At 43.4% G+C, this 72,089-nt stretch overlaps 1 protein-coding gene across 2 annotated transcripts; it reads left to right on the forward strand.

Annotated features, from left to right (window-relative positions):
* The first annotated feature begins 25,840 nt into the window (after positions 1-25,840).
* FIBP (FGF1 intracellular binding protein) lies at positions 25,841-54,427 on the forward strand. 2 transcript variants are annotated; one of them, XM_030218607.1, is made up of 11 exons: positions 25,841-25,994; positions 27,606-27,744; positions 33,596-33,794; positions 34,117-34,243; positions 34,708-34,808; positions 37,121-37,254; positions 37,417-37,525; positions 37,617-37,680; positions 51,639-51,725; positions 53,249-53,346; positions 53,446-54,427. In XM_030218607.1, exons 2-11 carry the CDS (start codon positions 27,660-27,662, stop codon positions 53,513-53,515), a joined length of 1,074 nt encoding a protein of 357 aa, XP_030074467.1. In that variant the 5' UTR covers positions 25,841-25,994; positions 27,606-27,659; the 3' UTR covers positions 53,516-54,427. The 2 variants fall into 2 exon arrangements, with proteins under 2 accessions (XP_030074467.1, XP_030074468.1); XM_030218608.1 differs by having other exon boundaries at positions 25,987-26,074.
* Positions 54,428-72,089: the final 17,662 nt, after the last annotated feature.

Genomic DNA, 72,089 nt, shown 5'->3' on the forward strand with positions numbered 1-72,089 from the left:
TATACGCAGACTTTCCTGCAACTTTCTACCCCCACAAAAAGCAGCTACACATGTCTGTGCTTACTTTGTACCCAGGGCATGTTCTAAAGAGAAAGCAACACTCTCATGAAAATTGTTGCAAAGATCACAAGTAGAAAGTACCTGTGGACCTTTCACTCATACAGACAGTGTGAAACTTACCCTCTTAAACTAAAATCAAAGTCCTTGTGAACAGTGTGTGTCATGGGCTTTTCCTGCTTCCCTCTGAGTCAGTACTGTATTCATGCTTTAGGTGTGTCAAGGTTATTGGGGTCACCAGATGGTTTCATGAATACGGCACAAACAACTGATTAATGTACTTGGTCAAGATTATGAATGATAAATGATAAAAACATGGCTATTTATGAAATTAATGGACTGAGTGTAATATAAAGTTTGTTTTATTTATTAATGAGGATGTTTTAATTTTTCAGTTGAAGCGGAAAAAGAAAGAACAAGACTCTGTAAAATCAATAAACCAAAATGAGGCACGGAGACGGCCAGGAGGAAGTAGATAGAAAAATTGCTGAGTCCTTCAAATGGTCGATAACGCTAATAGCACATACCTCGCCAGACAGTTACCTCAAGGAAACACAATCTGTCTGATAGACTAGAGGAGTGCTACGTTTGTCCTCTGTATGACAATTTGGCTGTATAAATAGGCATCTTTAATATACAAATAGGATTGGTAGAACTACTGACACAGACACTTTGCCGAAACACAGCCATGTTGGGGGTTTCACCACATATCTTGAAGCATTAAAGGCGCTTTCATTCCATTTGATGGATTCTTAACAATTTTTCTATGTACTTCCTCCTGACTGCGTTCACTCTTTGGTTGAGTTTAACTTCTCAGTTTACCAATTTTAATTTTATTTATAATTAATTAATTTATGGTATTTACTGCCTTTTTTGAAGAAATTCACCCAGGAGGTCTTTTACTAAGGTACGCTAGCATTTTTAGCTGACGCTAAAAATCAGCTGACGCTAAATGCTGAGATGCCATTTATATTCCTATGGGCATCTCAGCGTTTAGCGCCAGCTGATTTTTAGCATGAGCTAAAAATGCACCTTAATAAAAGACCCCCCCTCCCCCAATGCGGTACATAGCAAGAATAAATTCTGATGTATCTGTAAAAAATTATGTGTAGTTTATTTTATTTTGTCATTGCAGATGTTGTTATTTTAGCTTATTGATTTTTACTTATATTCTTGAAGTTTTTTTGTAATATTTTGATTTGAGAATTTGCTATACTGCCTTAAGCACAAGTTGTAAAGCGGGTTACAATAACAAATAAAAAAAAGCATAATACAATAAACATTTAAGACAACTGAAATTAAATCCCACCCATCAATATTCATAATAAAACCTCAGAAGAGGATATAATTAAAAATCACCAACGGTATTTTGAAACATCCAAGTTTTCAAGGTTTTTTTGAAAACTGATGTAGCTACTTATACTGCTAACCACATCAGACAGAGAATTCCATAAGGATGGACCCACATAACTAAAGACCTGGTTCCTAGTCAATGCCAATTTGACTGTCTTTAAAGATGGAAGTTGCAACAAATAACACAGTGAAGATCTTAAAGATCTTGAACATTCTTGAGGAGCCAGTTTTTCAGAAAGATATTGCAGTGCACCCATACAAAAAGACTTTAAAACCAGGCATAAAAGTTTGAAAGATATCCTAGCAGAAACCAGAAGCCAGTGTAGATCTCTCAGTGTATTTGTGTTATTGGGATGTGTAGGAGTAATGTGGTCAAATGTCTTGCCATTGCCTATCAATTGTGCAGCCACATTTTGAATTAACTGCAGTCTCTTGAGACTTATTTTTGTCAAAACCATGAAACAGTAAATTGCAATAATCAAGTCTGCTAGTTAGAAGTTGTGAAGAAACACTGGGGCTCTTTTACTAAGTCGCATAAGCGTCTACGCGTGTCCAACGTGCACCGAAATGGAGTTACCACCTGGCTACCACATGGCTCTTGTGGTAATTTCATTTTTGGCGCGTGTCCGATGCGCGCGTCCCAAAAATAATATTTTCAGACGCGTGTATCGGATGCACGTTGATGTGCATAGGTCATTACTGCCCTGTTACCACGTAAAACTTTACTGCTGGATCAATGGCTGGTGGTAAGGTCTCAGACCTAAAATGGACACGTGGCAATTTTCATTTTGCCGCATGTCCATTTTCAGCAAAAATTTTTAAAAAGGCATTTTTTACAGGTGCGCTGAAAAATGATTCTGCACACGCCCAAAACACATGTCTACACTATTGCAGGCCATTTTTCAGCATGCCTTTGTAAAAGGGCCCCAGTGTGTTTTAAGCCCGTAAACTGTATTGGATATTTTCCTGCATTGATTATGTTCTGAAGTGTATTTCTCCTACTTGGCCAGCAGATGGTGTTTCTTTGCTGTAAAGCTGTTACAGAGAACTGATGAGTGTTTTTTCTTTAGTTTGACACAAACAAGAAGCAAGAAGCAGTATATATTTGAAATCTTGTTGACTGGGCTCTGATTGGCCCAGGAGCTCATCGCATTTGAGGCCCTGTTTACTAAGGCGTATTAACATTTTTAACGTGCCTGCAATTAGCGCGCACGCTAACCGTGTAGGCGCCTATGTGGATATTGTAGGCGTGTACATGGTTAACGCACATTAAACATGTTAATGCGCCTATATCGTGGCTTAGTAAACAGAGCCCTTGGACTTTACTGGTTTTGAGTTCAGTTTCAGCCCAGGAGAAGAGAGAGAGAGAGAGAGAAAAAGAGAGAGAGCTCTTTGCTGAAGCCCTGTAGAAAACAGTTATATTTGATAACTGGTGAACAGCTATATATGTTCTGATCTCCCCAGTTACCTTCTAGGAAGTATGCAGATGTTTAGTTAATTTTCTAAGTGATCCATTTTACAGTTACTAGTTACTGTTTGCTAAATGCACATTTTTTTGTCCACTGTTCCAAGTTATGAGAATAAACACATTTGTTTGTTCGTTCTGCCTGTCTGGACTGATAAAGAATCCTGGCGGTTTATGTGTTGGGTCTGTGAGTGCTTTCTGTGAACTGTGGGACCACTGGGAATGTAGCTCCAGTAACCTAGAAATCACTGTGGATAATTTGAGAGTGGGAGACTCGCCCAGTCGGTAGGAGGAGGGTGCTAATGTTGAACACAAGTGGCAGGTGCAGGCGGACCTGAGCTGTGCTGGGGATAGATCCTTTATGTGGCTGCGGGGTAACCCCAGGCAGGTGGCTAGGCATTTCATGCACAAGTGCATGAACAATTTTGACCAGATTGGACTGAGTCAGAAAAGGTTTCAACTGATGAATCAGCTGTAATTGGAAATAGCATGAGCTTACAATTCTACTAATATGTCTGTCAAACTTCAGAGCATAATTGCAATGAAATCCCAAAGTAATAATTTCATCTTCAAGAGGAATCAATTTACCCTGTATCACTGGCTGAGTAACAAGTGGTTTGGATTTCCGTGATAGCCACATAGCAACAAATTTACCTACTTGAGCACACAGTTATGGAACGCATTGCTGCGCAATTTAAAATCGATCTACGAACTAACGAACTTTCGCAAACTACTGAAGACCCATCTCTTTAACAAAGCATACCCCAAAGATCAACCAACGTAAATATACACAACTCCTCCACGTATATTCAGAACTGTCCGACAATATCTACTGTCATACCACTATCATGTTTTTCATTATCATGTTGCCCAAGATCCTTCTGTAATACTAAATATCTATTTTCTAATGTATTTCCACCATTCATGATGTATTGTAAGCCACATTGAGCCTGCAAAGAGGTGGGAAAATGTGGGATACAAATGCAATAAATAATAAAATTTATCAACATTTAGGCCCTTTTTTTACAAAGCCGCACTAGCAGCTGGTGGTGCAGTACTTTGAATGGGCTGTGTCGGCAATGCTGCGTGGCTTTGTAAACGGGGGGTTAGAATCAAGTCAGAGTCCCCCAACCAGTTTTCCAACATTACCAATTTACAATTCATATCGGACATCACTGGAGACTGATTATCGTCTACAAAGACAAGTAGTTGAATATCATTTGGCTGCCTTCAAATCCGGGCTAAAGGCCTACCTGTTTGATGCTGCTTTTGACTCCTAACTTGTCACTTTCTCATAACCTTTATCTTGCCTTCCTTTCTTCAATAATCCCTTTCCCTATGTGTCCTTTCTGTCTGTCCTGCCCTTATCCCTTATTTGTCCTGTCTGGCTGTCCTGATTTAGATTGTAAGCTCTTTTGAGCAGGGACTGTCTTTTCTTCATGTTTAATTGTGAAGCGCTGCGTACAACTGGTAGTGCTATAGAAATGATTTATAGTAGTAGTAGTATTTGCAAAAAAATGAAATCTATAATTTCAGTTGTCCAAAAGCACCACCAATGGTGCAAGATATGAATTGAAAAGCAGAGGTGAGAGCAAGGAACCCTAAGAGATACCTCTCCTCAGTTCCTTAGTGGGAGATAACATCTGTTCCAGCAAACCACCTGAGATCAATATGACTCAAACCACTTCAATACAGTGGAACGAATCCCCACCTTATAGATCAAATCAAGCAATTTTATCTGGCAAATGGTATCGAATGCAGTGCTCAGTCAAGCTGAAGCCACAAGGTTTCATAACCTTGATCCCCCATCACTAGCACATCATACACTATCAAGCACAAAAGGGACTCGGTACTGTGATGATGTCTATAATCTGACACTACATTGTGACAAAACTGAAAAAGGATTCATAACTATAATTCTTATTTTTAAATTATTATTTTATGCACTGATTGTTGTACATTGCTCTGATCCTAGTGTTGGTAAGTACTGATCTATAAAAATTGGCCTTAAAAATACTGTAGTTGTGTTATTGGGATCAACAATTTCAGGTATTTTTTACATGAAAAGTGGAACGATTAAATTACATAATAATGCACACTGTGGTGTATAAGTGACCATGCTGCCCCAGAAGTGGTCTTCCTTCCCTTTAGTTTTGGTATTTATTTTATTTTTGTTACATTTGTACCCCGCGCTTTCCCATTCATGGCAGGCTCAATGCAGCTTACATGGGGCAACGGAGTGTTAAGTGACTTGCCCAGAGTCACAAAGAGCTGCCTGTGCCTGACATGGGAATCGAACTCAGTTCCTCAGTTCTCCAGGACCAAAGTCCACCACCCTAACTACTAACCAATAGCTTCAGGAGGGTTTTGGAGTTTTGGGTGGAGAAAGAAATCCAGAATGGAATCCAGTCAAGTGGTAGGGAGTTGCCTTACCCAGCAGCAATATCTGGGAGTTCTAAAGTCTGCTGGGACGTTTGGCAGGAGTGGAGTATGGGCTCTGTAGGAAACTGGGATCCTACCTCAGGGGAAGAGTTTCTAGGCTCCCTCAGTCCCCAGCAAATCATGAAAAAAGTATAGTCTGGAAGAGAGGGATTGGAGGACTCCAGCAGCCAGAGAGCATGAGGAAGGGCGGGGACAAGCAGGGGAAAAGAAAAGAGCCCTAGCTCAGAGAAAGTGTAGATACATACCTTTAGCAGGTAATCTCCGAGGACAGCAGGCTGATTGTTCTCACGATTGGGTCATTGTCCGCGACGGCCCAGGAGACCGGCAAAATTTTTGACAGCAAAAACAAAGAACTCTCCAGAACGCTCCGCCACACAGGACGAACACAACACGCGTGTGCAAATGGCTTCCCGCCCTCGACGCGTGCGTGCCCTCTCAGTTCAATAAAAAGCAAAAACAGAGAATAGAACAACTCCAAAGGGGAGGAGGGAGGGTTTGAGAGAACAATCAGCCTGCTGTCCTCAGAGAATACTTGCTACAGGTATGTATCTACACTTTCTCCGAGGACAAGTAGGCTGCTTGTTCTCACGACTGGGGTATCCCTAGCACCCAGGCTCACTCAAAACAACAAATAAGGTCAATTGGGCCTCACAACAGCGAGGACATAACATAGATTGACCTGAAACCAAAATCAAGTAACTGAGAATGCAGCCTGGAAAAGAACAAAAATGGGCCTAGGGGGGTGGAGTTGGATTCTAAACCCCGAACAGATTCTACAGCACTGACTGCCCGAACCGACTGTCATGTCGGGTATCCTGCTGAAGGCAGTAGTGGGATGTGAATGTGTGGACTGATGACCACGTTGCAGCCTTGCAAATCTCTTCAATCGAAGCTGACTTTAAGTGAGCCACTGACGCAGCCATGGCTCTGACATTGTGAGCCGTGACATGGCCCTCTAGAGTCAACCCAGCACTAATTGCACTAAGATGAACTCTTATGGAGTTGGTCTTGAAACCAGACTCTGTTAAGTGTAGAAGGTATTCAAGCAGGGTCCGTGTAGGACAAGAAAAAGGATCTAGGGCCTTGCTGTCACACCAGACGGCAAACCTCCTCCATTTGAAAGAGTAACACTTTTCCATGGAATCTTTTCTGGAAGCAAGCAAGACTCGGGAGACACCCTCAGAAAGACCCAAAGAGGCAATCTCTAAGCTCTCAACATCCAGGCCGTGAGAGTCAGAGACTGGAGGTTGGGATGTAGAAGCGACCCCTCGTTCTGGGTGATGAGGGTCGGAAAACACTCCAATCTCCACGGTTCTTCAGAGGACAATTTCAGAAGAAGAGGGAACCAGATCTGATGGGGCCAAAAGGGCGCAATCAGAATCATGGTTCCACGGTCTTGCTTGAGTTTCAGCAAAGTCTTCCCTACTAGAGGTATAGGAGGATACGCATACAGATGGCCTGCCCCCCCAATGAAGGAGAAAGGCATCTGATGCTAGTCTGTCATGGGCCTGAAGTCTGGAACAGAATTAAGGGACTTTGTGGTTGATCTGAGTGGCAAAAAGATCCACCGAGGGGGTGCCCCACGCTTGGAAGATCTTGCAGACTATGTCCATGTTCAATGACCACTCGTGAGGTTGCATGATCCTGCTCAACCTGTGGGCCAGACTGTTGTTTACACCTGCCAGATAGGTGGCCTGGAGAAACATGCCGTGATGTTGCGCCCATAGCCACATCCGGACGGCTTCCTGACACAGAGGGCGAGATCCGGTGCCCCCCTGCTTGTTGGTGTAATACATAGCAACCTGATTGTCTGTCTGAATTAGAATAATTTGGTTAGACAGCCGATCTCTGAAAGCCTTGAGAGTGTTCCAGATTGCTCATAATTCCAGGAAGTTGATCTGAAGACCCTTTTCCTGAAAGGACCAAACTCCATGAGGGAGGGATGGATTCATCGTCAGCACTTTTTGTGGCTGAGGAATTTGGAATAGACGTCCCAATGTCAGATTAGATCGAATAGTCCACCAGAGTAGGGAATTGCAAAAGTTGGTGAAAAGATGGATGACACCCTCTAGGTCCCCTGTGGCCTGGCTGCAATGGGAAGCTAGGTCCATTGAGCTGATCTCATATGCAGGCGTGCCATGGGGGTTACATGAACTGTGGAAGTCATGTGTCCTAAGAGTCTCAACATCTGCCGAGTTGTGATCTGTTGAGACGCTCGAGCCAGGGACACTAGGGCCAGGAGATTGTCTGCCCTTGTCTGGGGAAGATAAGCTCGAGACGTCCGTGTGTCCAACAGAGCTCCGATGAATTCCAATTTCTGAACCGGGACAAGATGGGACTTGGGATAGTTGATTACGAACCCCAGTAGCTCCAGCACTTGAATAGTCATCCGCATGGACTTTAGAGCACCCGCCTCCGAGGTGCTCTTCACCAGCCAATCGTCGAGATAAGGGAACGCATGCACTCCCAGTCTGTGTAGTGATGCTGTGACTACAGCCAGGCACTTTGTGAACACCATGGGTGCAGACGCCAGACCAAAGGGCAGTACACAGTACTGAAAGTTCTGTGTTCCCAGCCCTTCTTCCCCTGGTGGAACGGGTTCGACTGCATTGGCCTTTAGAAGGGCAGAGAGTTCCTCTGCAAGTACCTGCTTGTGCTGGGAGCTGAAGGACTGAGCTCCCGGTGGACAATTTGGAGGCATGGATTCCAGATTGAGAGTGTATCCTAATCGAACTATTTGAAGAACCCACCTGTCGGAGGTTATAAGAGGCCACCTTTGGCGAAAAAATATTAACCTCCCTCCATCCGGCAAGTCGTCCGACACGGACACTTTTTCTGATACTATGCTGCACTGGAGCCTGTCAAAAGCCCGTCCCTTGCTTTTGCTGGGGAGCCGCAAGGGCCTTGTTCGCACGCCGTTGACGGGAACGAGTGCGCTGGGACTGAGCCTGGACAGGCTGCCGAGAAGCAGGAGTGTACCTGCACCTATTGTAGGAATAGGGAGCACTCCTCTTCCCTTCAAAAAACCTCCTAGATGAGGAGGTGGTAGCAGAAGATGCCCGGCGGGAGAGAGAATCCATAGCATCATGATGCTTTTTGATCTGATCGACCATGTCCTCTACTTTTACTCCCAAAAGATTATCCCCCCGGCAAGGAACATCTGCCATTCACTGCTGGGTCTTATGATCCAGGTCAGAGACATGCAGCCACGAGAGTCTGCGCATCACTATATCTTAAGCAGCTACTCGGGATGCCACATCAAAAGTGTTTTAAGTACCCCTGGCCAGGAATTTGCGACATGCCTTCTGCTGCCTGACCACCTGGTGAAAAGGTTTGGCGAGCTCCGGAGGAAGGGCTTCGACCAAACTGGACAGTTGCCTCACCAAGTTCCGCAATTGGATGCTCATATAGAGCTGGTAAGTTTGGATCTTGGCGGCGAGCATAGCAGCCTGATACGTTTTCCTCCCAAAAGAATCCAAGGTCCTGGACTCTCTGCCTGGGGGCGCCGAGGCATAGTCTCTAGTACTCTTGGCTCTTCTGAGAGCAGAGTCCACCACCATGAAATTGTTAGACAGTTGGGACTTCACTATTACAGGCTCTCCAGGGACTCTGTATTGGGACTCAGATTTTTTTGGGACCACTGGATTAGAAAGAGGGAACGGCCAGTCTCGCATAAGAACTTCCCTGTGTTATGCAACGGGAGCCATTGCAACCTCTGTGGGTAGAGGATAATCCAAGACCTCGAGCATCTCGGCCCTGGGCTCATCCACAACCTCCATAGGGAATGGAATGTCCTTAGACATTTCCCGAACAAAAGAGGAAAAAGAAAGACTCTCAGGTGGAGACAATCTTCTTTCAATTGGTGGAGTAGGATCAGAGGGGACACCATATGACTCGTCCTCCGAAAAGTATCTGGGATCTTCCACTTCTTCCCACGAGCACTCATCATCGGTGTCAGACAAAAGCTCTCTAAGAGCAGCCTGAATCTGTCTCAACATCGAGGATCAACGTCCTCAGGGGGGGGGGGGGATGTCAAGAAGTCGACTCCTGCCTGGACTGCGGCAAAGCTTCCTCCGCCGATGTCGAATTGACCCGGGTGGTGGCCAACGCTGATGCTGCAAGGGGCACCGAGGATGGAGACCTCACCACAGGTGAAGGCCCAGATGCCGTTTCAACAGTCGATGCAGAAGGCGCAAGCACCCCTGCCACCGATGCAGACTGGCGCAGCAACCCTTCCAGAAGCTCTGGAAGAAGGGCCCTGATGCGCTCGTCGAGAGCCTCCATCGGGAAAAGCTGCGCGGCCAGTGTAGGAGCTGGTGGCAGAACCTGAGGGGGCTCGAGAGCCGGTACCGAGCTGCCAGGAGACCGACGCATCAGCACTTCCTGTATAAAGGGTGAGCGGTCCTCTCGGCGCCAACGCTTCTCAGTGTTATTCTGGGATATGGCCAAAGCCATTTTAAGAGATGAAATTATAGCCTAATCTGCACAGATTAAAAAAATGCTATGGTTGTAGCAGCAGGTGAAGAGAGATTGGGCATTATTAGGGGCAAGTCCCACTGAACAACAGAAGTCTGCCTTTTTAGCATTTCACACAGCTTTGAATTAATTATAGGAGTGGTAGGAGTAGCCTAGTGGTTAGTGCAGTGGACTTTGATCCTGGGGAACTGAGTTTGATTCCCACCGCAGTTCCTCATGACTCTGGGCAAATCACTTAACTCTCCATTGCCCCTGGCAGTGGCGCAGGAAGGGGGGGCGGTGGGGCAGTCCGCCCCAGGTGCACGCTGCTGGGGGGGTGTCGGCTCCGCTGGTTCCCTGCTCTCTTTACCCTGGAACAGGTTACTTCCTGTTCCGGGGCAGAGAGAGCAGGGAACCAGCGGAGCCGACGCAGCTCCCAGCGATGTGCACTCGGGGTGGACGGGCTCTCCCGCCCGCCCCCTTTCCTACGCCAGTGGTAATAATGCGCTCCAGGGGGGTGCACGCACCGAGGGGGGTGTGCGCCGTGCTGCACCCAGGGGGGGGTGCACAGCGGCGAACCGCCCCAGGTGTCAGCTGCCCTCGGTACGGCACTGGCCCCTGGAACAAAATAAGTACCTGAATATATGCAAACCACTTTGAATGTAGTTGCAAAAACCTCAGAAAGGCAGTATATTGTCCCATTTCCCTTTCCCCTTAATCAAAGAGCTTCAAAGTTCATGGGCTACTACAAGTTTCAAATGTATTTACATGGCAAACTTTTAGTTCATGTGGAGGGACATTTTTGAAAGAACATCCACATCAGAATTGGGATGTCCCACTCATAATGTCCCCCAAAAAAACATCCAGTAGTGAGTTAAATTTGAATACGAATAATCCAGGACAATACTGTACTAAATACTACTGAAATAAACACATGATCACTTTGCTTCTTTAATTATTTGTTATGTTAAGGCTCAATGCCATTATTCATATTCGGTATTTGTATTTAGATGAATAACATTTTTTATTATTCATATTTGGCTGAATAGTAAAATATGCTATTCAGTACACCTCTAAATTTGGAATAGGTCTAAATAAAAAATGTCCTTCTTTTTAGACTTGGACATTTCTTCCTATTTGAATTTTACTGTTGGATGTCCTAATTTTGAGCCTTCCCTAGTCCTGCCCAAAACATGCCCACATCACATCCCTTTGCTATTTGGATGCACTGCAGCATAAGACGTCTGCATTTTGCCATTCCAAAATCACAATTTGGATGTTTTGGGCAGATGGACCTTTTTTGGGCATTTTGAGACACCTTAGTTAAGACCAGAAAGGCCCCATCAAAACTTTTACAAATACTTGGGGAGGGGGGCTGAATGGTACATTCAGAGTCTGAAATAACACCATTTTCAACAACTGTACAAGACCCTTTATGCTGTGCCTTGTGAAGGACAATTAAACGGGTCAGTGCATCTAGAGAATTTAGATCTCCCCACAGTGTCAGCAGCCCAGTGGACCCTCCCTAATGGCCAATGTCAGAACTCACTTTAGCAATACGGCAAAGTGCTAGGTCCTGATGGACACCATGCAGAATTTTATAAAATACTTCAGGGAGATATAGAACCTTATTTAATAACACTATTTAACCATATTGTAGAAACTCCCTAGAAGAAGTAAACATGTGGGGTTTGCTTTCTCTGCTCATAAGTATTGACGTGCAGAAGGCATTCGACTGTGTTGTATGGGATTTCTTATTTGCAGTGCTAAAGAAATGTGTCATAATGATTTTTCCTGGGATGCAGTGGGCATTCTATATTTAGATTCAAAAGCGACCAACCATTTGAAATCTGCAGGGGCACCCACTAGGGCTACCCACTGTCACCCCGTTTCTTTGTTCTAATCTTAGATTCCTTCATTAGAAAAATAAGTAGAAATCCTGAGACAGAGGGCGTACATTTAAACATTCAGAGTTTAAGATTTCTGCATTTCAGATAATTTATTTGTACATGTTACAAATCCCCGTACTTCACTTTCAATGTTGATGGAGGTGTTTAGTGAATTTGGGGATTTTTCAGGTTTCAGTTGAATTTTGCCAAGTCTCTGGTGCTGGCTTCTTCGGACATTGTATGGTGAGACTAGGTTGGCCAATTCCCTTTACAATGGGCAGATCAATCTTTTGGATATTTGGGTTGATTGAATTCCCTCACTGGCTGTATGTGATAGATGTTGCCTCTTAAAATATTAAAGAAGGACTTAAAACAATTGTATAAATTACTATCAAAGTTTTGTCGGGGGAGGAGGCTGTAAACCTAGAGTACAAATGAGAATGTTATTAGGTTCATAGCACAAGGGGGGAATGGAAATACCAGATATAAAAAATATAAATCAAGCATGTTTGCTTTGACATCTTGGTGACTGGCTACTAGAGAAGCAGGACTATACGGTCTGCTTCCTGATCGTGACTGGATAGGGATGGGCTGGAGTGTAAATTTTAAAGGGCTTTGACGTTAACTTCAGAAAGTTTAGTACAAGAACAGTGCTGGGCAGACTTCTATGGTCTGTACCCTGAAAATGGCAAGGACAGATCAAACTCGGGTATACATATAAAGTATCGCATACCATGTATAATGAGTTTATCTTGTAAGGCAGACTGGATGGACTGTACAGGTCTTTATCTGCCATCATTTACTATGTTACTATCAGGCTTATTTTTGAAAGAGAAGGGCGCCCCTCTTTCGACACAAATCGCAAAAGGTGGGTGTTCTGTCCCCCGACAGCCTTGCACTAGTTCATAACGTGATCCTGAAATGTGTGTAATACCTTTACTGTTATTCCCAGTTCTAAGGACTATCATTGCTGCAGTTTCTCACTGCAAAGATACATGAGCAATGCACTGTGGGTAATGTAGTTCACAGGCAGTGCAACCACTCTTGCTTGGCTGTGTAAGAACTATTACTACTGGTTGCGAGGCTGCACAGACCTCCTCTCTCTCTCTCTGCCAAGCTTGGCTCCTTTGTCTTCCTGCTATCAATTCCTGGTCATTCTCACTATCCCTGTCCTGTGAGGTCAGCCAAGTATGACCTCTCCCTCCAATCAAGAACCATCTTCTAGGACCACCCCTTGCTACCCGATGGCAGGCTCTGTTCCCATTGGCCTCTATCTGCTCCTCCATGAGCCTGTGTGAAGCCCCAACTCCTCTTTGTCCTTTCAGCCACGAGGCTTTCTTTCACCATCTAGCCAGGGACATGGAGCATGCATCATCCTATGCCAGATAGCTCTCTCCTGCTGAAACTCCCTGTAACGAACCTGAATTTTTACCTTGAATATATCTCCTCTCTAATGAGATATTGCACATTCCAGTCACCCAGCTTTGAACTGTTTCTGCCTGCTCAACTATCCTTCCCTCCCCTGCAATATCGCTACCTCTCTTCAGATCTCCAACCCCAGCAACCCTCAAATCAAGGAGTCTCTGTAACTTGAAGCAGCACCTTTGAATATCTGTCTGTGAGTAAATTATCTGTGATTTATTCAATAAAAGAGACTTCATAGAATTAATAGAGACTTTGGGTGATTGATGTGCCAAGGTTATACTGCATGATATTGAGGTCTCAAGTTACCAAGCCTCAAGAGTCATGATATTACCAAGCCTCAAGAGTCATGATAATGGGCGTCCTCCCAGGGTCGCCCAAATCAGCATAATCGAAAGCCGATTTTGGGCGTCCTCAACTGCTTTCCGTCGTGGGGACGACCAAAGTTAACGGGGGGCGTGTCGGAAGCATAGCGAAGGCGAGACTGGGGCGTGCCTAACACATGGGCATCCTCGACCGATAATGGATAAAAGAAGGGCGTCCATGACGAACACTTGGACGACTTTACCTGGTCCTTTTTTTCTTATGACCAAGCCACAAAAATGTGCCCTAAATGACCAGATGACCACCGGAGGGAATCGAGGATGACCTCCCCTTACTCCCCCAATGGTCACTAACCCCCTCCCACCCTAAAAAAAAATGTTAAAAATATTTTTTCCAGCCTCTATGCCAGGCTCAAATATCATACCCAGCTCCACGACAGCAGTATGCAGGTCCCTGGAGCAGTTTTAGTGGGTGCAGTGCACTTCAGGCAGGCGGACCCAAGCCCACCCCCCCCCCTCTATCTGTTACACTTGTGGTGGTAAATGTGAGCCCTTCAAAACCCACCAGAAACCCACTGTACCCACATCTAGGTGCCCTCCTTCACCCGTAAGGGCTATGGTAGTGGTGTACAGTTGTGGGTAGTGGGTTTTGGGGGGCTCAGCACACAAGGTAAGGGAGCTATGCACCTGGGAGCAATTTCTGAAGTCCAATGCAGGGCCCCCTAGGGTGCCCGGTTGGTGTCCTGGCATGTGAGGGGGACCAGTGCACTACGAATGCTAGCTCCTCCCACGACCAAAGGGTTTGGATTTGGTCATTTCTGAGATGGGCGTCCTCGGTTTCCATTATCGACAAAAATTGGGGACGACCATCTCTAAGGTCGACCTAAATTTCGCGATTTGGGCGTCCCCTACCGTATTATCGAAATGAAAGATGGACGCCCATCTTGTTTCGATAATACGGGTTTCCCCGCCCCTTCGCCAGGACGTCCTGCGAGGACATCCTCAGGAAAACTTGGGCGCCCCTTTTGATTATGCCCCTCTATGTTACTCCGTCCCTGGCATGTCATTTTTTTGTTTTAATTACAGGCATCCTTGAACAAGGTCCTGATTTGTTTACAGGGTACTGGGTAGTTTACTATTGCACCCTCTAAGGAAGCTTTGAAGGGATCTGACCCGTTATTTGGAAGTAGATTCCAAGATTTCAGAGACAATAGGATTTTTCTTAAATGGGAAGCATGAGGAGTAAAGAGATTAGAGCATGTGTTAAGTGAGAAGAGTAAGCTGTTAAAACTATCTGATAAGTGAAGGCATATTTACTCAACCAGGTGATATATTTTCATACAGAGAGGCTGATGCAAAAAGCATGCAGGTTTCCAACAAAAAAATTGCCACAGGATGCATTAATCAATGAACATGGCAATTACTGTCACATTAAAACTGTGGCAGTAACCCGCGGCTCATTGACAGATCCCCCATCCTGTCAGTGCCTGAGCCCTGAGCGGTGATTAGATCAGGCACTAACAGAAAGGGTGACATTTAAAAAAAATTGTCAAATGTCCTCTCCCATCCCCACAAACAACATCCTTGGTAGTCTAGTGGCCCCTCCACCCTTAAAACATTTAACTGGTAGTCTAGGTGGGGGGAGGAGGCATAGTACAATTTAAAATAATTCAATCCACAAAGTTTAGGTTTTATTAGTTTTTTTTACATTTCAGATAATTAGTATGTTTACACAGTAAAATTATTATTTATTAAGGGAAAAAGCGGTGGGGGAATAAAATATGAATTTCCAATTGTATGAATTATAAGAACATATTATGTCTGTTTTGTATGGGTTCACTGTCTCTGTTTTGTAATGTTTTCAATAAAAAAAGATTTAAATAACAATATTGTATTTGTATTAAGGTTTACTTAAAAAGAGAAGGTGTAGCCACAATACTGTATAAACCTTTTACAAAAGGTGCATAAAGTATTCAGGCAAGAAAAACAGGAGACCTGGGAGTAAGACCCGAGGAGCACCTAACAAAGGCCGGAAACAGAGCGAGCTCACATTGGAGGCCTCCAGCTGGAAATGTCTGCAAAGGCTCCAGTTGTGTGTTGGGAAGGAGCTGCAGTGGAGCTTCCTGGAAGTTCATGCTTTGGCCAGGATGGGTTTATTGTTTAATTTCCTCTGGCTTGAACAATGGAACTGGCTCAGCCTCCTCAGAGCTCTAATCTAATCTTCAGACACTTCCTCTCACAACCTTTCAAGAAATAGCTACATTACTGATCTGAAGTAAAAGATATTGTCTTTGAAAGCTAATCAAAAATGTATTGTTAGCCCTAAGGTATAATCTTATTTTCTTTTCTTCAGTTTGTTTCATTTCTGTTTATTACCTTTAAAAATGGACTAACACAAAACTACCAGACCATTTTATCCAAGAAATCAGTACAAGAAAACATGGAAGGAAGTTGTCAGAAGGGGTTCAGAGCTACCCAGTGCCTGCCCTCTCTTTACCAACAGTACTGCACATGGGCCTGAAATTCTATTAATTGTCTGAGGTACAGAGAGGGAACACACTGTCTATCCTTTCTGATTTGCTGCAGGCAACCTCCCCCCATCACATCCTCACACTTTTTTAAGCATGTCTTTATTAGATATCATAATTCAAATAACAAATGTGCCAACATTCAGTGTTTTCTTCTTGCATGCTGACTTTAACATACAAAGCATTATAAACGTGGTAATTCTAATATTGAACAGTGGAGTAGAATATGACGTGGGAACAAAGGTTGTCCCCATCCCCACAAACTCAAACTCCATCCCCACCCTGTTTCCACAAGCTTTGACTCCATCACTGCAACCTCTGACCACATCCCTGTAAGCCTCGAAACTGATCCAACCCTGCCCCTGCATGTTTGCAGTTTTGTATATTATGTAAGGCCTTTTGTAGGTCTATAACCAATATAATCAAAGAAACACATGACGTGTATATTTTAAGATTTTAATCAAAATACTGTTATGATTTTAATTCGTGGACAAATAATAAGCCATCAACAATCTCAGGATTCAGTCTAGTTCTCCTTTCTTCCATAGTCCTTCCCGCAATAGAAAATGTCCTCTCAGAAGATATGCTGGTAGCAAGAATGCACAGGATCCCTCATGCAAGTTTTGCTAGTTTTGGCCAGCACTTTTGGTTATTTTTCCAAAATGACAAAACATTTTGGAGTGGAGGAGTGGCCTAGTGGTTAGAGCACTGGTCTAGCAATCCAGTTCAAATCCCACCGCTGTTCCTTGTGATCTTGGGCAAGTCACTTAACCCTCCATTGCCTCAGGTACAAACTTAGATTGTGAACCCTCCTGGGACAGAGAAATATCCAGAGTACCTGAATGTTACTCACCTTGAGCTACTACTGAAAAAGGTGTGAGCAAAATCTAAATAAATAAATAAAATAAATAAATAACATAAATAACTGTCCAATTCATTAACAACAGTCTTCAGAGGAGACATCCTATATAATAATTCTCACCTCCAACATTCTATGGGTCTTGCTGCCTGTGTTTGTGACTTCTTCGGAGTTGGTGTGCTAGGCTCCGTAGCACAGGCTGACGTCACCCTAGCCATTATGATGTCAACATCAGAACCCGTGAAAAAAGAAAAAAAAAACACATGCATGCCTCACAGCTGATCCACCTCCCCCCCAAAACTGGCTCACGCATATTTGAACCACCATACAGCTTGACAGCAAAAGAAAAAAATAAAAGTGGCTTGAGCCTGCCTGACGCCACTAATGCGCTCAACAGCCGCCCTCCCGACTTACCGCAGTGGCTCAAGCCTGCCTGCCTCGCGAATTAGCCGCCCTCCCGGTTAATGAGTGATGAGACACGACAAGACGAGGTAAGTGAAGATGACTTTTAAAATTCGTAGGGTGGGGGCCTGGAACTGAAAGGGAGGGACGACGATCCTGGAACTGGGAGGGAAGGGGGGACCCTGAAACTGGGAGGGAGGAAGGGAGGGAGACCCTGAAACTCAGAGGGAGGGCGGGACCCTGAAACTCAGAGGGAGGGAGGGAGGGAGGGTATGACCCTGGAAGTCAGAGGGAGGGAGGGAGGGAGGGGGGGCCCCTGGCACACACTCTCATTCTCACACACTCTCTCTCACAGACACACTCGCACCCAGTCTCACTCTCTGTCACACACACACACTCGCACATTCACTCTCTCTCTCTCTCTCTCTCTCTCTCACAGAGTCACTCTCACACACACTCTCTCAAACATACACACTCCGAGGAAAACCTTGCTAGCGCCCGTTTCATTTGTGTCAGAAACAGGCCTTTTTTACTAGTTGTCCCATAAAAGTCACTCAGAAAACTGCTAACATCCATTTTAATTCTTTTGGAGGGGGGCTCTTCCACAGACATGAAGCTTTCTGGAAATGTAGATTGTGGAGGATCTTGAGTTGTTGATAAATTCGAGCCTTCCATTTCATTGTTGTTGGTACAACTTTCTCAAAGATTCGTCTGCCTGTGTTTTTACATCATCTGGGAAGATAATTGGATTGTCTTTCAGACGTGGGTGTAGAAGAGAAGCAACACTGTAATGGTTGAACTGAAAAATAAGTGTCAATTAATTGTTGGAAATGTTCCTTGATGCCAGCAACAATGGATGAATCTGTTGCAGTAACAGTTAAGACGCTTGAGCAACTGGGCACATGATGGAAGGATGTTGCAGATGGTAGGAGTCTGATCAACAGTCTGCCACATCCAAGGCAGACAAGACACAAATGATGTCATTTAACAATGGTTCATTTAAATCCAAAAGCAGCTTCTGTAATTTTTTTATCACTGAACACAACATACCTTGAACAACTGGCAACTAAGTTTTTACATATTGATATATTGAACAGATGCTGTTCCATCTAGTTGGAACAGCCTGTTTAAGGCTAGTCTCAAACTTTTGCTGCATGCTTGAGTGCTTGAAATATGTGACAATGTTTTTTGAAAGTTTTATCAGTCAACTTATTTCAGCAGCTGTAGAATCAGAGCAATCGTCGTCCTTCAGCCATGAACCAACACAAGATTCAAGTTGTGGCTAGCACACAATATTCATTGTTAATCCTTCAATGCAGCTTGAACATTGGCTCCATTGTCAGTAACATAGACATTGTCCTGATGATAAGCCCAAAACTCTTTCAAAATTTCCTTCACAATAGATTTAATATTTGCTGTCTTCAAACTGTTCTGGCAGAGGGGAGTATCTGTTTCTCAGAAAGATGGCCATATTTTGCACCAATTGTAATCAACTTCTCAGTGAGATGAGCAAAGCCAATTCCTTTGACCATAGAGAAGAGCCTGATGTCTACGGAGCACATTGAGGTGACTGTCAGCAACTTCTGCTTTCACTGTTCTGGGTTCATCCTTCTGAATAGATTTATGGAAAAAGTCTCCAATGTTTCTCATAACAGTTGGCTTTTGCTAATAGCTTGATGAATGCGCTTTCGATTGACTAGTACCATCAAAAGACTTCCATTTCAACACCATCTTACAAGTCTTGCACATGATGAAACTGCAGCTTTCATCATCCACATAGATGATAACAAATGCCTTCAACACTGCACTAGTTCCATCATTTTTGATAAAAGACAATCCCATCCATTGCAGGACATGTGGGATATGGAACCGAACTGCAGGACATGTGGGGTATGGAAGAAGCGCTGTGGGTTAAACTGGAAAGAGGGAAAGGAAAATGGATCTATATCGGAGTGATATACAGACCTCCCTCACAGTCGGAGGAACTGGACAGGGACTTAATTGAAGGCATCCGCAAGATAGCCAAGAAAGGGGAAGTACTACTGATAGGCGACTTCAATATGCCGGATGTTGATTGGGGTGTCCCGGCTGCGGAGTCATCTAGAAGCAAAGAGATCTTAGATTCCCTACAGGAAGAATTGGTCCAGCAGTGGGTGACGGAACTGACGTGGGATGGAGCTGTTCTGGACCTGGTACTTACGAATGGAGAGTACGTTTCTGGCATCAAGGCGGTGGACCATTTGGCATCTAGTGATCATCGTATGGTATGGTTCAATATTAAAACAGAAGAGAGGGCTCACTCGAGATTGAAGGTCCTGGATGGGAACAGCTGAAGGATGTAGAACAGCAATGGACAAGAGTGAAAGGAGCTATATTAAAGGCAACTAACCTTTTTGATAGAAAATTACATAAAAGTAAGAGGAAAAGAAGGCCTCTCTGGTACTCTAATGTAGTAGCTGAAAAGATAAGGGAAAGGAGGCTAGCCTTTGCTCGTTATAAGAAGACTCAGAAAGATGAAGACTGGTGAGAATACCTAAATAAGCGAAGAGAAGCTGGAAAAGCTATCAGGCAAGCAAAGCGACAAATGGAGGAAAAGATAGCTAATACGGTAAAATTGGGGGACAAGACCTTTTTCAGATATGTAAGTGACAAGAGGAAGTGCCATAATAGCATTGTGAGGCTCAAAGCTGAGGGAGAAAAATATGTGTAAGATGATAAGGATAAAGCTGAACTGCTTAATGATTATTTTAGCTCTGTGGTCACGAATGAAAAACCGGTGGTAGGGCTGTAGAAAACAAAGGCTAAAGGGGATGGATGTATGGTAGACCAAGACCCGTGTACGGAGGACTATGTTCGTGAGGGGCTTGCCAAACTAAAATAGACAGAGTGATGGGGCCTGATTGGGATACACCTGAGGGTGCTTAAGGAACTTGGAGAAGCTGACAGACCTCTTCAATGCTTCCTTAGAAACTGGAGTGGTCCCGGTGGACTGGAGAAGGGCAGATGTGGTTCCTTTACACAAGAGTGGAAGTAAGGAGGAGGTAAGGAATTACAGACCTGTCAGTCTGACCTCGGTGGTGAGTAAGCTAATGGAAATACTTCTAAAGAGGAGGATTGTGACATTTCTTGAATTACATGGAATGCGGGACCCGAGGCAGCATGGCTTCACTAGTGGCAGGTCGTGTCAGACGAATCTGACTGTCTTCTTTGACTAGGTGACCAAACAGTTGGATGTGGGAGGGGCGCTTGATACTTGGATTTTAGCAGAGCCTTTGACACGGTTCCGCACAGGCGACTGATAAATAAATTGAGTGCCCTCGGTGTGGGACCTAGAGTAACTGATTGGGTAAAAAATTGGTTGAATGCTAGGAGACAGAGGGTGGTGGTAAATGGAGCTTGCTCTGAAGAAAAGGAGGTCGTCAGTGGAGTACCGCAGGGATCGGTCCTAGGGCCGGCTCTTTTTAACGTCTTTGTGAGCGATATTGCGGAAGGGCTGTCTGGTAAGGTTTATCTCTTTGCGGATGATACTAAACTCTGCAACGGGGTGGACACCCTGGAGGGTGTGAATGACATGAGGAAGGACCTAGCGAAGCTAGAGGAATGGACCGATATTTGGCAACTAAGATTTAATCCCAAAAAATGCAGGGTCATGCACTTGGGTCACAAAAATCCAAGGGAACAGTACAGTATAGGGGGTGTAGTGCTTCAGTGTGTGAAGGAAGAGCGGGACTTAGGGTGATTGTGTCTGATGACCTTAAAGCTTTCAAACAGGTAGAAAAAGCGACGGCCAAAGCCAGAAGGATGCTTGGGTGCATAAAGAGAGGCATGACCAGCAGGAAAAAGGAGGTGATAGTGCCATTGTATAAGTCTCTGGTGAGGCCTCATTTGGAGTACTGCGTGCAGTTCTGGAGACCGCACCTACGGAAAGATATAAACAGGATGGAGTTGGTCCAGAGGGCGGCTATGAAATTAATAAGTGGTCTTGAATGCAAAAATTATAGGGACAGGCTTATGAACCTCAACATGTATACACTGGGAGAGAGGAGACATGATAGAAACGTTTAAATATCTCAAGGGCATTTATGTACAGGAAGAGAGCCTTTTTCAAATGAAGGAGAGCTCTGGAATGAGGGGGCATACGACAAAGTTGAGAGGGAATAGGCTTAGGAGCAACCTGAGGAGCTATTATTTATTTCACAGAAAGGGTGGTGGAGGCACAGAATGGCCTCCCGGTGGAAGTGATGGAGTCGAGGACTGTTCCAGAGTTAAAAAGGCATGGGATAAGCATGTGGGATCACTTAGGAACAGGAAGAATTAGGGGTTACAGAGGATGGGCAGACTGGATGGGTCATATGGCCTTTATCTGCTGTCATGTTTCTATGTTTCCATTGTCCTACGTACAAAATAAATGCCTGTGTATAATATGTAAACTGCTTTGATTGTAACCACAGAAAGGCAGTATATCAAATCTCATCCCCCTAACAGTAAGCAAGGTACCCTGTTGGCTTAGTGAGAGGGTGTGGCCTGCAGAAGTGATCTGGCTTCCTCCTTCTGCTACTGATCTATCCTACAAGATCACCTTTAGACCAGCATCTTTCTCCTTCCCTTCTACTCTCTGTCTATGGTGTCCAACATCCCACCCATTCAATGGTCTCCAGCATTTCTTTTCTTCCCTCCCTCCCTCTCAACACCCCCCCCCCCTCATAGACTCCAGCATCTCTCTTCTCCCCTCTTTTCTTCAACAAATCTCTTCTTCCCTCCCTCTTCAGCATATGTCTTCATGACTTCTCTCCCCCTGCCTTGTAATGTTCAAATTCTACCCCATGGTCTCCAGCATCTGTCTTTCTCTTCTCCTCACCCACCCCAGCCTGTGGTGTTCAGCATTCCACCACTCTCCATGGTTTTCAGCATCTCTCCCTTCCCCTGCCCTCCCACTCCTCCCTTCAGCATCTGTCTCCTTCCCTCTCCCTGTGGTATCCATTATTCAGTCCCCCTGTGGTGTTCAACATTCCACCCCACCCCCATGGTCTCCAACATCTCTCTCCTTTCCTTCCTCTCAACTCTCTATGGTCTTCAGCATCTCTCCCATCCCCTCTCCTCACCCTCCTCTCTATAGCATTTCTCTCCTTTTCTTCCTGTTCAGTATCTCTCTGCTTCTCTTATCCCCCCCTCTGCCTGTGATGTCGAACATTCAAACCCTCCCCCCATCTTCAGCATTTCTCTTCTTCCCTGCTGTGTCTTTGAGGTATTTATTCTCTTACTAGGTATCCTGGAGTGGCAACTGTATAAGCTAGGTAGGAGACATCGCATGGCTGGTCAGATGCAGGGCCTTCAGATTCTCAAGGTCTGCCGGCTTCAACTTCCTCCAAACTTTCTTTTTCGGAGGGGATGGAAGCCAGCCAGCCTTGAGTTTGCACAGATGCAAGGTAAAAGAAAAAAGGCCTCATAAGAAGAGAGAAAGGGTAACAAAATTTTGAGGGTGCCATGGCACCTGTAGCTTCCCCGGTTCCGGGGCCTATGTCTGGATGTGACTGCTAAGCAACCCCTCCAACTGCAGCCCAACTGCAACCTAGTATGGCATTATCTACCAAATCAAACAGTGAAACGGACGTCCACTTTGTTGTTTTTGTTTGGCTTTGCTGGGTTGCGGAATGGTTTTCTTTTACTGCTTTATTATCTACCAAATAAACTGGCCCTGCTTCCTCTCTATGTCCGATATCACTGAGAGCAAAGGAGGAAAGGGGATGTCAAGTGTACATATGTTCTTCCCAGAAGCCTCTAATGCACACTTTCAGCCCATAAAGTTTGAGGCTTGCATCTGCTAGCTCTAGTGCCACAGGAGAGGGAAGTTACAGGTAATAAGACAGACAGAGGCTTGGATAATGTGATGACCTCCAGGAAGATTCTCTTGATTCTGATGTGAACTCTTGCCCTCCTCAGCTCACACATCTGTGTCATTTTTATTCTCTTTAGCTAATTCCACTCCTGAGGCAGAAGAGAACAATAACAGGAAATAAAATGCAAAAACTGTAAATACAAGGGAGAATAAACTGAAGTACAATAAAACTGAAGTAATATAAAATTATTTATTTAAAATAATTTAATTAGGAGCTGGAGGTTTAGTTTAGGGGAGGGAAGGAGATGAGACATTTTAGCTGGTGGCGATACTTAGATGAGAAATGATAAGAAACCACACTTTCTATCTACATTGGTCTTAGCTTAGTGATTGGTTGGGGAGTAGTGAGAAGGGGGAGGGGCTTCACCCCTCTTTCCCCTTTTCTTTTTGGAGGTAGATTAGTCAAATTTAGGAATAATTTAATAATATTTGACTTATCTGTTGTTGAGATTGAAATAATTTGTTTTGTATTATTGTTTCTAAGATCTTTAACAAATTGTTTTGAGATGACATATTTGACTGGTAGTTACAGATGTTGAAGGAAAAAGATAAAACCTCCACCGCTGAACTCTGCATTATGTCTACAAGGTACAGGGCGGGGGAGTAGGGGGGATAACGGTATAGTGGGTAAAATTAAAACTGGTGAAAATTTGGAGCACCAAGCTATAGATATGTTTCTTTGTTTGTATGATTCGAAAAACAGAGGAAACCAGTCTTCGCAAAACCATAAACAGAAAACAATAAACAGCGAAGAAGACCAAAAAATAAAGAAGGATGACGCTTCAGTTAAAAATCAAATGAAACAATTTAATGAAATACAATAAAATGTTCAGTGTGCATGACGCGACACAGCTGTGTTTCGGCCTATCTGGCCTGCATCAGGAGTCTTTTTGTCATTGGAAAGGTCACTTTATTGATCTTTTCACTATATGATGTGATAAATTTTTCTTCGTCGTCTTGTAGTTGTGCTGTAGCGTCGCCAGAATTCCTAGTGTTTTGTAAAAAAAAAAAAAAGCCCTAAGTCAGAAAGGTGCTTAAATATTACCTCAGAAGGGTAGGAGTAAACATGTCCAGCTACAGTATGTTTTCTTTTCTATTCAACATTTCAATAGATATATGAAACACATATACACATACACATATACAAATGTCGTGAAGTTGTTGCTTGACTGAGAAAATGATACATGCAGCAAAGAAGGTTGGATGAAAACAGGAGACATGTTGTGCCTATCTAGTCCATTATATAGGCAGAAGCCTGTAGGCAGAGCTTGCTGCCGTTTTAGTACACCCAAAATAATAGCAAATGTTATTGAAAACAATAGCAAAAGATTATTAGAAATAATGGAACAGACTGCCTATGCATGGTGCATTTTGTTTTGTACTTGGCAGCTTTTTAATTTATTTGAAAGCTACCCTTATCTAGACAGAAATATCATGAAATAAAATTGAGTATCAATAAAGTAGTTTAAAAATTATTGTAGCTGGCAGAAACAGAACTTATAAACTCTGTATTTTGTGCTCATTTGTCTGCACTATTCTATACAATACAGATGGCCAAATTTCAGTGAGGATATCCTGTTTCCTGATGGGTTCATCTTAACTGTTTTTGCAATCTGCCTTGTGAAACCTGGTGTTATAAAGATGGAATATATTGAAATTAAATGGAAGTAAAATTAAACTCTCCTTTCATTGGGGCACATGGAATCACATCTTCATCTGTTTTGTAGAAGTTTACATTTTAGATACACAATAAATATTTTGTTTAAACATAACTAAACAGTTTAAAACAAATGCCCTTAATACGAAATACTTGGTAGAATAATGAAACAGTGATGGAATATTCAGTAGCAAGCAGCCTGGCTGAGTCAACAGATTTATTTTCCATTGAACATGATTAAGTTTGTATGAACTTGGCGGCTAATAGTGTGCTAAACTGACAATGTTGGCAAGTGTGGACTGATTCTGGACTTCTGCATGAAGGTAGTTTTATCTTAATTATTCAGCATCTGTCTTTTTAAACAGTTGTCATAAAAATATCAAGTACATTTTTTAATATAGAACTACAATCCACAAAAGAAAAGGAGCAAGTTCTCACATGCCATCTTTTTCTTTTGATTAGGCACAGGGAAAAAAAAGATTTTAAAATGATCCCAGGTTTCAACCTAATTCATGTTTGATGTGGGATATAAATGTCATAAATAAGTAATTAAATAGAAATTCCAAAATGTTGTGCACCTAATTCACATAACATGATGTCTGTTTTAGTGGCCCTTTATCAGGAGAAAAAAATTCTCTGCACGAATATAACACGTGCTATGATGTCCCTATAACCAGCCCCTCCAAATGAAACACTGATTACGTTTATAAACAAATTACTACTCTAACTATAAAAAAAAAGTTATTCCATTATTATACTTCCTCCGTGTACATCCGTATGCCGCACAAGCTGGCATGTTTGAAAATATAAGTGAGATTAAATAAAAATGCTACTAACAATAATGAACAACAACATCGATTCAAGTAGCTCGTCGTAGGTTTGTTTTGTTTTGAAGAGTGAAGTGCACTCCAGTGGGATGACGGCTGTGCTCAGTGAACTGGGAAGGGGAAATAGGCTAACCTAATTGGCTTCAACGTTTTGACGTCATCCTGTCCTGTTTTCATCCAATCTCCTTGCTATACAGATGCCTGCTCCGCTCCACCTCTCATGTTCTTACCGGAGGCAGCAGCTGCCGGCGCAGCTCTCTAACGTGAACTTCCTGTTTCTAGCTGGGCGGGCACACGTCGCAGAAGCAGAACGCGTCAGAGGATAAGCGCCGGTGTCGACCATAGGTAGCTTCTTGACTTCAACTTCTCAAGTAGTAGAAACCCCGGACTTTGCATACATGACGACTTACCCAGTTCAGGTACAGACATTCTAAAACCGTTTAGGATCCGGATTCTCGTCTTACTCCACTGCATGCATGGAGCTTTTTCCTTGAGAAAAGTAAGAGCTACATCTCTGCAATGGGGCAAACCCAAGGCTGAGTCAATATATTTTTTTAATTAACCTGGATGAGTTGACAAATCCTATTTGGCCCTGGTGTGAAATTAATATGTTTGAGGCATGTTTGTATACAATCTCTGTTTTATTTGGTATCAGCAATGTAGAGCTGCCAACTTTCCCAGTTCAAGAGGGAGATGGGCCAGGCTTGGATTTTAGGCAGCCTAGTCCCAGTGCATTATTTATTTATCCATAGACAGTCTAAGCTGCTTACAAATAAATATAAGAAATCTGCTCAAAAACAGATTTCAAGGCAAAAGAATGTACAACACAATAATAAAGCCATCAAATAAAGAGAGCTTGATAATTACTTGAGTAAATAGGCTATTTGAAAACTGCCTACCCTCCTTGTGAATATATCAATGAGAAAATCAGATCAACAACTTTAGGTGTGGAATAGGGTAAAACCAGGTGTTGCTGTGAAACATGGGGGGGGGGGGGGGATATTAAGCTGCAATAAAAATCTGATTTTTACTGCACCTTAATTTCCTTAAGGGACAGAAAGAACCCTGATTTCAATGGGTAGAATCAAGGACTACAAATACCACACTGTTCTTTTGATGTAAGTTCAAAACCAAATTGGCCAAGAAGTCTTCCTCCTGGGATGCAATTTGGTAAGTCTGGCACTGTGGAAATATATCTTGGACTGCCATTAGATTCCAAAGGTGACTGATTAGGTTCTGGTTTTATCCTTCCAGCCTTCTTCCAAGCACATGCCAGACCTCTTGGAGGAGAAGTTATCAATGTAGGCTACCATTAAGAGAGGTTATATTAACACAAGGCCCCATTTTATGCGATTAGACACTGTGCTAAAATAGCATGACATGATAAAAATAACCTGACTTAATGGTGCCCATGTTGATAACTTCTCCCCCTCAATCTCTATTAAGTTAGTTCAATAAACGTGTTCCCCCTTAATGGTCAACAAACAAAAATATATTTGTTTCTATGTATTGAAATGAACTAGTATAACAATTGCAGGGAGGAAACAGACTAGACTGTGGGAGAGTGGGAGGAAGCTGAGCATAAACTTGGTTAGTAGCCTTATGTAGTGTATTCATTACAGTATCAAAGACCAGACTGGGATTGCTGCTAGCTGAGCCTGTCCTACTTTCCTAGATGACTCTGCAGCAGACTATTGCCAATGTGCAACAATTACAATGATGGTAGGCCTGCAGCTTGACCTCTGTAAGCCTCTTTTCAGTGCCCATATCTTGCATCTCATGGTGAAGATGCTTCAGCATGGCCACTGGCTCAGAGAAAGGAAATAAAGGGTAATGCTGATAACTAGGAGACCAGATTTTGGATTGTATAACAAGGGCCACTTTTACGTTCCAATGTTCAATACGGAACCATCCTTTTCCCCTCTTGCCACTTTCCTTTGTATCACAGACAGATATCTGACAGAGAAAAATGAGGGCTAAAATCTGATTTCTAATCATGTTGGCTTACATGTCTCTTTTTCTTTTCTAAGGACATCGGTGACTGTGGAAAGGATCAATGTACAGGCGCCTAAGACACTTCAGAAATGTCTAATGAGCTGGATATATTTGTGGGGAACACTACTCTGATTGATGAGGAGGTTTACCAGCTATGGCTGGATGGCTATTCAGGTACCAGAATGAAATATACCTGTTTGTTTCACTGGTAATATGCAGGCAACATGACAGCAACTTAGAAAACATTCCCTGGGTTGTTCTGTCGGATAAACAGTTCTTGGCTTTGTATTGTGAAGTGATATTGGATGATGTACTGGATTTGGATTTGTGGAAAATAATAAATATATGTAAAAGAAAAAGAAAACATTCCCTGAGGTTCCTATTCCATTTTTGCTGGAGCTAAAAAAGGGATTTGTCTTATTTTCCTTTTGGCCTAGCCATTTCCTCCCAGTCCTTGGTCTTTCAGCTTTGCAAACTGTCTCCTTTTACTCTGTCATTCACAACTACCTGGAAATTTTAAATATAATTCCATTTCATCAAGCAGATCAATCCATAGACTGGTGGGTTGTGTCCATCTACCAGCAGGTGGAGATAGAGAGCAATCTTTTGCCTCCCTATATGTGGTCATGTGCTGCCAGAAACTCCTCAGTATGTTCTCTATCTAGAGGTGTGTGGTCGCACAGCAGCAGCTCTGGCTAGGTCTCCAAGCCTAATTGTTTAGGTTTTGTTGAGTACTTGGGGTTGAGGGCTCTTCGTGAGCAAGTACAAACCTGGTGGTGCCAGGTCCCTCCTTTTCTCCCCACTCCCGCTGGCTACGTTTAAAAAAAAAAAAAAAAACCCAGAAAAATAGACGTCCTTGAGAGAAAGACGTCCTTGTTTGCAGCTACTCACTGGGACTCTAGATCGTTGCAGCTCGGAGCGAGAAGCAGGTAATTTTACCTTTACTAGCGGGCAGGGGGTTCCCCGAACGGTCTCCATGTGGCTATGGCCGCGGATGGCAAGGGCGTGACAAGATGCTTCCCGGAACGCGTTCGCGTGCCTAGCGGGGAAGCGGGGGGCCCAAAGGTAGAGTCGCCCTTTTTGGGCGCCCTTTCGGAGTCGGGAGAGTTCCCCGGTTTTTCCTCCGGTGCGGCGGTTTTTCCCGCCTTAGGCGCCCATCCCCCGCTGGCCGCCCTCCCGGGTGTGCCCGGCCACGCAGCTCGGACGGCTTCTTCTTGGGCCGCCCTTGAGGTGGGAGACGTTAATAGCTTGGTTGCCTTGACTCGGGCGGCGATAAGAAGTCGGCAAAATTAAAGTGCCATTCTTCCCGCATGGCTCCTTCTCGGAGTTTCGCACCGGACGCCATTTTGGACGTGCAACGCGCCTCTCCCCTGATCTTGGGACCGCAGGTTGAGGGCGCCTCTAGGGTTGCGGCACAAGCTGCAGAAATGCACAGGCTGGGGGGCTTCTCCCCTGCGTTCATTTTGCTGCTGCATCAGGCCTTTTTTATGCAGAACGCTGCCCCCGCTCCCCTGTCGGATAAGGGTGATGAGGCCTCCATGCTCAAACACCCTCGGGTGGATTTTCAGGCCCTAGGGGACTCTGTCTCCTCTAATGTGGATGACGGAAGCGTGTCTGAGTTCTCCCAGAGATCCTTGGCGGACTCTGTGGAAGAGACTGATCCTCGCTCGGATGGAGCGGATGACCCCTCTGCAGCGTGCCCTTTTCCCTCAGAGGATTTGCCCAACCTGCTAGTGCAGCCCATGAGCATTTTGAAAATTGCCTCTCCGGAGGAAGGCTCTCTCTCAGCCTCTACTGGCTCCGCCATTATGCTGGGAACGAAGCGCCCGCCTAGAACCTTCCACATGCATGAAGCCATGCAGACCTTAATTTCGGCGCAATGGGATGCCCCTGAAGCGAGCCTGAAGGTAGCCAGGGCTATATCCCATCTGTACCCCCTGCCAGAGGGAGAACGGGAAGCCTTTATCTGGCCCACGGTAGATTCTTTAATCACTGCTGTGACTAAGAAAACGGCGCTGCCGGTGGAAGGTGGCACTGCCCTGAAGGACGCTCAGGACAGGAGAATGGAGGCGGCCTTGAAGTCGTCCTTTGAGGCGGCCGCCCTGAGTTTGCAAGCCTCGGTTTGCAACTCTTATGTGGCTATGGCGTGCCTGACTGTTTTGCAGCGGGCTTCCCCCTCAGACCCTTCCTGGAGGGCGGAATGGCCGACCCTGGAGTCGGGCTTGGCCTACTTGGCAGACTTGCTGTATGATGTTTTGAGAGCCTCGGCCAAAGGTATGGATGCCTCTAAATCTCGCCTAGCCAAGTTGCCTTTTAAAGGCAAGCTGCTCTTTGGGGACGAGCTGGACAAGATCATGACAGAGCTCGGCACGTCCAAGGGCAAGAGGTTGCCGGAGGTCAGGACTCGGGCCAGCAGTGCTCGCCCTGGTTCCTGCAATGGCCGGTTCCAGGAAGCCTGTCTGTATCGCCCAGGCAAGTCGGGCTCCTCTGCCTCCTCTTCCTTCAAATGGAACTTCTCCCTCAAGCAGCATTCCTTTCGCAGGGACCGCCGGCCTGGAGGTTCATCCTCCGGCCCTCCCCCAGGATCTCGTATCCAATGATGGGGACCTGGTCCATGGCCCAGTGCAGATAGGAGGAAGGTTGTCCTCATTCCTGGGCGAGTGGACCAGGGTAACTTCAGACACTTGGGTTCTGGAAGTCATCAGAGACAGCTACAAGCTGGTTCTGCCGACCTGTGAGAGAAGGGTTTGTAAACTCTCCCTGCAAGTCCCAGGTCAAAGCAGCTGCCTCCTTCCCAGCTGAAGCAACAGTTCTTGGCCAGGGGCCATACAGCAGGGCTTCCTCTAGAACTATGCAATTGTAGGTCCCAAAGTCTGTGTACTAGATGATGGCCGCATTGAGCCTGCCATGAGTGGGAAAGCGCGGGGTACAAATGTAACAAAAAAAAAATGGTTATTAGCACATGGTGCCTTAAAAAAATTAACACAGGAGAACTTACCGTCTTCTATTTAGGAGGTTCTAAGTGCTCCTGCATTAACTCTGTATTATTCAGTTAGCGCATGCTGCAGAAAATACCAGTATACCCACTCTCCGCTCATGACTTGCCCCCTCTGAAAAATATCTTTCAAAAATCAATAATGCATGGGCTAGCGTATACAGTCAAAATAGTGTAAAATGTTTTAATGTGCCTCTGCCGTAGCCTGTTTGCATGCACTAATTGAACATTAAGAGCTTAATTCCCTTTAGTAAAAGGACTCCTAAAAATTATCAGAATCATTTTTTCAAGATGAGCATTGAAGGAGAGAAGAGAGTCTATGGATGGAGAATAATCTTTATGTAATAGGTCAGGTGGACAATACACAATCCCTAAAAACCAAACTCTTGTTCTTACTAAAAGTTCATATTCTGGTATAATTTTTACTCTTAATTCTTACAATGCAAAATTCTGTTTGTATATAACCAATATTCCTCTACCCAAACAACCTTGATGAGGTTTCAAATAGGGCTTCATTTTGATTAAAATTTTAATTGTGAGATTAAAGGTATGTTATTTATTTCATCACTGCAGCTCCTTGTGACTCTGGGCAAGTCGCGTAACCCTCCATTCTCCAGAGTCGGAAAGTAAATAAATAAATGACATATGGTTAATCACAAATTTTAATCAAAATGCAGTCTTAAATAAATTAAAGAATAAAAGTAATGAAAAGATATGAAATACAAATTAAAGAATCTAAAACAGACAGCCTACTTAGAAATGCAGCCCTAGTTTCAAAATAACCCTATATGATGGAGGGCACAATTGATTGAGAAAAACTGTATCTGTCACAGTAATCCATGATTCAGTAAAATATAAACAAATCTAAATTCATATCCCTGACAAGTTCATAAATCACTTTTGCCTTATTTCTAAGTGAGTGTGCATTAACTAATGCACCATGAAGGAGCGCACTAAAGAGCTCCTTAGTCGTGCTTCTTTGTCAGTGCAACAGAGTCTGCACATGTCACCTCCAGTGTCTGTGTCTCACTCTTATTCTGGCACTGCAGATAATGTCACTAAATGAGGCAGAGCCAGTGGGAGTGTCTCAATCTCAGCTGGTGGGCAGGTCGCAGCAAAACAAGTTCAGTTCTGTCAGATGGTCGGTCCTGCTTGCAAATTCCATTAGATGTCACAGCAAGGATTCCAAATTGAATCTGTTTCCTGCAGAATATTTATTTTGTTTGACTGAATTCCTTCTTTAACATAGTTCCATCCCCTCTCCAATTTTATCCACCCTATCATTGCAATATAATTTGTATCCTGGCATCTCAGTGTCCCATATCCTTTTTCCACCAGATCTCTGAGGTGCCTATTACATCTACTTCTTCATTTACTGCTATATACTCTAAATTCTCCCATCTTATTTTGTAGGCTTCTAGCATTTGTAATACATGATATTTCAAAGAATGTACTTTGTTTGTATCGACAACCTGCTTAACCACATGGGCTACACTTGCCTTTATTTTAACCTTTCCATTGGGATACCCTAACTTGCTTGTTTTGATTAATATCCTTCAAGAATACCTTAATTGGAACCTTGAGCTCCTGAATGACTTTCAGCTTTCCCGCAGTTATGCTATATGGATAACTTCATCTGTATATGCAGGGCTGCATAAATAGCTGTGCTAACTTAAATAACATAGCTGTTTAAATTTAGGACTGACCAATAAACTGAAACTGAATGTGCGAAAAAACAAGGTCCTATGGTTCCAAAATCAGGGAGCTGAGGTCCTATCATCAATATATTTGCCCATTGGTCAAAGCTTTGCAGTCAAGTCTGAAACCAGCGTACTAAGGGTCCTGCTTGATTCTTCACTTACCTTCTCTTCCCAAATTAACCAACTATGGAAGAAAACACTATTCAAAATGAGACAGCTGTGTCTAGTCAGGTCATTCTTCGACCAAAAAGCCTTTGCACTACTAGTCCAAATGTTAGTCCTGCCTCACTTGGATTACTGTAACATTCTATTTCTTGGTATTAAGTGTCAATATCAGAAAAAAAACCTGCAAATCATACAGTTTGACTTAGCGGACTTTAAAAAAGGGTTGGATGGCTTTCTGGAGGAAAAGGCCATAGAATGTTATTGGATGGATGTGGGAATAATCTACTATTTCTGGGATGGGCGGGACAAATTGTTTGTTCTTTTGGCCGCTGTCAACAGGGTGCTGGGCTTGATGGACCCTTGGTCTGTCCCGGCATGGCGATGCTTATGTACTTATACAGATTGAATAGATATACTAATGTTTCAACTCATTTTAACAAACTATGCTGGCTTCCCATAGGTGCTTGTTTAGTTTTTCAAATCTTAAAGGGTTTCACCGCTGAACTGCTGACTAAGACCACTTCACTATATTTGGTCCAGTCTAACAGACTGAAAGAACAACTGATGCTAGCGTCACTGTTTCAAAAGACATTTCGAAATCAGAAGATTTTCAGCTCTCTATTCTCTGTGCTTGGAATTAAAATATGGAACTCTCTACCCATTGCCATCAGAACAGAAAACAGCTACCATAGCTTCAGGAAGAGGCTAAAAACCTTTCTCTTCCCAAAGACTGCTTCATAACAACCCATTGACTTCTACCTCCTAGTATCATCCATTATCCTTTCATATAATATTTTTGGTCTTGTGCATTACATCAATGGTCTCTAATTGTTCTCATACCTCACACTAGCTTTTGCCTCACCTAGAATGTAAACCGCACTGAACCCTGGAAAAGGGGATATTAGCTGTACACAAGAATTGATTTGATTAACAGTCCAACTTAAATGGATAAGCCAGTTGAAAATGTGCTTACAGTTAAGCAATTAAATAAGCAAATTAACTTTAAGTGGATATTTTATACACTGAATGTTGACCTCTTGGTTTTTAAACATTACCTCCCAGCTGAGCTCTGCTGCCTGTAGATGGAGCAGCTGCACACATAGGTGCTTCTGAGAAGGTAACTCACTCTTCAATCCATGCTGAGGCCCTGCTCTTTCCTTTTCAGCCAGCGATGCTGTCAGCATCCGTATCAAGAGCGGGATCTTGGAACAGACTGGTGCCACAGCTGATGTGCTGCAGAGTGACACCATGGATCATTACCGCACCTTCCAGATGTTGGAGCGGCTTCTGCATTATCCCATGAAACTCGTCAACCAGCTGCTTTTCCAGATCCCACCCTGCCGGCAGGTCATGCTGATTCAAAAGTGAGTTCCACAAATGAGAGAGGAGGAAACCTGGACAATGGCAGTAGGAGGCAGGAGAGATCCAAGAATGGAGTTGGGAAGTGGGGAAGATATAGAGGCATATTTTCAAAGCACTTAGCCTTCCAAAGATCCATAGAAACCTATGGAACTTTGGAAGGCTAAGTGCTTTGAAAATGAGCCCCGTAGGCAGTCACAGCAGGAGGTGGGGAGATAAAAACAGTGGCATTGTGAGGCTTAAGTTATGATCTGCCCCCTCAGCTGTGTTTCTAAGAGTGGCACTAAACTCATGGTTCTTATGCTTTCCTGTCTGTCCTTGGCACAGGTATTATGCATTTGATGAAGCCTTTGTAAGGGAGGTCCTAGGGAAGAAACTCTCCAAAGGAACGAAAAAGGATCTTGATGATGTCAGTGAGAAAACCAGCATCACTTTAAAGAGCTGCAGGAGGCAGGTAGAGATGAGAACATGTTACCAGGCACTTCCTTTGAACCGGAGATTACAGCCCATGCCTGTTGTAGTCCCCACAACCGAGAACAGGCTCATCTTTCAGGAACCATGGCCAACCTTCACTCTTAACTCCTCAGACTCAGGGTCTGTAGTCCACAAAGACTGTCCTTATTCCCATGAGCCTGCAGTAGTCCTGGTCCATAGGGATTGCATTCCACAGTGGGCAGATGAGCTCTGGAGATCAGAGCTTGCAGTGGACTGCTTCACCATTGCTGGCTCCCCATCTTTAGTCCTGAGGATCACAACCCATGATCTGTGTTGAGAAATCAGTGATTGAAGGAATGAACTTTGTCTAATGATACCTGTTTTTGTTTGTGTGTATCTCTGTCTATTTCACGCACATACACACCTTGCCTTAATAGTTTCCTTTGTTCTCTGACCATGTTTTATTCTCTTTCTTGGTGTCAGTTTGATAACTTCAAGCGCGTTTTTAAGGTGGTAGAAGAAATGAAGGGGTCACTGGTGGATAACATTCAGCAGCACTTTCTGCTCTCTGATCGTCTGGCCAGGTATGCTGCACTGATCTGTGAAATACCAGGAACATGTCCTTGCCACACCTCTACAATTCTATTAAGTTACTGCCTTCCTACTCCCCAACCCAGGACATAAGTGTTCTGTAAGTAATGCATGTTAGTGAGAGCCCCATGTGTATCGTGCCTCTGTGTATTCCCCCTTGCAGGTATTTGTAGAATAGTACTTAGGTGCATTGCTAGCACTGCATGCGTAAATGTAAATGTGCATAATGGCACGTAAATACTTGTATTCCAAAAATTTGCACTGATAGGTTGTAGAATTGCTCCACTAGTTCTGAAAATTGGTGCTAAGTTCCTAATTTTTTCCATGCCCTAAATCTGCCCCTGTTGCCATCCACTTTTTAAGAGTTTGATGAAATTCTGAGTATAAATTTCACAACTCAGCCGTAGTAAATTTTCAAAGAGGCCAGTTTAGAAGGCTAACACTGAAAGTTATCAACATAATCCCTATGAATATTGGCCTCTTAGTGGCTGAATTTTGCACTAAACAGATTAACTTGAAGTTCTACCTTCAAACTCTAGTCTGATTTTAAACTGATTACTTTAGCCAGATAGGGGTGAAGTTCTCAATGTGAACTATTGTTAAGATAGGTTATTTTACTGTTAACCTGGGTTATTAATAACTAAGTCTCATTGCTGCACGAGTTGTAGTAAAATAACTCATCTTAACAGTAGCACACGTTGATAACTTCCCCCTTTAATGACTTTAAAAGCCAAAGTTGTCCATTAAGGTGCCATGGATTTAAAACAAAAAAAAAATCCATTGTAGTTTTATACAGCAGGGTTGACAGAGTTGGATTTGGACTTTAGATTTTATGTTTAAATCATGTTTATTAGAAACAAAATACACAATAGCAAAACTACTTTTGTTACAGAAATTGAGTTTTTACATTTCTTCCCTTCCCCCCCCTTCTATCCCCCCCTACTCCACCCCCCATTCCCCCTCCCTTGTACTAATATCACATTATTTATACATTCAATAAATGACTTCGTGCTGATGGAGTTAACGTATTCCAAAGAGGTGCCCACAATTGCTGAAATTTTCCCCTGCCTGTGATTCAAAGTCAACAATCTCCACCCTCTCTATCCGCATCATTAACAGCATTTTCAACCGCCACTGTTGGAGGGAGGGCGCTTTAGTAGCCAACCACTCCGTTAGGATAATCTGTTTGCCAGCTATCACGGTTCTGGCTACAAATGCTGTAAAGCCCCTCGCCAAGGGCTGCCGCAACTGGGGTTGGCCAAACAGTAGAGCCGGATCATAGCTCCAACGCTGGTGCCAGATTTTATTAACATAGTTTATAATGGCCTTCCAGAGTCCTTCTATGCTTTTGCATGTCCAAAACATGTGTCCCAAGTTGGCACCCTCTGTTCCACACTTCGGGCACTCCCCCCAGGACGACAGACCCATATAAAACGCTCTTCAAGGGGGAATATGCAGCCGAAAAACAAATTTGTACTGTAATTCCCAGTGTGTAGACTGGTATGTCACCCTTCTGAGTGATAATACGTGAGACCGCACCAACGCTGAAGCAACATCTGTCCCCAAGTCTGTTGTCCACTGCTGAGATAGAGCTTTATAATCCGGTTCTGGCATAGTATCCTTATGTGCCTGGGACTTTAGATTTTATTACTCGCATTGTCCAAATTCCAAATCTGAGTCAAGGCGAGTTACATTCAGGTACAAAGTTATTTCCCTGTCTAAGGGCGCTTATAATTTTAAGTTTGAACCTGAAGCTATAAAGCCTGAAGTGACTGTGAAAGGTCATAGGGAGTGTATGTGGGAGAAGCTGGATTTGAGTTCACAACCTGCTTCATAAGCACTAGGTTTCTACTCCTGACATCATGGGGCAAGGTGTTGGGGAAATATTTCATTTCTAAATGTTATTCAACTAGATGAGAAAGGGAAAGCAAACATATATTTGAAAGAACTCTTAATGTTGATTGTACCAGTTGTGATGGACCTAGTCCAGGCTGGAGCTACTTACTCAATTCTGCTGAATGGATTTTAATTGGATAGCCAAAAACCTACAAAGAACCTTCAAGAGTAGGTGCATCAAGTCAGAACTTTATTGAACAATAAAGTTCTGACTTGATGCCCCTACTCTTGAAGACTCCTTGTGCTTTTTTAACTATCCTGCTTTGTTTGGGTGTGCTTTGGATTCCCTCTCCTACGTTTCTTGAGTGTATTTTAATTGCCACTGAAGTGCAAATCTTCTTTACACACCACAGACAACAGATCTCCTTCAAGTGAGAGACCGTTAATGCCTCTTATCTCCCTCCACTAGGGACTATGCTGCCATAGTATTCTTTGCCAACAGCCGCTTTGAGACAGGCAAGAAGAAACTGCAGTACTTGACCTTCGAGGACTTTGCCTACTGTGCAGAGCAGCTGATCCAGAATTGGACTTTGGGTGCAGTAGGTGAGTGGCTGCTGAATCTGCCCTGCGCTGGCACTTACAGTGTGACTCTGATAAAGAAGCTGGAAAACTGTGCACAGCTGAAGGGTGAATGTTGCCTGAGAGCAGCTTCCTTCACAGTCAGTTCTAGCAAATAATGTGCTTTTTCCTTCTCAATCCCCACAGATAACCAGGCGGATGATATGGATATGGATCTAGACAAGGAATTTCTTCAGGACCTAAAAGAGCTGAAGATACTCATCACAGACAAGGATCTGCTGGATCAGCACAAGAGGTGTGGCTGTAGCACGCTGAGCTAGGGAGGGTGTGGGAGGTGCCTCACAGTTAAACTCACTTCATGAATCACTTCTCCTGCTTCTTCCCAGTCTGGTGTGCACTGCCCTCCGAGGGAAGATTGGAGTCTTCCCTGAGATGGAAAATAATTTTAAGGTGAGAATGAAGCAAAGTACCACCTATTTCTCTGTCTAACTTCATTATGTGTGTTGTACATCTTTATCTGTGTATGCATCTTTGAGTATATGTGAGTGTATTTCTGCCTCAATATCACTGTGTGTGTCCTTTTCTGTATGTATGTGCATCTCTTAGCTCTATCTTTATCTGTGTGTGGTTGAATATGTCTTATATTTGTGTCCCTGTGTAACTGTATGTCTGTATGTGTTTGTGTGTCATTATGCTCTGTGCCTCTTTGGGTGTGTGTGTGCACGCACGTCTCTATGCTCTCAGGTAGATATTCAAAGGTGTTAAGCAGGTAGGAGAGGCTCCTTCCTGCTTAAACCCTGATAACTGGGCCAAGAGGGGATAACCAGCAGCACTTAACCAGGCAAACCCAGAATCAAAGAGGATAGACAACTAATAAAAATTAATACATCATCGTCCCTAAACGAACCTTACCAGTCAATTCAAATGGGATACATAATTGCCAGATTGGTAGTCAACAAAACAACAACGATAACAGACTGGATTACAACAGACAATCTTGATCTTCTATTCGTTAGTGAAACCTGGATTCATGACTCAAAGACCCCATAATTTTAGATCTTTGCCCCCCAGGATATAAAATTACCCACTGGACAAGGAATGGAAAAAGAGGAGGAGGTATAGCTGTAATCCATAGATCTCACTTCATTGTTACAACTATAGCTGAATCCATACTCCCCCATCTTGAAGTTGCCTCAGTTAGTATCAATAATATAAATTTGCTCGACCACCTAAACGTAGTCCTATTTTATAGACCACCAGGAAACTGGCATGACTGCCAAACACACTTTATGGACTTCATATCAAACACATGTATTTCTAACTCCAACCTTATCATAGTAGGGGATATCAATCTTCACCTTGAAGACCATAACTCAATGTGCGTGAATGTATGGATTTCTTTCATCTATGCGATCTCTACTGGCCAAATATGCAATCAACCCATATTAAAGGACACACACTAGACATCATCACATACAAATTCTCAGATTTAAACCTTGTATTAACAACCACAAAGCGGACAGCTATACCATGGTCTGACCATTACAAACTAAACATTTCCCTTCAATGGCGAAAAAAAGATGTATACCATAAATAAGAGTGCTCAACCTATACCACGAGAGGCCAGATTGATCCGTCTATATTCTGGCAACAATTCTATAACAATGAATGGACAGCACAAACTGATTCAAACCAATTTCTTCTAGAATGGGATAATAGATGCAGAAGCATTTTAGACAACATAGCACCTTTGCAAATTAGGACCTCACGTAGGAAGAAAATACCTTGGTTTAATGAAGAACCGAAAAAACTAAAAACACAAGTTAGAAGCATGGAATAAAAAGAAAGACCACTCCACAAGCAACTACAAAGAAAATACAAATATACCATCAAACAAACCAAAAGATCGTATTACAAAACTAAAATTGGGCCAGACTACAAGGATACACATAAACCTTTTCAACTTGTGAGCAAATTATTAGATACTACACAGGTTACTTCAAATAGCACAGACATCCCATCAGCAGATAATCTTGCGAAATACTTCAAAGAGAAAATTGTAAAACTATGACTCAAGTTACCAGTTAATACCATCAACTACATAAAATTCCTCGATTGTCTAGACCCAATCCTTGGCGAATATCCACCAATCCTTGGCGAATATCCAGCTGATCGAACCTGGACTAACTTCGACATCCTCCTGCATGATACTCCAATATCTCCCAAGCAATCAAAAGGTTCGCAAAGTCTCACTGCAAATTAGACATATGCCCAAACAACCTTATAAAATTCGCACCTCAACAATTCATATCAGACCTCACGATGCATCTGAATTATATGCTACAAAATGGACTGTTCCCAAAAGATAAAGGAAATATTCTACTCACCCCTATACCTAAGGACTCAAAGAAAAAATACAAGTGACTTAACCAACTATCGCCCAGTAGCATCCATCCCTCTGGTAACCAAACTAATGGAAGGTATGGTGACCAAGCAACTCACTGACTACTTAAATAAATTCTCAATTCTTCATGAATCTCAATCAGGTTTTCGGTCTAACCACAGCACTGAAACAGTACTCTTCTAACTAAATTTAAACAAGCAATTGCAACTGGCAACAACATACTCCTCCTACAATTCGACATGTCCAGTGCATTTGATAATGGTAAGCCATAAAATATTATTAAATATCCTAGAATACTTTGGAGTTGGAGGCAATGTTCTTAACTGGTTTAGAGGCTTCCTAACCACAAGAACATACCAAGTGAAATCTAATTCGAATACGTCAGCTCCATGGATACCTGAATGCAGAGTCCCCCAAGGATCTCCACTCCGACCCTCTTCAACCTAATGATGACACCCCTGGCCAAATCGTTATCTAATCAAGGCCTCAACCCATACATATACACAGATGACGTCACGATTTACATCCCGTTCAAATATGATTTAAAGGAAATCACTAACGACATCAATCATAGCTTCCAAATCATGCATTCATGGGCGGATGCATTTCAATTAAAACTTAATGCAGAAAAAACACAATGCCTAATACTCACATCACAACATAACACAAGTAAATTCGCTACTATAACCACACCAAACTTTTCCCTTCCTGTTTCAGACATCCTGAAAATCCTTGGAGTTACCATTGATCGTTATCTCTCACTTGAAAGCCATGTGAAAAATCTAACAAGGAAGATGTTCCATTCAGTGTGGAAACTAAAAAGAGTAAAACCTTTCTTCCCAAGGAATATTTTTCGCAACCTGGTACAATCAATGGTACTAAGTCATCTAGACTACTGCAATGCACTTTATGCTGGCTGTAAAGAGCAAATCATCATGAAACTTCAAACAGCCTAAAACACTGCAGCCAGACTCATATTTGGAAAAACAAAATACGAAAGTGCTAAACCCCTAAGAGAAAAACTACACTGGCTTCCACTTAAAGAACGTATCACGTTCAAGGTATGCACTCTGGTTCATAAAATCATTCCCGGAGATGCCCCGGCCTACATGACAGACCTTATTGACTTATCACCCAGGAATGCTAAAAGATCAGCACGCACATTCCTAGATCTTCACTTCCTCAGCTGTAAAGGACTAAAATACAGACTAACATATGCGTCGATCTTTTCCTATATGAGCACGCATCTGTGGAATGCACTGCCAATTGACTTGAAAACAATTTACGACCTAATCATCTTTCATAAATTTCTGAAGACTTATCTCTTCAACAAGGCATACCACAATGACCCATAATAAGAACTATAATGCATCACCACTTATTTGATTTTCTGAATGTTTTCTTTTTATAACTGACTGCTTAATACTGTTTCGTCATCCATGTTCTTTATATTATACCAATTGTAACTTTTATTCTGAAATGGCGAATGCCATGACGGAACATTGTAAGCCACATTGAGCCTGCAAATGGATGGGAAAATGTGGGATACAAATGCAACAAATAAATAAATATCTCCTCTGATCACCACAGAAAATAGGTAGGCTGTGGGAATATTTAGTGCTGGTGCCTGCATACCTAACTGGACAGATCACTGCATAAAAAGCAGTTCTGTCTTTTCCAGGTTAGATATTTGCATGGCATGTGCATAATTTATGGGTCTACTGAAGACTTTGATATTCATTGCCGATGCCTGGACATAGCCTGGCATTCAATATCTGATCTAATTCAGCCTAGGACAGTCTGCTTTAAAACCGCTGACCACCATGGGCTGAGTATTGCCCAGTGTGCTTCCATGTGGTATGTCCATGTCCACATGTCTCGAGTTTGTGTATACATGGCTGTACCTCTTAGGATCAGGACCTCATCCAGGTCAGCCCAGTCCCAGCTTTGCTCCACCATGCAGAGAGATTTAGTTAATTTCTCTGATATCTGGTCTCTGGGAATTATGTTCCAGGAGCAAGGGTATATTTTTCGGGTACTGGACCAACATATTTCTTTGATAAAGAATATAGTAACTTAGAAGGCAGTAATCAAAGATTTTTACTTAGCTAAACACTTAAGTCCCGATATTCAAAAGCATATGTAGAGTTGGCAGTGGTGCCAACCAGATAAATGCATTTAAAGAAGAATCTAATCTGGGCCAAATGTTAACTTTGATAACTTTGCTGTTTCAGTGCTACTTGGCCAGTTTCAAACAGGGGCATTCTGGGGTGGCCTAAAAGATTACCGTTTAAACAGCAATCCTTAGCTTCTGAACTGATAACTTGTCCATTTAGGTGGCAGGTTTAAATGCAAAGATGTTTTATCTATTTAACATAAGCCATGGATTTTCAGCAGCACCGCTGAAAATCCGCAAAAAAATCCATTTGACTTTATTCAGTTGGCTTGTGACTGAAAATTGACCTATTTAATGGGCCACTTCCCCCTCACCTGCTTCCTACATACACAAGTGTGTGTGTATGCTTATTCACAACACATACTTTCATCCACATGAAAAAGGGGGCGTGAAATAGAGAGTTGCACGGGGACAGAAATCTAACCCATCCCAACCCGTCCCCGCAAGAATTTAACCCATCCCCACCCATCACTGTAAGAATTTAATGGTACATAAAAGAAAATTCCAGTCAGCTCCCTCAGTCTCTCTCTGGATTTGAGCCACAGCACTGTAGGCAAGGAAGGAATGGAAGCTGAAACTTGGAACACTCTGGTGTGCACATGTAAGATTTGTCTCTGATTTACTGGCACTGTGTGCTGAGAGGTCACCACATGCACGCGCCAGTAGGTCAGGTGACATCTGATGCTCATGCCTGTGTCAGAGCTGAGGTCTGCTCATCAGCCCAGGAGCAAAGAGGATTAATTAACTGAGTTTGATTCCCACTGCAGCTCCTTGTGACTCTGGGCAAGTCACTTAATCCTCCATTGCCCCTGGTACAAAATAAGTACCTGAATATATGTAAACTGCTTTGAATGTAGTTGCAAAAACCTCAGAAAAGGCAGTATATCAAGTCCCATTTCCCTTCCCAATTAGAAAAATTAAGTTCTCAGGCAACAAAGGTAGAAAATAAATATTTTTATTTAATACTTTTTAAGGACTGAGATGTGCCTGCTTTGTGAAATGTACGTCTTTTCTATTTTTGTATTTTGCAGAGTGCAGGAGCAAATATATTTCTGTTTCTCTTTTACCAGTGTTTACCTGGCTTTCTTGAGGGAGATCTCTATTTCAGTTTTTCTGTGGTTCCCTGTTTTGTATAGTGAGCAAGAATTAAATGTGCTTGGAGTTGTAGAATGATTAGAAAAATTAGTGTTCCTTATTGCTTGCTATGTGAATGAATATTCCATCACTGTTTCATTATTTCTTGCCAGACCAGTCCAGTATTATTACATTGTAAGGGCATTTGTTTTAATTTGTCTATGCAGTCCTTACATGCACATGATTTTGCTTTTTAAACCCAAAGGTAAATCTTAAGGGTGGTTAAACAGTGAGCTTCTGTGGATAACAACAGAGTTTGCGGGGACGGGGACAAACTTTGTCCCTGTTTCATTCTCTAATAAGAGGGCAGTGCATTAAATGGGTCAGGAAGTTGAAAAAGAAACAGAGGGCTGACCAATTACTACTACTACTATTTAGCATTTCTATAGCGCTACAAAGCGTATGCAGCGCTGCACAAACATAGAAGAAAGACAGTGACGACTATCAAGACTTGAACGGTCCATCCAGTCTTCCCAACAGTCCCAGTCATTATCAATTCATGATTAAATCAACAATGAATGTGATATTATATACTTTATCACGAGTCTTTCTTTGGTGTTTCTGAGACATAGATCATAGAAGTCCGCCCAGCTCTGTTCTTATGTTCCCTCTAGTGGAGTTGCTATCAAAGCCCAGTCCAGCCTATCTGAATATGTCTTGTTACTTGCGGGACCAGACTGTAAAAGTCTGCCCTTGCCATTGAAGCCCTTTCCAGCCTATCCTAAACTGGATTGCCTATACAGACACAGATCTGCAAAGTCTGCCTGGCACTGACCTTAGTCCTTCACAGCCAGAGTCGCTGTCCAAGCTTTGCAGCCGTTTAAGGTTTTTAAAATTTTTTGTTTTATACCATTTATTTTTCTAAATAGAGTTCCTCTGTGTTCATCCCACATCTTTTTGTATTCCATCACTGTTTTTGTCTATACCACCTCCCTTGGGAGAACATTCTATGCATCGATCACCTGCTTAGTAAAAAAGAACTTCCTGTCATTATCCCTATGTCTACCACCCTGTAACCTCAGTTCATGTCCTCTAATTTTACCATTTCACCTTCTCTGGAAGACATTTGTTCCTATATTAATACCTTTCAAGTATTTAAATGTCTGTATCATATCTTCCCTGTCCCTTTCTTCCAGTCTCTTCTCATACGTCTTTTGGGGCAAACCCTATGTCATTTTTGTTGCCTTCCTCTGGGCTGCGTCTAATCTTTTTACATCCTTAGCAAGATACAACCTCCAAAACTGAACTTCAGTTTGCAGTTTCTGATGTCCTTTGATCCAATTCATGCAGATCCATGGAGGCGTTTTTAGTTGTAGATCGAGCTCGTGTCACAAGCAAAGAGAAAGGGTGCTTGCTTGAAAAGTGCAGAGAGGCAAAAAGTTGCATTTATTCAAACAAATTGCCTGGCCGGTGTCAGGCAGACTTTGTAGAACACTTACAAGCTCATTTTCAAAGCACTTAGCCTCCCAAAGTTCCATAGAAACCTATGGAACTTAGCCTCCCAAAGTGCTTTGAAAATATGCCTCTTAGTTAATTTGAAGGAAGGAAACTCAAAATAAAACTCAGGACTGTGTTACTGTTTTTTTCGCCATTATTCACTTACCTACCACTCTAAGTGAGATAAGTACATAAGTACATAAGTAGTGCCATACTGGGAAAGACCAAAGGTCCATCTAGCCCAGCATCCTGTCACCGACAGTGGCCAATCCAGGTCAAGGGCACCTGGCACGCTCCCCAAACGTAAAAACATTCCAGACAAGTTATACCTAAAAATGAGGAATTTTTCCAGTCCATTTAATAGCGGTCTATGGACTTGTCCTTTAGGAATCTATCTAACCCCTTTTAAACTCCGTCAAGCTAACCGCCCGTACCACGTTCTCCGGCAATGAATTCCAGAGTCTAATTACACGTTGGGTGAAGAAAAATTTTCTCCGATTCGTTTTAAATTTACCACACTGTAGCTTCAACTCATGCCCTCTAGTCCTAGTATTTTTGGATAGCGTGAACAGTCGCTTCACATCCACCCGATCCATTCCACTCATTATTTTATACACTTCTATCATATCTCCCCTCAGCCGTCTCTTCTCCAAGCTGAAAAGCCCTAGCCTTCTCAGCCTCTCTTCATAGGAAAGTCGTCCCATCCCCACTATCATTTTCGTCGCCCTTCGCTGTACCTTTTCCAATTCTACTATATCTTTTTTGAGATACGGAGACCAGTACTGAACACAATACTCCAGGTGCGGTCGCACCATGGAGCGATACAACGGCATTATAACATCCGCACACCTGGACTCCATACCCTTCCTAATAACACCCAACATTCTATTCGCTTTCCTAGCCGCAGCAGCACACTGAGCAGAAGGTTTCAGCGTATCATCGACGACGACACCCAGATCCCTTTCTTGATCCGTAACTCCTAACGCGGAACCTTGCAAGACGTAGCTATAATTCGGGTTCCTCTTACCCACATGCATCACTTTGCACTTGTCAACATTGAACTTCATCTGCCACTTGCACGCCCATTCTCCCAGTCTCGCAAGGTCCTCCTGTAATCGTTCACATTCCTCCTGCGACTTGACGACCCTGAATAATTTTGTGTCATCGGCGAATTTAATTACCTCACTAGTTATTCCCATCTCTAGGTCATTTATAATACATTAAAAAGCAACGGACCCAGCACAGACCCCTGCGGGACCCCACTAACTACCCTCCTCCACTGAGAATACTGGCCACGCAATCCTACTCTCTGCTTCCTATCTTTCAACCAGTTCTTAATCCATAATAATACCCTACCTCCGATTCCATGACTCTGCAATTTCTTCAGGAGTCTTTCGTGCGGCACTTTGTCAAACGCCTTCTGAAAATCCAGATATACAATATCAACCGGCTCCCCATTGTCCACATGTTTGCTTACCCCCTCAAAAAAATGCATTAGATTGGTGAGGCAAGACTTCCCTTCACTAAATCCGTGCTGACTTTGTCTCATCAGTCCATGTTTTTGTATATGCTCTGCAATTTTATTCTTAATAATAGCCTCCACCATCTTGCCCGGCACCGACGTCAGACTCACCGGTCTATAATTTCCCGGATCTCCTCTGGAACCTTTCTTAAAAATCGGAGTAACATTGGCTACCCTCCAGTCTTCCGGTATTACACTCGATTTTAGGGACAGATTGCATATTTCTAACAGTAGCTCCGCAAGTTCATTTTTTAGTTCTATTAATACTCTGGGATGAATACCATCAGGTCCCGGTGATTTACTACTCTTCAGCTTGCTGAACTGACCCATTACATCCTCCAAGGTTACAGAGAATTTGTTTAGTTTCTCCGACTCCCCCGCTTCAAATATTCTTTCCGGCACCGGTGTCCCCCCCAAATCCTCCTCGGTGAAGACCGAAGCAAAGAATTCATTTAATTTCTCCGCTACGGCTTTGTCCTCCTTGATCGCCCCTTTAACACCATTTTCGTCCAGCGGCCCAACCGACTCTTTGGCCGGTTTCCTGCTTTTAATGTATCTAAAAAAGATACAAAACACATCGGCAATAATCTAGGACTAACAACATAAAAATACTTTGCCCGATATTCAGAGCAATTTAAGTGGGCTGGAGTGGCTCTGGCTCGCTTAAATTACACTTGGCCACCTAACCCCAATATTTGTTGGCATTGAACTGGACAGTGCCGCTGAATATTGCTTCTGAGCTGCCTCTAAAAAAAAATGGGCAGGTGAGGGGCGTTACTACTACTATTATTTAGCATTTCTATAGCGGTACAAGGTGTACGCAGCGCTGCACAAACGGGGGTACAGGGGGTGGAGCTGTGGATTATGTGAGTGCTGGCAATATTCAGTGCCAGCATCCGCATAGCTAAGCAGGTAAATTTAGGACAGCTCAAAAGCTAAATATCTGGGACCTGCATAACTATATTTGAACTGGAAAGTAGCCCCCTAACACCCCCTGAGGTCTAGGTAGCGCCTCCTTGGACCTACCTCTATCCCTTGTGGGAGCGTTGGGGGCAGGAGCAAAGCCCCCTTGTGGCTGTCAGCTGGAAATGGCTGCTGCAGCCTCACGGTACCATACCAGAAAATACCCCTTCAAGAGAAGCATTAAATAGATCCCTCAAAAAGTTTTAATACGTCTGTTTCAAGTTGAACCTGAGGAGCACCACACAAACTCTTCCCTCTCCACATCATCCTGCTTCTCCTTTCCCATCTGCTGCTCTGACCCAAAAGGAGGGTTAGTATAAAAGTCCATATATGGACTCTGATATAAAAGACAATTCCTCCCTCTCCTGGACTACCTCCTCTCACTAACCACCTCAAACAGAGCCCAAGGGTGAGATACTACTACCTGTATTTTCTCTGAGGCCTTAATACACTGTTTTAGTCCAGATTACTAATTCTATCCTTTTTTTTCCTATTTTTAAAGGTAAAACATTCCAAGGATGGTAAGGAAAATGGCTTTATAAACTGTAGAAATCATACAAACACATCATATATCATTAGAAAACAAGAAGCTTATAAAGATATTTTAGCCCACATCAAGAAGTGGAGAAAAAAATATATAAGAAAAAATATTAAGCAAAGCTAAGCCATAAAAACATTGAAAACCCATGCCCTTCCCCCCCCCCCCCCCCCCCCCCCCGACCTATCCACAACTAAACATTCTGAGATCCAGACCTATCCATAATACATTTTCCCAGATGTAAATGCTTAACAATTATGTTGCCAAATCCCAAGGCACCTACAGGGGAGCCTCAAAAAAAGGTACCACCTTGTGACGTGTCAGCATGACGTTATAATGTTCTGGGTGACAGTGACTTCAAAGCTAGGAATGATTTCTATTTTACTTGAGTGTCCCAAGCCACATCATGGAAAATTTGAATTTTCTGACCACAGTATCGAAGGTTGTTCTTTTTTAAAATAAGTTTTCAACAGCAAGATATTATCTTTCTCATTAGCAAATGCAGCTAAGAGAGTACCTCTAGAGCAAGGTTGTCCAGCTTTTATATTGGGGGGTCACATTCTATATATTGTAACATTTGGCGGGCCAAAACACATGCATGCACACATGTTCTCTTCTTGAGAATCACACTGTCATGCACTCTGTGAGAACACCTAGTCTCTTTCTCTCTCTTTCTTTGAGACTTGAAACTATAAGACCATCAAGAAATTCCAGCACTACGCGGCTCAAGCTTGTAGATAGATGAGTCATGTTGGGGGACGCAAGAATCCCACTGAGCTTCTGAGGGCCAGGTAAAAGTTCTTGGTGAGACGGGTTTTGGCCAAGCCTACTCTAGAGGAAATTAAATCAGAACTTTCTAGGAAGTCAGTTAAATCCAATCTCACTGGACCATCAAGGGAATCAAAAACCCCCTTAGATATGTTTGTCATATGAAGATTTACTAGGGAAATAATAGCATTTAGAAATAATTGTTTCATGCAGATTGATCAAAACAAGGATAGCCTTGAAATAATTAGACAGTAATATTTCTGGAGAAATCAAACATGGACTAGGGAAACTAAGAAACCAAAGGTTCCGTGATCTAACTACATTTTCCAGACTCTCAACTCTGTTGTGGACTTAGAGACTGTCTACAATGGCAGATACTTGTTGATTGGCGTGAAGGAACTTCTATTTCTATTCCCTGAACTATCTTCTCCACCAAATCAAATTTAGCATCAGAGTTCTCAAATTTGGAAACCATTCCAAGTTTATTAAAATTTGAGATGCTGCTCAAACAATTCCTTGTGGAAAACGTATACAGCTGGCTCACTTTGCCCCTTAACATAGACTCAGTTCTAGATACCACCACCTAACTGTCTCTCAGTGATATATCTTGAGTCTGAGTCTACCACCAGTGGTTTTTCCAGATCTGTTGAGAAAGAAACAGGTAAAAGCATCCGAACAATGGTCACAGAACCACTCAAAGTGAGCAGAAACCCCACTCCCTTTGCAACCCCAGCTGAATCTTTAGTAGAACTTGATAACCAATTCTAATAGACCTGAATGTAGTGGTGGAGGAGTCCCCTCAGCCAAGTTAATAGAAGCTCCCTCTAAGGAGGAGCCTGCCTCTGTAAATTAGGAGAAGCCATGGGAACAACATGTCTGTCCATTGGGCTGGTTACAGTTAACATAATCCCTGGGGCTTGTTTGAGTTTCGCTTTTCTCCTCCATCTCACCCACAGATTAAGAAAAAGAAAAGAAAACTTACCTCAAACACCAACGCCCTGTCTGCATTCCAAAGAGGAAGGGACACATGTTTGTGGTCACATGCCACAACCTGAATGTTACTTTATAGAAGAGTCCGCTCCCAATGACATCAGCAAGAGCAACACCATTTGCTGTTCCCGCCAAGATGTTCTATGGCACTTAGGCAAAACAGGTGACCAATAGCTTTCTCTTTTTTCATGATAACACCAGCACTCTCATCCTTCCCTCAGATTGCTACATGGCGAATGATGATTTACAGAAGAAGAGTGGTTTCCAAGTGATGTATGCAAAAGTGACTCCATTCGCTGTTCCCACCAAGAGTAAAGTCTTGTCTCGAGACAGCTATTGCTTTTTTTTGTTTTCTGGTCCTTGATGTGATGCCTGGCCTCTTGGACTACCTAGTATAATAGTGAACTGGTTAGGGTTGTAGTAGCTGCTCTGTGTAGGTTACTCCCGAGTGTTCTTAGAAGTTCAAAGAGTAATTTTAATCCTATTTTGAGCCAAAATGTTCAATGTATCACCACTAACCCCTCAGCAATATCAGTCATAAACATATTGAGATGCCATTCTATATGGGATGGCAGTGTGGTTGTCACTATATTCCTTTTTTAAGTATTACAAATGAGATGTGCTTGCCAGAGCCCATTTGGACTTTGGTAGGGCTGTCATTCAGGGGACATTGTCTTCCCCTGCCCAGTAAATCTGCTTGGGAGCATCCCACTTATTCAGGGGCTAAGAAAGCACACACAATGTTGGGTATTATTAGGAAAGGGATGGAAAACAAACACAAGGATGTTATAATGCCGTTGTATCGCTCCATGTTGCGACCGCACCTCGAATATTGTGTCCAATTCTGGTTGCCACATCTCAAAAAAGATATAAAGGAATTGGAGAAGGTGCAGAGAGGGGTGACAAAAATGATAAAAGGGATGGAACGACTTCCCTATGAGGAAAGGCTGAGAAGGTTAGGGTTCTTCAGCTTGGAGGAATGGCGGCTGATGGATGATATGATAGAAGTCTACAAGATGAACATATATACCCTGGAGGAAAGGAGAAACAGGGGTGATTTGATACAGACGTTCAAATATCTGAAAGGTATTAATCTGCAAACGAACCTTTTCCGGAGATGGGAAGGCGGTAGAACGAGAGGGCATGATATGAGATTGAAGGGGGGCAGACTCAAGAAAAATGTCAGGAAGTATTTTTTCACGGAGAGAGTGGTGGATGCTTGGAATGCTCTCCCACGGGAGATGGTGGAGAGGAAAGCGGTAACGGAATTCAAACATGCATGGGATAAACATAAAGGAATCCTGTTCCGAGGGAATAGATCCTCAGAAGCTTAGCCGAGATTGGGTGGCAGAGCCGGTGATGGGAGGCGGGGATAGTGCTGGGCAGACTTATACGGTCTGTGCCAGAGCCGGTGGTGGGAGGCAGGGATAGTGCTGGGCAGACTTATACAGTCTGTGCCCTGAAAATGACAGATACAAATCAAGGTAAAGTATACACAAAAAGTAGCACATATGAGTTTATCTTGTTGGGCAGACTGGATGGACCGTGCAGGTCTTTTTCTGTCGTCATCTACTATGTTACTATGTAAGATAATGAGCTGAGTAGAGCGGACAGATGTGAAGTGTTTGTTTACACTTTCAAACAACAATAGAACCAGGGGACACAAGATGAAGCTAGAATATGGTAGATTTAAAACAAACAGGAGAAAGGTTTTCTTTACTCAGCTTGTAGTTGGACTCTGGATCTCGTTGCCGGAGAATGTAGTGACAGCAGCTGGCCTTACAGAGTTTAAAGGGGGTTTGGACAGATTCCTGAGGGAAAAGTCCATTGAACATTATTAATTTTTTTTTTGGGGGGGGGGGTTGCCGGGTTCTTGAAGCCTGGATTGGCCGCTGTCGGAGACAGGATGCTGGGCTTGATGGACCATTGGTCTTTTCCCAGTATGACAGTTCTTATGTTCTTATGATAGTACGGCCCATAAAAAGGAAAGTGAAATTAATAATGTCATGCTTGTTGATTTATTTTCCTTTAGGTGGGCTGTACCATCCTGGGACCTTCCCTCAGAAGACTAATGGGTTGCTCTACTTTCTTACAGTTCTTAAAGAAAAAAAAAAGATACACAAGTGCCATGTATATACTGATTTCATGATAGCTGCAGTGGTTGATGGGGCATGGGTGTGCTTTACAAAGGGACCTTCTGCTGCTTTGGCAAATACATATTGGAATTTTCTATTGATCAAAGGTTATATTGGTGATATCACTGGAAAAGTTTCTCTGCCTCCCATCTACTGGTAGGAGGGGATAACACTCTCTTTTTCAGGACAGTATGGCTGAACTAAAGGAAGGAAAAGTAACAGGTATGGCATAATTTCACCATGTATCTGGAACACCCCCTGCAGAATAATGCATTACCTGCTAGGGTAATGCAAACTGTTGATCATTTGTGTTAATATCTCTGTGTTCTCTTCTGGCTCAGACCCTGTCCCGCGGACTGGTGAATATCGCAGCAAACCTGACCCACACCAAAGATGTCCGGGATTTCTTTATTGACCTGTTGGAAAAGGTACTGCTTGAGATCCACCCCAGGTCACATTCTCTCTGTGTTTCTTTAGAGTTTTTGTTACATTTTGGTTTTGTTTTATTTTTATGCTTTGCCTCATTATCCATATTCGAAAATTGCCCACCTTGTGTGTGGGGTTTGGGCCTGAGTGGGCTACATGTGTTTTCAAAGTTATAGTACGTGCACACTTGCACTAAAAATGCATTTGTTTCAATTTGCTGTGAGTCACCATCAGTTAAGCCTGAAGCGATTTACAGTTATAAAGCAGACATCAACATTCATAATTACAAAATATCAAAACTGGTTCACAGGCAAGACATGTTCTTGACCCTGCAACAATCTAGACGGTGTGAAAATTTTTCTACTTGTGTATTTCATACCCTGATATTTTCTCTTCTCCTCTCCCCCCCCCCCCCCCCAAACAGTGAGGATAGAGTGGAAAAGAGCAGAAGCCCAGAGGAGAAGTTCAAGGGTTCAGTTAATACTGTTTTAAGGTGTCTTTTAAAATATCTATCCTAGCGTCCCACTGTTGTCAGTATATTTGTGTGAGGGAAGCTTCCACTGTTGCTGCCTGTGGTGTGGTAGTGTGAATGTTACATTGCTATTGCCCATATTTCCCCGAATTCTATGTAGGTCACCCAAAGTTGGGATCCACAGATTTGGGCATAGATCCCAGATACTCATGTCAACAAATTTGTTAATGAGCTGTTAGTAGTCAATAATTGGTGTTAATTAGCAGTCATTTGTGTTTATGCATGGTCTGCCCTGCACTCTGTTCAATCAAATCAGGGGTGTAGCTAGGTAGGGGCATGGGCCCCCACAGATTCAGTCCTGGCCCCCTCTACTTTTGACCCCCCCCCCCCCCCCCCCCCCGGCCTACCCTCGGGACTCACAGCACAGATCAGTGAACGTGCCGGAGACTGGCACTGAAGAAGACTAAGGCTGGTAGGGATTAGGGACCCCCATCAGCAAAGGTACCTTGCAGCGGCGGCAGGTGGGGGGTCGAAAGTGGCGGGAGGTGGGCTAAAATGTGCCCCCCACCTTGGGCTCTGGACCCCCTTCCCGCTGAGGTCTGGCTACGCCCCTGTATCAAATGCACGCCTAAATGTTACAGCATACAACTCAAAAGGAGGTGTGGTCATCAGAGGGGCATTGGCTGGTTAGGGGTGTTCCCAGAAATTAGGCATGATGTTATAGAATAGGGTCATTTATGCCCCCCAGCTGCCATTAGTTGTGCGCTAACATTTATACCAGGTTTCAGCAGGCGTAAGTGCCACACCTAAAGTCAGGCACAAGATCCACACAAAGCTAGCCTTCCATAAAGGGGTCTCTGTGCAGAGCGCTCTATGTAGCATGCTAGTTTAGTGCAGCTCTTCTTAGCATCTAACTTTGGGCACCATTTATAGAATTCCCCCATTATGCTTCTTCTGCAGAATGGCAGAATATATGAATCTTGTACTACTTCTGCTGCCTATTCTGTGGTGGTGGGGCAATGTGTGATCATTGATAATGTCTTTCTTTTGCAGTTCATTGAGCCTTGTAAATTGTACAACTGGTCATTTTCTGATGTACATCTCTTCCTGACACATTACACTGCATCTGCCCGTGCACTTGATGCATTTAAGTAAGTTATTAATATATAATCTCAGCTCTGTGATTATACAGTGCTATATATACTGATGGTGCTTTAGAATAAAGTAACATGGTCTTTCTGTGTCCACAGGCAGCAGGTGCTTTGGGAGAGGTATATGAATACAGTGAAGAGTTGCCTTCTAAAGATGTATCATGAATAATGCCCAGAGATGCGCAAATGGATGCTTGCCTTAAGAAGGGCTCCAGCCTGCCAGTTCAACCTCATCTCTTAAATACTTTCAGAATGTCGGCCTCTTTTCCCTTATGTTGTTGTGAAATCTAGTTTCATATTCATGTCATACCACTAATGTGAGGGGGATGGAAGGCCGTATGTTCCACCATTGCTGGTTTTGGAAAGAGGGCATGTCATGGGGGGGGGAGGGGGGGGAGACTGTTTTCTCTTTGCTTATCTGTGCTTCATTGTGGTGTATTGTTCAGCTTTCATCAAGGAGTTATAGAACATGATAGCATAAGAAAATAGTACAAAGAACGTATTGTGTAAAATTAGAAGGTACATCTTCCAGCATTCACAGTAGGCCTGATGTTCAAAAATGATTTTACTGGGTAGGAGAAGCTGCTGCCCAGTTAAATCATACTGGCCCAACCACTGTGAAGTGCTGCTGAAAATAAGACTGACTGCTGTGGCACTAACCAGTGAGTGCTGAGGTTGACCTAGAAGTTATTCAGGCACCGCAGATGTTCAATGCCAGTGGCCAGATAACTAAGCAGCCATGTTGGACTGCATATAATATAGTCTCATCTATGCCTGGTTAGCTGTCCAGGTATGGCTCTAAATATTGGCCGTGCCCGAATAATTTCTGAGCACTGCCAAACACTCAGTTATTTGGGTAGGTGCCATCTCTGAATAGCCTGGCTTAATTCTACCTGTGGCAGTCAGTGCTGTTATACACTGGCCACCATAAACTGAATTCATCCAGAATGTTGTTCATAATTTAGCCCTAATGATATTAACATTAACTTAAAAACCTGTCCACAAAACTGAATGCACAGTTGCTACTGTATGAATACATATTCTTAGAATTCATTTCAAATAAAATAAGCCTCCACCTGTATCCACTTATTGAACTGAATTTAATATTGTGTATTAAGTTTGCAGAGATAAAGAAAATATAAATTTTTCCCAAAATCTGAGAGAAATCTGTACCAAAACTGTACTGTGCTGACATTGTTATCACAATCAGATTTATTTATGCTACTTATAGCCTGCTTCTCCGGAAATACATTACTCAAATCAAGAAACAACACAAACGGGCAATGATTTTACAAAAGGAACACATTAAATTGCACGATTAATAACATGATAGAGTAAAATTCCCTAGCTCATCAGCCACAACCTTCTCCAAGAAGTTTGTGAAGAAGGCCAGATTTGACACAGGTTTCTGGTTCTCAAGAATGCCAGAACCAGGAATGGTCATTTTCAAAAATGGAACTGATTGCCACTGTGCGCAGTTCTTATGGAAATATCCCATTTACAATTCACAATCCCAATGTTATTAACATAGATGGGCAATAATCTAATTCACAAGCTGTGATCCCAATTAACAAAATATTCAAAAGATTGTCAGGAGTTAAAGCTTCAGATTGCACCCACAAGCCACATGACACCAGAGCAACTAGTAAATTTCTCTTAGAGTTGGGTCACTAGTATTCATGAATAATTTGTTCCAAATACCAATAGTATCAGTTATACTTTGTAATACATCTGCATCTTCTACCACATCCATCCCAACAGTATCATATAAAACTCACACTCTTCTTCCACAACCACAATCATCTCTAACTAAACTATATTTTCAATGCTGTTTATGTTCCAAATCTGTACAACCTACTAGATCCATACTAACAATTCTATTTTCAGCTTCTGACCCACTAACCAAGTCATACTCAACACAACCAACTTAAATTTTTCCAGCTGGTAGTCCCATCCAAAACCATCATCTCGTTCAGATCCCACCATACATTCTACTTCCTGGTGCAGGCCCGTTCTTGAGTATGCCAACCCCTTCAAACCCCAAAACACTGCGTCAGTTATACACTTAAAATACTCCACTTAACTGCTGAGATGGGAATTCATCCTGAAAAATTACCAACATCTCTTTCCATTGGAACAAATTCATGCTTGCAGATTCCACCTTGGAGTGATCCCCCCTCAGTGCCACAACAGCCTACAAGGATCAGGTGGATAGAAAACCAGTTTCTCTATACTCACTGCTTTGTTTGTTCATTAAAGGCTTAAAAACAGCAAGCCCCCAGTATGAGCTCTAGTCCCATCCTGGGACCTCAGCATGGCACATGCTCTTTTTGACCCAGTAGGAGATGTATATCTCCATTCATCTAATGGAAAATGTTTGGGGTTTTTAATTTCAAGAGTCCACCCAACAGCTTTTAGTCCTCTCAGGTTTTTTGTGGTTTATCTCCTGCTGCAATGGACCCATGAACATGTTCACCATGGCCTATTACTGCACCAGAGATGTGATTTCTTGAAAGTTTTGCACTATTGCTACCCACCATTTTTAGACCTATTGCATAAAATACAGATGAATACCTTTGTATGCTTAGTGACGTGTAGCCTATATCTATAATTTTTCCTTCCTATCATGCTTCTACTCTACTTTTGCTGAGATTTGGTATAGATTTTAGACAGTGGTATCACCATGTCTTTGCCAGGATTTATAGGCAGTCCCACCCAGTCTCCAATCAGCTAACCTAGAGCGCACAAACTCGCCCCCTCCTAACACAGGCATATGGGACTCTTTCAACCCAATAAGAGAAGAGGGCCTTGACAAAATCCTAAGAAACTTTTGACCAACTACCTGCTCCCTGACCATCAAAGATAGTGCAGCAGGTAAGCTGAGGCCTCATAGATGGCGCCACAAAAATCATGAACGCCTCTCTTTCTAATGGGCAACTACCAACAGCATTAAAAAGAGCAGTGGTACATCCTTTGCTAAAGAAGAACAACCTTGACCAGGACAAACTTGAAAATTACCGGCCAGTATCCAACATCCCATTTTTAAGGAAACTTATAGAACAGTCTGTGATCAGCTCCGTAACTGGCTAGATCAATGTCAGTCTGGATTCAGACCTGGTTATGGAACAGAAATAGTCCTTGTATCCCTACTAGGTGATCTTCATAGAAACCGAGACACGGGGTATGCCTCGGTGTTAGTACTTCTAGATTCCTCAACAGATTTTGACACTGTGGGTCACAATATTATGGTAACACAACTGGCAGAAACAGGTATCAATGGAACAGTACTTGCCTGGTTCAGATCCTATCTATCAGGTAGGCAATAGCACATAGTGTTCAGCAGCACCTCATCACCACCATGGGCACTGACCTGTGGGGTACCACAAGGATTGATACTGTCACCTATTCAATATCTGCCTCAAGCCACTAGCCAAGCTGATTCTGTCAATGGACACTCGGTTCTACATCTATGCTAATGACATGCAGCTACTCATATTTATCGAACCTGACTTACCCACAGCCCTGAATAAATTGACTACTGTCTAACATCAATTCAAGAATGGGCTAAAAACAACAAACTTTGCCTGAACCCAAGTCAAACTGAGCTTCTATGGGGACATACCTGACATCAAAATCTCTTTTGGGAAATAACGTCAAGTCAGGAACCTTGGAATACAGCTCGATTCAACACTGACTCTGATCCCCCAAAATCCAAGCAACCTTCAAGAGCAGCTTCTATCACTTGTGACAACTAAGCTGCCTGTCTCCTTCCATTAAAAAGGCAAGCCTTGTCTCAGTTGTGCATGCCATGATAACATCAAGACTGGATTATTGTAATGCACTGTACACTGGTCTGACGACAAAGGGTTTGCATCAGCTCCAATTCAGAATGCTGCAGAAATACTAACAAGATTGTAAGCGATGTGACCACATCACACCATTTTTGCATAAACTGCACTAGCTACCAGTACAATACAGAACACTCTGACCTTCAATGCCATTAAAGGAAATGATCCAGAGTACTTGAAGGACAGGATCTTCTTCTAAACACCTTCAAGGTCACTAAGATCCTCCCAAGGAGTTTCCCTAACCACACCCTCTCCAAAGTACATTACATGATGTGATACCTGGAAGCAAACCTTCTCCGGAGTAACCCCCATGCTGTGGAATGTACTCCATGAAAGACTTTGCTTTACACAAGCTTGGCACCGGCTGAACGTATTATAGCAGAACATGTTTATCCATTCCTACCCTAGCAAAGATAGTGTTCAGGAACCTTTCTGACCTCAATTGCAACTCTCTAACTACTCTCTTATTTTCTTACTCCTGTTACTCTGTCTTATCTATCTATATGTTCCATTTTTGCTTACACCCTATACTGTCTGTTTTACTTTTATTGTGTGTTGTGTTGGCAGTCTAATGTAGCATACTATGCCATACTTTGTATTGTTTGAATATTTTTACTGCTGTAATTTTTGCTTATGTTTGACTTATTCTTGCTATACACCGCCTTGAGTGAATTCTTTCAAAAAGATGGTAAATTCATCCTAATAAATAAATAAATGTGATGGTACTCAGCATCATCTGAGGAGACGTATTTATTCTTTCTGCCTGCATAGATATGCAACAGTTCACCAGTTTCCTACTGAATTTTCTTTTCCCTCTGTTCACCCTATCAAGATCCTAAAAAGTAGACCCATTTGTTTTTACAGGAATAAGCAGTATCTTTCCCAAATCTGCATGGTTATTTATTTATTTAGATTTTGCTCACACCTTTTTCAGTAGTAGCTCAAGGTGAGCTACATTCAGGTACTCTGGATATTTCTGTGTCCCAGGAGGGCTCACAATCCAAGTTTGTACCTGAGGCAAAGGAGGATTAAGTGACTTGCCCAAGATCACAAGGAGCAGCAGCAGCAGGATTTGAACCAGCCACCTCTGGATTGCAAGACTAGTGTTCTAACCACTAGGCCATTCCTCTACTCCACTTGTTATCATGCAATTGACTGTTGGCTTTGCCTTATAGACCTTTCCTCCAGGACCGTGTGTAAATCTCTTAACCCAGTGATGCCAACTGCTAACACATGCCACAGCTTAATTGTATGTAGATTGCTTTCTTTGATTGTTTTCATGGGTTGTCCCCTTGTCTCTGTAGTATTTGAAAGGGTAAACAAACATGCTATTTAGTATAAACATTTGTCATATCCTCTCATAGCTGTCTCTTCCATGCTGAAGAAACCGTTCTTTTCCCTTTACCATTCTGATTGCCCTTCTCTATTTATTTATCAAATTTATATACTGCCTGTCAAGTACATCTAAGCAGGTTACAGCGTGCACACATAAAAAAAATTAAAACAACTAATTTAATTAAAACAAATAGCATAAGATGAAAATGGTATTCAGCAAAACATTTACTTACATAGCAAAATGTGTCATGAAACAAAAGAGTCTAACTTTTTTAACTGTGTTAGTGGGGCAATTTGACGCAGTGCATTCCACATAACTGGTCCTGATACAAAAGATATACGAGCAAAATCTTCAGCAAGATGAACTTGACGAACAGAAGGTACATCCAAAAGGCTATGGCCCTGAGATCTCAAATATCTTGAAGGTCAATAGGCCTCCAGACCATGGTTAATGGGGCATCACTATCTAGGGCTTTAAAAACCAACAACAAAATTTTGAATTTGGTGTGCCAAACAATGGGCAACCAATGAAGCTTCTGGTGTCAGACAGTCACATGATCAACCCTACTCATGCCTTCAATTATCTGGTTTTATACTACTTGCAATGCTCTCAAAAGATTTTTGTGGAACACTACTACTACTACTACTATTAAACATTTCTATAGCGCTACTAGATTTACGCAGCACTGTACAAATTAACATGAAAAGACAGTCCCTGCAAGAGCATTGCAGTATTCAAAATAAGGCAAAACAACTGCATTACAGACTGAAATTTTTCTGCAGAGAGTAAGCTTTAAGTCTCACAACCAAAAGTATTTTTAAAAAATACACTTTTAATAACAGAAATTTCTTGCTTAAAAGATAAAGCAGCATCCAGGATTATTCCTAAGCTTTTCACTGCACCTAATATAGGAAGAGATGTACTTTCAAATTGAAAATTTGACACTGGCCATTTTTCTCCAGAACCAGAGAGCCACAAAATTTGAGTTTTTGCAATAGTCAAGAAAAGAGAAATAGCATTCATCCAGGCCCATACTGCTCTGAGATAAAATTCAAGCAATTTAACTCCTTCAGTTTGAGATGAAATGGGAAAATAAAACTGAAGGTCATCAGCAAATGTAACTAACACCCAAATTCATTAATAGTTTATACACTGGAAACATGGACATATTGAATAAGATAACACATAATGAAGAGTCCTGCAGGACTCCTTTTCTAATTGGGCTATACCCCTTTTGAGATGGAGTGACCAGAACTGCACACAGTAACTCAAGAAGCAGTCGGGCATGGGCCAATACAGAGGCATAATGATATTTTCAGTTTTGTTCTCCATTCCATTCTGAATAATTCTTAACATTCTGTTATCTGCATATTTAGGGCCCCTTTTACCAAACGGTGCCAAGGCCACCGGTAAAAGGATTTTTTTTTTTCATTTAAGGAAGGAACTGGCCGTGCGGTAAGTTAAACACTTGCCATGCAGCCATTTCCTGGAGGAGCCTTTTGGGCTCATTTTTGAAAGAGAAGGACGTCCATCTTTCGACATAAATCGGAAGATGGACGTCCTCCCAGGGACGTCCAAATCAGTATAATCGAAACCCGATTTAGGATGTCTCCAACTGCACTCCATCGCAAGGACGGCCAAAGTTCAAGGGAGTGTGTTGGAGGCGTAGCGAAGGCAGAACTTGGGCATGCCTAACACTTGGACGTCCTTGACCCATAATCGAAAAAAACAAGGACATCCCTGACGAACACTTGGACATTTTCAGCCGGACGTGTTTTTATTATGACTAAGGCACAAAAAGGTGCCCGAAATGACCAGATGACCACAGGAGAGAATCGGGGATGACCTCCCATTACTCCCCCAGTGGTCACTAACCCCATCCCACCCTCAAAAAACATCTTTAAAAATATGTTGTGCCAGCCTCAGATGTCATACTCAGGTCCGTGACAGTGCATGCAGGTCCCAGGAGCAGTTTCAGTGGGTACTGCAGTGCACTTCAGACAGGCGTACCCAGGCCCATACCCCCCCCCCCCACCTGTTACATTTGTGGAGGAAACAGCGAGCCCTCCAAAACCCACCAGAAACGCCCTATGCCCACATCTAGGTGCCCCCTTCACCCTTAAGGGCTATGGTAGTGGTGTACAGTTGTGGGTAGTAGTGGGTTTTGGGGGGCTCAGTACACAAGGGAGCTATGTACCTGGGAGCAATTTCTGAAGTCCACTGCAGTGTCCCCTAGGGTGCCCGGTTGGTGTCCTGGCATGTCAGGGGGACCAGTGCACTACAAATGCTGGATCCTCCCATGCCCAAATGACTTGCATTAGGACGTTTTAGACATGGACGTCTTTGGTTTTGAAAATCGCCAAAAGTCAGAAACGTCCATGTCTAGGGATGTCCAAATCTAGGGACGTCTAAATTTAAGGATTTTCACACGGGCTTCAGGATTTACAAACAGGCTTGGCTTGGCTGGAGGAACCCCAAATCAAGTCCGACAGGGAATATAGTCACAATCGTGACAGTACCTCCCCCTCAAGTCTCCCCGGGAGGTCTGGGCTTCCATGGATATCTTTGATGAAACCTACTGGTGAGTCTAGGCGTATGACTAGAAACCATAGTACTGGACGTTGTTAGCAAGTCTATCGATTGAGGCTGAGGCAGGGTCTTGTCATCAGGGCTGGATCGCACAAACAGCGCTGGGGTAGTGCTACAAGCCAAGAATTGCTGTGAGTTGTTCCCAAGGTTTTTAGTTCTCCTGATAGTAGGACGGTCCTGAACATGGTGACCTGGATCCTGTTTTCCTGGCATGGTGCAAGATAACAAGTCTTGAGGAGTCTTCGAGCTTTCTTTGGAGAGAATCTTAGTCTTAGACATGGTGCAGGTTTCAACCTGGAACTGATTGATCTGGGGTAAAACACAAGCGGTGGCCAGAACAACTGCAGAGGCATCAGAGTCCAGGGACTGTGAGTCACTAACATCTGTCCAAGCATCTGAATCTAGGTACTGCTGTTCGCAGTCAGTACTACCGGCATCAGGAGTAAGGCAAAGTTTTCTGCAAGACTCACCCCAGTCCAAGATCTCACCCTTCCCCCAGTGTACGGTCGGATTGTGTCTCTGTAGCCAAGGTAGACCCAATACGAGGGGTTGCACTGCTGCCTGGAGGACGTATAGGGAGATGTCTTCCCTGTGATCGCCAATACACAAGCTCATCAGACGCGTTTGGGTGCTTACATATCCTTGAATGCGCCCATAAACTGAAAAGAGTGGAATGGTCTTAGGTAATTCTTGTATAGGAATGTTAAATTGATGGACTAGGGACTCGGCTATAAAGTTCCCACCAGCCCCGGAGTCCAAAACAACTTCAGTACGCTCCTTTCTGTGACCTTGATCAAGCACTGCTGGCACTAGGAATTGGGTACGCAGAATGTCAGAAGATAGGCTTACTATAGTGCTTGCATTCAAACCCTGATCCAAGGACCCAGGTTTAAGTGGACACTTGGCTGCGTAGTGTCCAGTATCACCACAGTACAGGCAAAGGTTGAGGATCCGACGCCTCTGTTTCTCTTGCATTGTGAGTGGAGTATGGCCTAATTGCATGGGTTCTATGGATGGTAGAGGAGAGACCTCCTGAGGACTAGGAGTCTGTGGCACATACCAATGGCTAGGTGTCTTAATACCTATCTTTTCTGAGGAGCGCCGTTCTCGACTACACTCCTGAAATCGAATATCAGTCATATTACAGAGTCCAATCAGGTCGTCTAACCTGGTTGGAAGTTCACTTCCGCCCAACTCATCCTTAATTTGGGGTGCCAACCCCTGCCAGAAGGTCATGACCAGACTCTCGTTATTCCAGGCCAATACAGAAGCCAGAATGCGTAACCTAATAGCATAGTCACCCAGGGACTGTGTTCCCTGCTTTAGTCTCAGGAGTGCAGAAGTTGCAGAAGTAACTTTCCCGGGCTCTTCAGAAACTCGTTCAAACTGATCCAGGAAACTATGGAGATCATGCAGCACCGGATCATTTTTTTCCCAGAGAGGGGATGCCCAGGCTAACGCTTGACCGGACAGTAGTGACATAATATAAGCTATCCGGGTTCTATCAGTTGGAAAGTCTCGGGACTGAAGCTCAAAAATTATTTCACACTGGTTGAGAAAACCTCTACAGTCTTTGGGATTACCGTCATATCTCGGTGGTGACTTAAGATGGATACCTGACATGACAGGAGCTCTTGCCAGTGTTAAGTCTGAACTCGAAGCTTGAGGAGCTGCTGATCTCAGGGATGCCGCCATAAGGTTCTGCAGCTGGTCTATGTGTGCCTCCAGACCGTGGAGGATGTTGTTTATATGTGAAAGCTGCCTAGAGTGCTCCTCAAGCGTCTGATCCCTCCAAGCTCATGGCCTTTGCAATCTGTCAGACTCCTAAGGATAATCTGGACTTGTAAGCCCTTGGACCACTGCCGAGGAGCGGCAGCGGTAGGAGGACCACCAAAACAGGAGACAAGGCAGAACAGACGGACTGGTAAAAACAGGACTGGAACCACCGGACTGAAGCTGCAGCTGAGGCAGAGCAAGTTGGAACAGGCAGGGCAGGAACAGCTAGACTTCACCTGCGCTTGACCGCCGTTCCCCAGGGGTTGAGCCCCTGGGTGCGGGCAGCCGGCAGGACTATGGGACAGAAGGGAAACCCAGAACTGCAGGGTCCAGCAGGCGGCCAGCAAACAGTCAAGTAGCCTAAGGAAGCAAGCAGGAACAAAGGCAGGCAGTAACAGTAAAATACTCCAGAAAACAAGCAGGGTCAACATGTTTCAATTGGGAAGGGCAAAGGATGGGGGCGGAGCATATTAGCATATTCATTTGCATATATATATATATATATATATATATATATATATATATATATGCTAATATTGTAACCCAAGGGGTTAAATAATCTCAACTGGGCTGAATAAAGGTTCTATTCAGTGACATCATTCTCAGACATCACTCAGCTGAGCAATTGGTTGTCTGGGAAACGGCTTGCTGGGCAGTTGGGAGGTAAGGTTAAAGCTAGTAGGATTGTTAACTGAGTACAGCTGTGTGTTACAGAAAGTTTATTTTTAAAGAAAATATGTTCTGTGTAGGTGACTGATTTAGGAAAGAGGTGATTGCTGGTAACTACAGTGTTTCAGCAGTCTGTCACATTTGTAATATGATGAAAGTGTGGTAACTGATGATACTGAGAGCTGTGTGTGACCAGGCTGGGCAGTAAGTAGCACAGCTCCTGACTAATTCTGCCATGGGAAAATCTGGATTTAGATTAAATCTGAAACTGCTGTAAAAGCTGTTATTTAGAGTCCTGGCAGATAAGAGGGAATAAAAAAAAAAACACTTCTTTTAAGTGTTTGATTAGGGATCACCTAGTTGGGCTAAGTATGCAGTGAGCCCTGTTGATTTTAAGAACTGAGTATCTTATTAATTCTGGTGATGGAATATGTTAATACTGGAAGAGGATAGGGGTTATTGAATTGATTTCTGATGGGATAACTGTGGGAGGGAACAGAATAGGGAAAAATAATTATCTGTTTTTTTTTAATTGGGCTAGCTAGTTAGGGAAAACATTTAAGTGTGCCTACAGAAAACATGTTAAGTGGTTTAGTTAAGTTTAGGGTTTTTAATTGTTGATTTTTAGAAGCTTAGGTTAGTAGGTGCGTCAGTTCCTGAAACCTGCGCTCTGGCCAGAGATCATCACTGCAGTGAGTCATATGGTACCCAACGTGTAAAAGAGGAAGGAAAGAAGAAGAAGGCGGGAATTGAAGTATCCTTTCACATCTGTGATCCGCTGGACTGGAATCATCAAAACAAAACCAGTAAAGTCAAGAGAGTAAAATAATAAACTTTTATACTTACCTTGTGTAGTTTGGAGAACCTGCAGGAGAGAGGAGAGAGAAAAAAACAAAGGATCAGTTCTTAATATTTGACATAGGCAGTTTAGAGTTGTTATATGTACACATATAAATAGATACTTATCTGATACTGTTTAATTGCTGGAGGTGGTGTCTGGGAGAGAAGCTGGGGAAAGAAACAGAATTAAACATAGAATCAAATGATAGAGGTAAAGGTTATCCAAATTTGTAAAAGTCCATGATGTTAAGTTGTAACTGTATGCTGAATGTTACTAAGTTGATGTGAATAGCAACCGAGTGATTGCAGTAGGAGTTGCAAAACTTGTGTTCACTGAAGTTAAAACTTTAATACAATAAATTTGTTTTTTTCTGAAAAATTCATTCCATCTGAATTAATATTTTTTTTTTGTATCCTTCCCTTTCTCCTGAGTCAGGCATTTATGGTACTCGGCCCTGACTGTTTAAGAAAAGAATTTTAGAAAGTTATTTAGATTTTGGGAGTTCACTCAGGAGAGGGGCGGGGTTACAATATAGAGGAAGGAAGGAAGGGAAAAAGAGCTGGCTTTATTTATTTATGTATTTATTATATTTGTATCCCGCACTTTCCCACTAAAAGCAGACTCAATGCGGCTTACATAGTAATAGGTAACACAGAATTTTGTTATGTAAAGTAGGAAATTAAGTATAACATAATAGAAGGATGGATGGGAGTAAATGGATGGGTAGGTAGGCCTCTTGCTGGCCTCCCACTTAGTCACCTCTCCCCTCTCCAGTCAGTTCAAAACTCTGCTGCCCGTCTCCTCTTCCGCCAGGGTCGCTTTACTCATACTACCCCTCTCCTCAAGACCCTTCACTGGCTCCCTATCCATTTTCGCATTCTGTTCAAACTTCTTCTACTAACCTATAAATGTACTCACTCTGCTGCTCCCCAGTATCTCTCCACACTCGTCCTTCCCTACACCCCTTCCCGTGCACTCCGCTCCATGGATAAATCCTTCTTATCTGTTCCCTTCTCCACTACTGCCAACTCCAGACTTTGCGCCTTCTGTCTCGCTGCACCCTACGCCTGGAATAAACTTCCTGAGCCCCTACGTCTTGCCCCATCCTTGGCTACCTTTAAATCTAGACTGAAAGCCCACCTCTTTAACATTGCTTGTGACTCGTAACCACTTGTAACCACTCGCCTCCACCTACCCTCCTCTCTTCCTTCCCGTTCACATTAATTGATTTGATTTGCTTACTTTATTTATTTTTTGTCTATTAGATTGTAAGCTCTTTGAGCAGGGACTGTCTTTCTTCTATGTTTGTGCAGTGCTGCGTACGCCTTGTAGCGCTATAGAAATGCTAAATAGTAGTAGTAGTAGTAGACAGGTGATAGAGAGAGGAGGGTAAGGTGGGAGATAGATTCTGGGTCAATGTCGTTTTCTTTTCAGTATATGTAAGGTAGATGGGTTCATAAGATTAATCGGGGTCTTTTGGGTAGGCTTGTTTGAATAGATGGGTTTTTAGTGCTTTTCTGAATGGTAGGTGGTCATGGATTGCTCGGATAGGTCTAGGGAGAGCGTTCCATAGACGGCTTCCCAGGAAGGAGAAATTGGATCCATAATAAGTTTTGTACTTGAGACCCTTACAGCTGGGGTAGTGCAGGTTGAGGTACTTTCGTGAGGATACAGACATGTTTCTTGCTGGAAGGTCGACCAGATTTATCATATAGTTTGGAGATTCTCCGTGTATTATCTTGTGGATTAAAGTCTGGGCTTTGAAATTGATACGTTCTTTGATTGGGAGCCAGTGCAGTCTTGCACGGAGAGGAGTTGCACTCTCAAAACGTGATCTGCCAAAGATGAGTCTTGCTGCTGTATTTTGGGCGGTCTGAAGTTTTTTTTAGGATATAGGCTTTGCAGTCTAAGAAAATACTGTTGCAGTAATCAGCATGGGTAAGTACCGTGGATTGCACTAACTTCTGGAATGTTTTCTGGGGTAGATATGGTTTTACGCATTTCAATATCCACATCATTGTGAACATTTTCTTTGTGGTGGATGTGGCGTGATTGTCGAGGGAGAGGTGGCTGTCTAGTGTCACTCCAAGGATTTTCAGGTTTTCAGAAATGGGGATTGTAGTGCCGGAGATGGTGAGATTAGATGGGGGAATTGTGGAGTGCTGAGATGAAAGGGTTAGGCACTGTGTTTTTTCTTTGTTCAATTTCATCCTAAGGGCGTTGGCCCAGGAGGTTAAGATGTTCATGCCCATGGATATTCTATCAGAGATTTCTGTTAGGTTTGATTTAAAGGGAATGAATGTAGTAACATCATCAGCATAAATGAAAGGGTTTAGACCATGTCTGAATAGGGCTTTGGCTAGTGGGATCATCATTAGATTGAAGAGTATCGGCGATAAAGGGGATCCTTGAGGTACTCCGCAGATAGGTGACCAGGGGGATGAGATATCAGTGGGTGATTTAATTTGATAGGATCTTGAGGTGATGAATCCTTTTATCCAGTTAATAATGTTACCGCCGATTCCAAGTTTGTCCAATAGTTTGGTTAGTATGTTGTAATCTACCATGTCAAATGCACTGGATAAGTCGAATTGTAGAAGGAGGATGCTGTTTCCAAATGCAATTTCTTGGGAATAACCATAATGCATATGTATGAGATATCAAGCCAGCTCTTTCTCCCTTCCTTCCTCCTTACCCAGCACTCCCTCTTCCTCTCCAGTAATATTTCCCCACCCCCTTTCCCATACCATGCCAGTGTTGACCTTAGAAATGCATAGGCTCTATATGTAGATCCTTCAAGAGGTAGTGTGTCAAGATTTAGGCTCTACACCCTTTCTGATGTTTTGGTGCCACCTCAGTAATGCCAACACACAATCTCTCCACTGCAAAACGCTATACACAAACGTGCAAAAACACACTCATAACCTTACTAAACCATAACAGCACTAATTCCAAGGACAGGACGAGCTACAACCTTATGCGTGAAAAGGCAGAACTGTAATTACACCAGGCTCTAAAACACCAATACACTACCTCGTGAAAAAAAAGCAAAACAAAAAGGGCTGCAAATACTACACGCTAGCAGAATACTGCACTTTGATCACACGACACAACAGACATGACACAAGGAACTAGAAATCAAAAAATATGAAGGCAAAATTCTGAACTGGAAAGTTAACTCAAGAAGTCAGACCATATCACAGATGCACATTTCAAAAAGCTGACATATTCCAATTAATAAATTCTGAATAAAATACTTTTTTCTACCATTGTTGTCTGATCATTTAGTTTTTCTATTCGCTTTGGTCCCAGTGTCTTCTGTTTTATGCAGTGTCTTTATTTATTTATTGCATTTGTATCCCACATTTTCCCACCTATTTGCTTCTATCCATTTGATATGTTTTCTCTCAACATGTCCACCATCCTCCTGTGTCCTTATGCATCCTGTCTATCATCTGTAGCCCTGTCCCTATCCTTCCTCGAGTTTCAGTATCTGCTCTCAACGTGTTCCAAACCAGCCCTTAAACTCAGCAGTTTTCCCTCCATCCATATCCAGCATTTCTCCTCATTCCCCGCCATCCATGTGCATCTACTTCCTGTCTTCCCTCCCCTCCATCCATGTCCAGCATTTCTCCTCTCTCCCTTCCCCTCCATCCATGTGCATCTCCTTCCTTTGTCTTTCCTTCCCTCCATCCTTGTCCAACATTTCTCCTCTCTTCCCTGCCCTCCACTCCATCCATGTCCAGCATTTCTCCTCTCTTCCCTCCCCTCCATGTGCATCTCCTTCCTGACTTCTCTCCCCTCCATCCATCCGTCCAACAACTCTCCATTCTCCCCTGCCCTCTCCTCCATCCACCCATATCCAGCAAATGTCCTGTGTCCCCTGCCCCCTCCATTCATCCATCCATGTTCAGCAATTCTCCTCTCTCCCCTGCCCTCCCCTCTCCTCCATCCATCCATATCCAGCAAATTTCCTCTTTCCCCTCCATCAATCCATGTCCAGCAATTCTCCTCCTTCCCCTGTCCTCCGCTCCATGTCCAGCGATTTCTATTCTTTCCCCTGCCCTCCTCTCCATCCATCCATGTCCAGCAACTCTCCATTCTCCCCTGCCTTCTCCTCCATCCATCTCCAGCAAATTTCCTCTCTCCCCTGTCCCTTCCATCAATCCCTGTTGTCCAGCAATTCTCCTCTCCCCCCTGCCCATCCTGTTTTTTTCCATCCCCTTCCCCATTCTATCCAGCCTCTCCCCCCTCCCCCTTCGCAGCATCCACCTCTCTCTCTCTCTCTCTCTCCTACTGGCAGCCTGGAGGAACCGTGAACTTACATGCTCTTCCCTTTCCTTCTCTGCCTCTCGTTCTCTCACTCGCTCACTCCCTCCCTCCCCCTCCCTGGCAAAGCATAATACAAACGTGCGCCGGGCCGTACTCCTGCTGCGTGCACTGCTGCCAGCTTCCCTCCTCTGTCTTCCCTCCCCTCCATCCATGTACAGCATTTTTCCTCTCCCCCTCCCATCCATCCATGTTCATCTCACTTCCTCTCTCTTCCCTCCTCTCCATCCATGTCCAGCATTTCAACTCTCTCCCCTCCCACCATCCTTGTGCATCTCCTTCCTCTGTCTTCCCTCTCCTCCATTCAAGTCCAGCATTTCTCCTCTCTCCCTTCCCCTCCATCCGTGTGTATCTCCTTCCTCTGTCTTTCCTTCCCTCCAACATTTCTCCTGCCCTTCCCTCCATCCATCCATGTCCAGCAACTCTCCTCTCTCCCCTGCCCTCCCCTCCCCTCCATGTCCAGGATAAACCTACAAAACAGATGAGGATGTGATTCCATGTGCCCCAATGAAAGGAGAGTTTAATTCTACTTCCATTTAATTTTAATATACTCCATCGTCTTTATAAACACTAGGCTTCCCAAGGCAGATTACAACCAGACAGTTAAGATGAACCCATCAGGAAACAGAATATTCTCACTGAAATCTGGCCATCTGAATTGTATAGAATAACAGTGAAGAAAAATTAGCACAAACTACAGAATTTATAATTGCTGTTTCTACTAGCTACAATAAGTTTTGAAGTTGTTTTAGTGATATTCAATTATTTATTTTCTCCTCCACCTTGTAAGGCACTGCCTACCCAACAAAAACAGTGTTAGACTTGTTAAAGATGGACCAACAATAAAGAACAATAACGTGGATGCAGCAGCTCACAGTTTTGCTTGCTGTGTTTTGAGTGAACGGCAATGGCTGCACGGGGGAGTGGAAACAGATTTACCAAATGGCTTCCTTCCTTACAGTAGACTAGATAGGCTGGCTCACTTCTACTCCACTCTTTAGTACCGAAGTTGCAGCGGCGAACTGGCGGGTGGCAGTAGTAAAAGCAGCAAGCAAGCAGGCTCAACACCGTCCTTCGCTTCCCTACCCTCTCAGCATCCCGCCAGCCCGAAAGGAAATGACATCAGAGGAAGGCGGGACTCAGAGCGGGCAGGGAAGCGAAGGACGGAGTCAAGCCTGCCTGCTTGCTGCTTTTACTACTGCCGCTCGCCAGTACCGGCACAAAAAAAGCACTGGGTAAGACTAAGTCATTTGGGGGGGCAATGCCCCCCCTCACCCCCCCCCCCCCCAAACTATGCCCATGAGGGTCAAAGGCAGGCAGCAACAGTAGAATACTCCAGGAAACAAGCAGGGTCAAAGGCAGGCAGCAAGAGTAGAATACTCCAGGAAACAAGCAGGGTAAAGCTGGAATAAGAAGTAAGCAGGGTAGCACTGCAACAAACACTCACCGACCAGCAACTCATCAGAAGACCTCTGTTGCAAAGGCAAAGCCTGAAAGGTCCCAGGTGCTTAATGAAGGCACTACAGATGAGGTCACCAGTAAGGGCAGCAACAACAGCAGAGCATGGCTTGGCTGGAACAGGATCCCGGAATGGACTATCCTGGACAGGAACGGATTTCAGGATTTTCACACAGGCTTCAGGATTTACAAACAGACTTGGCTTGGCTGGAGGAACCCCAAAGCAAGTCCGACAGGGAATATAGTCACAATTGTGACACCCTCTATAGGTGGTTAGTGCAGCGGTCTTTGATTCGATTCCCACTGCAGCTTCTTGTGACTCTGGTCAAGTCACTTACATAAGTACATAAGTAGTGCCATACTGGGAAAGACCAAAGGTCCATCTAGCCCAGCATCCTGTCACCGACAGTGGCCAATCCAGGTCAAGGGCACCTGGCACGCTCCCCAAACGTAAAAACATTCCAGACAAGTTATACCTAAAAATGCGGAATTTTTCCAAGTCCATTTAATAGCGGTCTATGGACTTGTCCTTTAGGAATCTATCTAACCCCTTTTTAAACTCCGTCAAGCTAACCACCCGTACCACGTTCTCCGGCAACGAATTCCAGAGTCTAATTACACGTTGGGTGAAGAAAAATTTTCTCCGATTCGTTTTAAATTTACCACACTGTAGCTTCAACTCATGCCCTCTAGTCCTAGTATTTTTGGATAGCGTGAACAGTCGCTTCACATCCACCCGATCCATTCCACTCATTATTTTATACACTTCTATCATATCTCCCCTCAGCCGTCTCTTCTCCAAGCTGAAAAGCCCTAGCCTTCTCAGCCTCTCTTATTTATTTTTTGTCTATTAGATTGTAAGCTCTTTGAGCAGGGACTGTCTTTCTTCTATGTTTGTACAGCGCTGCGTATGCCTTGTAGCGCTATAGAAATGCTAAATAGTAGTAGTAGTAGAAAGTCGTCCCATCCCCACTATCATTTTCGTCGCCCTTCGCTGTACCTTTTCCAATTCTACTATATCTTTTTTGAGATACGGAGACCAGTACTGAACACAATACTCCAGGTGCGGTCGCACTATGGAGCGATACAACGGCATTATAACATCCGCACACCCGCACTTAACCCTCAATTGCCTGTATATAATATATAAACTGCTTTGATTGTATCCACAGAAATGCGGTGTATCAAGTCCCATCCCCATCTAGTCCATGATCTGTGTCATTTACATGTCATTATCATCAGCTGTGTGTGGACCTTGAGGACCAGCAGTTCCCCAGCCTTCATCTAAGGCAGGGGTAGGCAACTCCGGTCCTCGAGAGCCGCAGGCAGGTCAGGTTTTCAGGATATCCACAATGAATATGCACGAGATAGATTTGCATACCATGGAGTTCTAAGGGAACTAACTGGGGCAAAATCATGAAAGGATGAGCCTGTTTGGTTGACCTGAGAAAGAAGAGGTGGTAGAAAATTAGCCTTTTACATGTGGTAAAGTTGGTACAGCTTTTAGCAAGGGTTGTCCTGTATTCTTGGTATCCACTAGTGGCCAGCAAGCATATAGTATGTGTGAAGGGGGAAGATGTTTGTGAGGGCAGCAAAACCAGGACTGTGTTATCTTACCCCTTCTCCCCCCCTGAAGACTTCAGTATTTACTCAGTAATGGAACGATATTGACTCCTTCCACTCTCGTTCACTTTTCAAGAAAGTAATGCCCCTAGACCAGGTTTCTGAGATCTGCTGTGGGGTCCTACCATGATTTGGCTTTTCAGGATACCCCACAATGAGTAAGCATGTTACCATGTAAGTTGATTTCGTCCATATTTGTTCTGGGTATCCTGAAAACATAACTGACTTGGTGGGGTCCCTACCCTAACTTCAGCAAATGCAGATATTACAGGGG

Source organism: Microcaecilia unicolor, chromosome 11 (genome assembly GCF_901765095.1).
Source record: "Microcaecilia unicolor chromosome 11, aMicUni1.1, whole genome shotgun sequence".
NCBI lineage: Eukaryota > Metazoa > Chordata > Amphibia > Gymnophiona > Siphonopidae > Microcaecilia > Microcaecilia unicolor.

Bases quoted from the DNA above. Each gene is read 5' to 3' on its own strand.
- FIBP (XM_030218607.1), top strand. From the start codon at position 27,660: ATGTCTAATGAGCTGGATATATTTGTGGGGAACACTACTCTGATTGAT. The intron at 33,795-34,116 runs GTGAGTTCCACA...TCCTTGGCACAG, and splicing joins CAGGTCATGCTGATTCAAAA to GTATTATGCATTTGATGAAG. The intron at 37,526-37,616 runs GTGTGGCTGTAG...GCTTCTTCCCAG, and splicing joins CTGCTGGATCAGCACAAGAG to TCTGGTGTGCACTGCCCTCC.